Genomic DNA, 72,089 nt, shown 5'->3' with positions numbered 1-72,089 from the left:
TATAATCGTCTCAAACCCCACATGTCCAAAACAACTTACTAAGTTTACCCAGAAACCTTCCTTCTTTCTAACTTCGCTATTGCTGATGGGCAACACTGTCCCTTCAGTGATGCATGTCTCATATATCAAAGTCATCCTTAACTAAACCCTGTCTTTTATAATTCCCAATCAGTTGCTGAGCATTTCCCCCTACTACTTCCATAATATCTCTCTGATCTGTTACATTTTCTTGCTCATAGTAACTACCCTACTAGAGACCCTCATCGCTTCTCACCTGTACTATTGTAGTACCCTGCTAATAAGTCCCCCTTCTCTAATCTATAATCCTCCCAGTTATTGTACTAATATTCCTTAAGTACATGTCTGATCATTTTACTCTTCTGCTTTAGAAGATCCACTGGCTCTTCTAAAGTCATTGTGGTTTTTTGGTTATTGCACAATGCTATTTCTCAAAACTGTTTTCTTCCTTATTGCCCACATGTGGCTTTCAGCCAGCTATTTCCATGTCTTGAATAATAAACACTGATCCCTGACATGTGCTACTCCCTCCTCACCTCCACCATGAAGCATCCCAAGTTTCCTCTAGGGCTCAGCTCAACAGCCAGAATACAAGAGCCTATGTTTATTACCCTAGTTGTTAGTGTTCTCCCCCCACACAGAAAAGAGTATTTTCTATATTTTTGTAATTTCTTATTTATAACTGTGCCATTTCCCATCAAGAGATTGCAAGCTCCTTGAGGGCAGAACTTTTTTTTTGTCTCTGTATCTTCAGTGTCTAGTTTCAATGCCTGGCATATAGTAGTAGTATTGTTGTAGATTGGGCAAATAGTTCTCCTAAAACACCTATGGAGAAGGAGGTCACAAAAGCAATATCTCAGCAAGTTTACAAATGCAAAATGCCTTTTAAGGAAGAAAAGGAAGAGAGTGAAAGAGAAAACATTCTGAATCAGACTTTTCCTTCATAAAAGAATTCTTCCTCCGAACTCAAAACCATATGACCCTGGAGCAATGTTTAAGTAGTACAAGCTACCCAGCTTCCTGGAAGCAGTCTTGAAAAATCTATAAAGTGCTTTCCTTTTGACCAGTTTAGACAATTACATTCATAGCCCAATTTTCATCATTGTGAATGTCGGGTCCTTGCCCAAGCATTAGTGCTTGACTATCCCATTAGCTGCTGCTGGCAGTCTAATTCCAGACTTCACTAAAGGTTTTCTGGTGCACAAATTTCTCTGGTACTGAGGTGAGGGGTATGTTACTTGGCTATTGGGATCTAGTTTGTGTTCTTTGCAGAATTCCTCATTTTTATCGGTGGGGGGGGTGGTGCAAATAGGGCACAAAGAACAATTTATGTCCTTTGAAACATTTTTTTTGGCCCAAGTGTAAGGTAGCCAGTGACACAATCTTTTTCTTGCCTAAAAGAAGTGGGCTACATAAAAATAATGAATAAATTTCATAGTAATCATGCTACTAAAATCAAAATTTATTCTAAAATCCCCTTTCCTCCTGAAGATTTTTGGTTTTGAATGATCCGTGGGATACATGTCATTTTTTTTCTGTTTGGAATGAGAAATGACTGGAGAATTAAATCAAAGACAGATGGGTTTGAGGTCTGTGAGAAAGACAGATATAGTATTCATTACTAGTATACAGATTTCTAACTCAAGCAAAGTTTTGGGGAAAGGAGCTGTGAAATAAAGGATATAAGGCTCTGAAAAGGAGCTGAGAGGGATCTATGGAAAATCCAGCTGCTTCAAGGTATGGTTTTGCCTAGAAAGCTTAGCCATACTTGTTCTTTCTTAAGTAAATGAATGGGGTGGAAGGAACCTGTTACCCATTTCTCAGAGCAGGGTGCTGAAATGCAGGGATATAAATTGGTTTCCAAATGCTACAGAGCAAATCTTTGGCAAAGCTGAAACAAGTCAAAATCAAGTCTAATTTGTAGTAGAACAACTTCATGTAACTCTAAAATAATGTTTGAGGTAGCAATGTATACTCCAAACCACTAAAGAAAAGTCAAGCAACTAATCAATTACTAGAGAAATGTAGTGTATTAATTACTGGACTGGATTTTAGTCCTGCCTCAGACACATATTGTTTATGCTACCCTGGCCAAGTCACTTAATCTCTTTGAGCCTCAATCTCCTCTTCAGCAAAATAGGGACAAAATGATACCTCTTTCATAGGGGCTGTTATGAATATCAAATTATATATAACACAATGTAACACAATATAACAACATAACACAATATAACACAACACAACACAATATAATATATAACATAATAATATAATATATCAATATGATATATTCAAAGTACTTTGTAAGCTCTGAAGTGCTCAATGTAATTTATTATTGTTATCATTAATAATAAACATATATTGAGTACTCAATGTTCCTACCACCAGATAAAGAAATGGGGACACAGAATTATAAGACACTCATTCATCAAATAATAATTGAACATCCATATGTAAAGTACTGCACTAGGTAATAAAGGGATAATATTACATGTATATGTATATATGTATGTATATATGATACAAGACACATTCTCTGCCCTCACGAAGCTTAAAATCTACTACTGTTCCTTTTCTTTATTGTCTCACACTAGACTAAACTCTACAGGGACAGGGACTTTATTTTATTTAAGTTTCACATTTCATTTGGACATCTCCCCAAAATCCTGGTGTAATGCTCTGCATATATTAGGTACTAAGCAAATATTTTTGTCTGCTAGACATTTCAAACTCAACATATCCAAAACAGGATTCATCTTTTCCCCAAAACTCAATTCTTTTACAAATTGCCTAGTTTCTCTTGAGAATCCTGACTATCTTCCCAAGCATCTGGGCCTTCCCAGTCCCTTCTCTTACTCCTCCCCTATATCCACTGAGTTTCCAAGTCTTTTTTTGCTCTACTTTCACACCAACATCTCACATATATCCTTATCTTTCCATATATTATAATTACCCCATTTCAAATCCTCATTTACTGTTACCTGTAGTGTTACAGTAGCATCTGAATTGGTCTACTTATTCCTAATCTTTTCCCTTTCCAATCCACCACTCTCCATAACTCTGAAATTTTTGATATTACTAAACTTCACATCTTTCCATCTCTCTCTCCTAAGCTTATTCTCCATCCTTAACCATAAATTCAAGTGACTCCACCATTCCTCACTGTCCCAGAGTATTGCCTTTGCTTTGGTCTCACTTTCCTTCCTTCCAAATCTTCTTCCTATGCTTTCTAACCTTTTCCTAACCTCAGTTTTGCCTTGTCCTCTATTTTTAGGCACCTTGCCCCTTTTCCTAGAGATGTTCATGCCTTTCCAAACTCCAACCCTAGATTAGTACCACTATATGCCACCCCAATACACTGTTGGAGGAAGTCATAGAGCCATGCCAACTTTATCTACTACGAAATTTATATGATGCCATCTCAGTTAGGCCATGACTGTTGTATGCCATTCCTTTTACTATTCTCAAATTGATTCCCAATACCATTCCTTCCAGCATCTGTTTCAACTATTCTCTTTTCTTCTCAAGCCATTATAACAGCCTTACTCCCACCCTTTGGGCCATGTAGGTGGCTCAGTGGATAGAGCTAATACTTGGAAGTCAATTAAGAATATTATCTGGTTACTCTTTAGTGTATTTGTATGTGTGTGTGTGTGTGTGTGTGCGTGTGTGCCTGTGTGCCTGCGTGTGCATACAAGTGTGCCTGTGTGTGTGTGGGTGCGCATATATTGAAAGTCCTAAGTAGTAGTAAGGGGGACTAGGTGAATCAGTGCATAGAGCACCATGCCTGAAGTCAAGAAGACTCATCTTCCTGAGTTCAAATATGGCCTCAGACACTTGATAGCTATGTGAGCCTGGACAAGTCACTTAACCCTGCTTGCCTTAGTTTCCTCTTCTGTAAAATGAACTGGAGAAGGAAAAGGCAAACAACTCGAGTACCTTTGCCAAGAAAATCCCAAATGGGGTCATGAAGAGTCATACATGATTAAAATGACTGAACAACAATACTCCCACCCTTATAGAAGACTGACGTGTTTCACTGGGGAAAAATATTGATACCCTCCATTATGATTTACCATCTCTTCCTACCTCTACACTCAGTATTCTTTCAACATTGCATAACACCTTCTCCTTTGCTTTGGTCTTGGAGGATAAAGTGGCCCTTTTCTTTGTAAATGCGAATGCTGCTCATTGTGTCCTGTAATCCATTCTCTCAGAGGGTTGGCCACTTTGATTATCTTTCACCTTGGTTTTTCTAATAAGCCCCTACATCCTTACAAAACTTTTACCTTATATTATTACCCTCCAGGTATTTTCCTATATCTCTCTTCTCTTTTGCAAGCAAACTCCTAGAAAAACTTCCCTCTGCTCATTTCATTTACTTTCTCATTTCTCAAATACTTTTCAACTCCTTGCACACATTCTGGTTTCCATTTTCATCACTGACCTGAAGCTGCTTTTTCCAACATTACTAATGATCTATTCATTGCCAAATCAAATGACCTTTACTCAATTCTTATCCTTCTTAAGCTCTCATCAGCTTTTTCCACTGTTGACCACCCCTTCCTCCTAATACTCTCCTTCCTAGAAATTCATGAAATTGCTCTCCCTCTATTTTCTTATCATGAATGTGGCCAATTTCCTTTGTTCTCCTTGAAGACCCATTGTCTATATTCAACCTGAGGCATGATTATACTCCAAGGCTCCATCTTGAGTCGTCTTTTTTCTCTACACCTTTTCTCTGTCTTCTCATCAGTTTCCATGAGCAACTGTTAACCCTATGAAGATGGTTCCCAGACCATGTATCTGGTAGCTTTACTGACCTCCCGTACTGTAGCCTCAACTCCTAAATATCCCTAAAATTCCTTTGTATTTATTTTACATACATTTTGTATTTGTTAATCTGTGTGAGTGTTATCTGCCCTCACCTAATGGTATAATATGATGTAAACTCTTTAAGAGCACCAATTTCTCCAGTGTCTAGTACAATGCTTTCACATAGTAGGTGCTACATAACAGCTTGTTGAATTGAATTGGTTAGAGACATAAGATTGAACTATGAGGGAAAACTAGAAATCAGTGCAAAATTCTGTGATTATGATGATGAATTCTAAGAAGCTCAAAAAAATGAGGCATTACTCTAGACTCCAATATATAGAGAGAAGACACTCCTGGAGAAAGGGAAATGATTTGGCTATCACACAAAGAAGTAAAATCAGGCACATCCAATGCCTGCCCTCTAACTTTGCTGCCATTTCCCAGCCCAAGAACAGAATGGAATCTCATTAGAATAAACATAATTCTTCATCCATGAAGGGCAATTAAACTTTGGTGGCAGGTGAAAAAGAACTTAATGAACTTGGAGGTGTTTAAAAAGTCATAAAAGAACATTTTCCATTCCCCCTTCACAGGTGAACTCTTTCCCAGCCCACTAACCAGTTACACATTTACAAAGCTGATTATTGGCTCCCAGATAGGAACTGACAAGAGATAGGACAGTACTTGGGTAAATTTGGACTTATACCTCTTGTCCCTTATCCAAATCCTTACTGGGTGATTTTTTTTGGAGGGGAAAGGAAAATGTGCTCGCTCGCTCTCTCTCTCTCTCTCTCTCCTCTGTCTCTCTCTCTCTCTCTCTTGCTTCCCATCATTTCAGCTTCAAAAAACAAAACAAGTAATATTTCCATGTTTCATTAGATGTCCTTCTCCAAAATCTTATCATAGCATACAGGTGATCATGGGTTTTTGGGTTCTTGATAGAGAAGCACAAAATCTGCAGATAAAGGAAGCTGATGACAGACCCAGCCGTGAACTATATTATAAACATCCCCAAGGACAGACTACATAAGATCAGAGCACCACCTCTGTTTTTTTTTCCTACCACCCCCATAAGTCCTTTTTATAAAGGCATGGAGGATTTGCGATCCTTATCAGAAAGGGGAGTGACCCACACCAGTAAATATGAATTCCTGGAGTATTGACATATAAACTTATCCTACAGATTTCACTTTAGCTTTTATTTTCACATAGATATCTATAATATATAGTTATAGATATTATGAATTTTTTAAATCTCCATTTCAGTTACTTCCTAACAACCATAGGATGAAACTATCCTGTGTGTGGATTCTGGAGGCCTCCTGAATCATACTTAATTTTAATGAATCTGTTCAAGTCCTGTACCTCTGAGAAAGCTCCTAGACCTTCCATCTCTTGCTGCAGTCTCCTTCCCAATTTACAGCCTTCAGAGAGAAGTGGAAGAGTAATTTGTTCCTCCATCTGACTGTGTGTATTACTTCTCACACTGTTCTTGTCTCCTGCTGATCTTCAGCCTCTAATGGATAGAGGAGTGGAGCCTTCTACTCAATGATAAACATACTCTAGTCATACTGGGTAATACAGTACACATCCTAGTGAATCTGAGTGCCTGTAGGTCATCAGCTAAATCTTAATACCCAACCCCCACCACACAACACCCTATTCTAATCTATTGACTTTTCACTCCTTCCCTGTCTTCCCTTATCAAACTTACTCTTTTGTCCTCCAATCCCTCAACCCCTCAGTTCTCTTCCAGGCCACCATCCCTGCACTAGTCATTCTCTCCCCTTTCACCCCATATTGATCCTTTGGTGAACTAGTTCAACTTTACACTGTTCTCTTCTCTTGAGTCCCTGGCACTCATGTCATATCTTCTCTGAGATCTCTGAGATCTTGCCAGATCTCAAACTTGAATCATTTTAATCAACTGATGCTTTCATTCCTACAAATATGCTGCTGAACAAGAGAAAACCACAAAACTCTTATGACTAGTTCCACTACAAATATTTGTTATACAATCTGAACTGGGCCCTCACTGCTACTACACAATCCTCCCACATTTCCCTTATCAACTCACTATCTCATTCTCTACAATGGCTTCTCTTCCTCTTCCTTCTTCTTCTGTCTTTCTCATCTCAAATTACTCACATGCCTTCTTAAACTATCTCCTCCTTCACTCCATATCACATAAAAGGCTGCTTTCTCCTTACCAAAGCTAATTCCTCCACCTGAACAGTGATCCCTTTCCATCTGATCTCCTCCAACAGATTGCCCCTTTGTCACCCTCATCCTTCCATTTATCTTCAATCTCTCCCTGTGTATGGCTCCTCTAATTCCTACAAAATGTACGTGTCTCCCTTAACCTCAAAAATCCTTACTTGGTCCTTCCATACCAACTAATTATCAACCAATAATTCTTCTGTCCTGTGTGACTAAACTCCTTGAAAAAATATTCACAATAGATGACTCCACTTTCTCTCCTCTCATTATCTTCTTAACCCCTTACAATTCTCATTCTTCTCTACCTCTCTGCAACCTTTGATATTGTCTCCTCCACGATACTGTCTTCTCTTTAGGCTTTTGGAACTAACTAATTAACACACACTCTCTCTCTCAATGTCTCTCTCTCTGTGTGTCTCCCTCTCTGTCTCTGTCTCTCTCTCGGTCTCTCTGACTCTCTGTCTCTCTCTCCTCTCTCTCTCTCTCTCTCTGTCTCTCTCTCTCTCTCTCTCTCTCTCTCTCTCCTCTCTCTGTCTCTCTCTCTGTCTCTCTCTCTCTCTCTCTCTCTCCTTCTCTCTCTCTCTGTCTCTATCTCTCTCTCCTCTCTCTCCTCCTCCTCTCTCTCTCTCTCTCCTCTCTCTCTCTGTCTCTCTCTCTCTGTCTCTCTCTGTCTCTCTCTCTCCTCTGTCTCTCTCTCTCTCTCTCTCTGTCTCTCTCTCTCTCTGTCTCTCTCTCTCTGCTCTCTGTCTCTCTCCCTTTCTCCCTCTTTTGGTCTCCACTACCTATCAGACTCTCCTTAGCCTCCTTTGTTAGATCTTCATTGACCAAATCAAAATTTCATTAACCATAGGTGACCCATAGTGTTCTGTCTTAATCTCTTTTCATTTCTGCCTCTATATGCCTTTACTTGGTGATCTCATAAGCTCCCATGGATTTAATTACCATCTCTATGAAAGATGATTCTCAAATTTACCCATACTTCCCCAAATTCTCTGCTGCCTCCAGTCCTGCACTCCAGTTGCCTTTTTGACATCCCAAAACTGTTTTCTAATAAACATCTTAAATTCAAAATGTCCAAAACCGAATTCATTGTCTTTCCCCCTAAATCCCTTCCCTCCTACTTTCCCTATTACTTCAGAGGGCAACACCATCCCTCAGACTCATAACTCCTCGCTATCTCTTCCCCTACCCCATATCTAATCTGCCAATCTTGCCAAGGCCCCTCTATTTCACCTTCACAACATTTCCCAAACATACCCCCTTCTCTTTTCTGATACTACTATTGCTATAGTACAGGCCCTTATCCCCTCACACTTGGACTATTTTGATAGCTTGTTGGTAGATCTACCTGCCTCAAGTCTTTCCTCATTCCAATTCATCCTCCACTTAGCCAACAAAGTGATTTTCCTAAAGCACAGTTTTGACCATGTCACCCCCTTTCTCAATATACTCTAGAGCAGGGGTGGGGAACCTGTGGCCTTGAGGCCACATGTGGTTCTCTAGGTCCTCAAGTGTGGCCCTTTGATTGAATCCAAACTTCACAGAATATATCCGCTTAGTAAAAAGATTTGTTCTGTAAAACTTGGACTCAGTCAAATGGCTGCACCTAAGGACCTAGAAGACCACATTTGGCCTTCAGGCTGTAGGCTCCCACCCTGGCTCTAGTGCTCCCTATTGCCACCAGGATTAAATATAAAATCCTCTGACTGGCATTTAAAGTCTTTAATAACCTATCTCCTTTATTCTTACCTTTCCAGTGTTCTTATATCTTGTGGCCTGCCATGTACCCTTTGCTCCAATAACCCTGGCCTTCTTGATGTTCCACAGACAAGACTTTCAGCTCTGGGCATTTTCTCTGCCTCTCCTGTATGCCTAGAATGTTCTCACTTCTCACTTCTGCCTCCTGACTTCCTTGACTTTCCTCAAGTCCCAACTAAAATTCTATCTTCTATGGGAAGCCTCTCCCTGCCCATCTTAATTCTAGAACTTTCCTTCTTTTAATTATTTCTTTTTTTTTAAATGCAATTTATTTATTTAACATATTTGGTTTTCAGCATTGATTTTCACAACAGTTTGAATTACAAATTTTCTCCCCATTTCTGCCCTCCCCCCCCACTCCAAGATGGCGTATATTCTGGTTGCCCTGTTCCACAGTCAGCCCTCCCCTCTATCACCCCCCCCCCTCTCATCCCCTTTTCCCTTCCTTTCTTGTAGGGCAAGATAAATTTCTACGCCCCTTGCCTGTGTATCTTATTTTTAGTTGCATACAAAAAGTTTTTTTGTTTTTGAACATCTGATTTTAAACTTTGAGTTCCAAATTCCCTTCCCTCTTCCCTTCCCACCCACCCTCCCTAAGAAGTTGAGCAATTCAACCTAGGCCACATGTATGTATTATGTATAACCCTTCCAATACTCATGTTGTGAAAGCCTAACTACATTTTGCTCCTTCCCAACCCATCCTGCTTTATTGAATTTTCTCCCTTGACCCTGTCCCTTTCCAAAGTGTTTGTTTTGATTACCTCCACCCCCATCTGCCCTCCACTCCATCATCCCCCCTGCTTTATTTTCTTTTTTATCTTCCTCCCTCTTCTTTCCTTGGGGGTAAGATACCCACTGAGTATGTATGGTATTCCCCTCAGGCCAAATCTGATGAGAGCACAGGTTCACTCATTCCCCCCTCACCTGCCCCTCTCCCCTCCTCCCATAGAACTGCTTCCTCTTGCCACCCTTTATGCGAGATAATCCACCCCATTCTATCTCTCCTATCTCCCTCTCTCAGTAAGTGTACTCCTCATCCCTTAATTTCATTTATTTCTTTTAGCTATCTTCCCTTCATGCCTCAACTCACCCTGTGTCTGCTCTCTCTCTTTTACATATATATAATATACCATACAATACACATAATATACACATAGATACATGACATACATACACATTCATCTTATATATATACATAAACATATATATATAGCATATATATATATGCATATTCCCTTCAACTACCCTAATACTGAGGTCTCATGAATCATACATCATCATTTTCCATGTAGGAATGTAAACAAACAGTTCAACTTGTAGTAAGTCCCTTGCAATTTCCGTTTCTTGATTACCTTTTCATGCTTCTCTGATTCTTGTGTTTGAAAGTCAAATTTTCTATCAGTTCTGGTCTTTTCACTGAGAAAGCTTGAAAGTCCTCTATTTTATTGAAAGTCCATATTTTGCCTTGGAACATGATACTCAGTTTTGCTGGGTAGGTGATTCTAGGTTTAATCCTAGCTCCATTGACCTCCGGAATATCGCATTCCAAGCCCTTCGATCTCTTATGTAGAAGCTGCCAGATCTTGGGTTATTTCTGATTGGGTTTCCACATACTCAAATTGTTTCTTTCTGGCTGCTTGCACGTATTTTCTCCTTGATCTGGGAGCTCTGAATTTGGCAACAATATTCCTAGGAGATTTCTTTTTGGGATCTATTTGCGGAGGCGATCGATGGATTCTTTCAATTTCTATTTTGCCCTGTGGCTCTAGAATATCAGGGCAGTTCTCCTTGATAATTTCCTGAAAGATGGTATCTAGGCCTCTTTTTTTGATCATGGCTTTCAGGTAGTCCAATAATTTTTAAATTATCTCTCCTGGATCTATTTCCAGGTCAGTGGTTTTTCCAATGAGATATTTCACATTGTCTTCCATTTTTTCATTCCTCTGGTTCTGTTTTATAATATCCTGATTTCTCATAAAGTCACTAGCTTCCACTTGCTCCAATCTAATTTTTAAAGTAGTATTTTCTTCAGTGGTCTTTTGGACCTCCTTTTCCATTTGGCTAATTCTGCCTTTCAAGGCATTCTTCTCCTCATTGGCTTTTTGGAGCTCTTTTGCCATTTGAGTTAGTCTATTTTTTAAGGTGTTGTTTTCTTCAGTGTATTTTTCAGTATTTTTTTGGGTCTTCTTTAGCAAGTCATTGACTTGTTTTTCATGGTTTTTCTCGCATCCTTCTTATTCTCTTCCCAATTTTCCTCTACTTCTCTAACTTGCTTTTCCAAATCCTTTTGAGTTCTTCTATGGCCTGGGGCCAGTTCATGTTTTTCTTGGAGGCTTTGGTTGTAGGCTCTATGACTTTGTTGTCTTCTTTAGGCTGTATGTTTTGGTCTTCTTTGTCACCAAAGAAAGAATCCAAAGTCTGAGACTGAATCTGGGTGCGTTTTCGCTGCCTGGCCATATTCCCAACCAACTAACTTGACCCTTGAGTTTTCAGTGGGGTATGACTGCTTGTAGATTACAGAGTTCTATGTTCTACGTTGTGGGGGAGGTGCCAGCTCTGTCAGAGCCACACCCTCCTTCCCCAAGGACCCCCAGTCCAGACTGGGCTCAGATCTTCGGCAGGCTGTGACCCCTGCTGTGATCCGCCACTTAATTCCTCCCACCAGGTGGGCCTGGAGCCGGAAGTAACAACAGCTGTAGCTGCCCCACCTCCGCTGCCCCCGGGGCTGGAAGCCGAACCGCGAACTCCTTCCACTCCCGCAGCTTTTCCCACTAACCTTCTCCGCAGTCTTTGGTGTTTGTGGTCGAGGGTCTGGTAACTGCCGCAGCTCACATATTCAACGCGCTAGGGCCCCCTCCGCCCGGCTTCTGGTCTGGATCGTCCACGCGCTCAGGCTGGGCTCTGCTCCACTCCGTTCCCAGCTCCCAGCTCCCAGCTCCGTGTGGAATAGAGCTCACCCAGAGACCATCCGGGCTGTCCTGGGCTGGAGCCCTGCTTTCCTCTGCTGTTCTGTGGGTTCTGCCGTTCTAGAATTGGTTCAGAGCCATTTTTAGGTTTTTGGAGGGACTCGGGTACGGAGCTCACTCTAGTCCGTGCTTACCAGCCGCCATCTTGGCTCCGCCCCCCCTTTTAATTATTTCTTATTTTTCCTGTATATAGATTGTTTGTTAATATTTGTTTGTTTGTTATCTCCCCCATTAGATTGTGAACTAATTGAGGTCATGGACTATCTTTTGTTTCTTTTTGTATCTTTAGTAGTTAATACAGTGCCTAGAATAGTTTAGGCAATTAATAAATGCATGTGACTGATCAAATGATCATATCTCTGTCAACTATTACATACTGTTCTAGTCAAGAGTCGGAGGAGATAGTGGGATAGTTGTTTGATTTGGCTGGTGCCTCATGCCTTTTGTCTCTCCCTCCGAAAGCTTGCTGCATCAGCTTGGATGGCTTGCCTATCTTGTTTGTGGTGATTGCTATGGATTGCTGGCCCCTTCTCAACATGTTGCTTTCTCAGATGATGGTCTGGAAGTCAGGGCTAGAAGAACAAATGGGTATGAAATGGGGAAGAAAGGACTGGGGGATGTTGTCACTGCCAGGACTCCTGTGTGTACTCACCTATTGGTGGCATTTAGTCAATAATTGTTGCTGGTGCTAATGAGGAAGTGGGCCCCCTCACCAGAATTATTTGTCTTCTCAATAATAGCTGTGGAGGTTGGATTGGAATGGGCCTGATGGTTTATAGGGACTGCTATTTCAAAGGAGTAAGAAGACCTGAGTTCAAAATCTGACTGTCACTTGCTAATTTGTGAACCTGGGTAAGTCACTGAACTTTATATCTTAGTTTCCTCTCCTGTAAATTGAAAAGGTTGGATTCAATGGCTTCTAAGTTCCCTTTCAACTCTAAATATATATAAATATTTAAAATCACAGGTCTGGTCATCATCCCTGCCCCCTTCATGTACTCTATGCTCCAGCCAGGCTGGCTTGTTGCTGCTCCCCAACTCAGTATGCCATCTGTTCAGGTGGTCTCTTAGGCCTGAAATGTACTTCCTCTTCACCTCTGTTTCTTATAATGTCTAACTTTCTTTAATCATGTGTCATCTACTACTTAAAACAGTTTCAGATCTCTCATTGTCAATGCTTCTTTACTAATTTGGGGAGTATTTAGTTATTAACCCCCACTGTTATAGAATGTGAATGCCTTTAAGGAAGGTGCTATTTAAGTTTGTGTCTTTGTAACTTTGTATCTACTAGAGCCTCACAAGGGTCTTTCTCATAGGAGCTTAATGAATGTTGTTGGGATGAGTTGAGTTTTTCCAGTCAACCTCCAAAAGCGACAGGGAGAGTAGGAATTTTTCCCCTATAAGGAACAGCATTTACATCTCCTCTTCTCAAACCTGCAATGCTCCAGTCTCCTGACAGCTATTACAGTAGTCAAGGGATAATGAGGACATTATGGTGAGGTCTTAGGAGAAATGCAAAAAGGAGGGGACAGATGGGAATGACATTTTGAAGGGAATTGACTTGGCCACTGGCTGTGGGGATGAGTGAAAGAAAAGGAAAATTTAGAGATAACAGCAAAGCTTCAAGTCAGAGGAGCAAGTTTGGGAGATATTGTTGCTGTCCTGTCTTCCCTTTTCCTACCCTGTATCACTACTGAGGTGAGAGCAGTGACACACTAGTGGGATTGAAAATGTTAATGCTCCTGCTTCAGGGGATATTTTAGACCTCTCCAGCAGATCGCTTGTGATCTTAGTTTATTTTTAATCTTGTTCTGATGGAATTCGAAGCCCGCTATCACATACATTCCACCCTGCTGTTGTAGTAGCAAGTAAAGTGGACTTTTTGTTGTCTTTTGTTTTGGAATGCTTCTCAGCACTAAGGAAATCAAGTGCCTTTGAGTCTTGCCTTTGTTTCAATCAAGAGTCTTTGATTGAATCAGGAGACTTTGATGACCTGCTTAAGGCATGGGAAGGCTTGGGAAGACTTGGGTCACATGAGTTTGAGTCCAATGATTGTGACACCCTCTGACCCTGAAGAATGTACATATACTCCGAGATTAGCATTTTGCTTGGGGTTCACTCATTAGAAGAGCGTCATGTGATTTGACCAGACAAGACTCTGGGTAGTCACTAAGGAGCCCCTGGCTTTGAAAAACCCAGACACTGGTGGTTCTTTCTCTGGTAACCACGTATCTAATGTCTTGGAAAGGCCCCTAGAAGCCTGTCTGATGATTTGTGTTATTTTTCTCTATTTATATAATTTCTGCTTGTAATTTTTGTTTGTGTTTTCTCTGAAGTTCAGGGTACTGACTTTTTCCCCTGAACTAATGAATGATATAGGTATGTTTAATTAAAGTGAGATTGTAAACCCTTAAAGTTGCTTTGCTTAGAAAAGCAGATCAAAGAACCTGTGCTAGCAGCCTTCCTATGTGCTGGTGTTTTGGTCTTACACAGCCACAGTAGCTTCAAGTAACATTGTTACACTTGTACCTCTCACACTTTCTTCTTGCCACTGCCTCCGTCTCCTTGTTTGCTGCCCTTGAAGGGATTTCCAAAAGGGAGGGGATCGTTATTGGCAACTATATTCTTAGGGAATTGCACTATCAACTCCTCTCACTGTTGCTGTCAAAAGTCATATGGGAGGGGCCGCTAGGTGGTGCAGTGAATACAGCACTAGCCCTGTGGTCAGGAAGACCTTAGTTCAAATCCCATCTCACACTTGACAATTAGTAGCTGTGTGATCTTGGGCAAGTCACTTAACCAAGATTGCCTTGCCTCCCCCCTCCAAAAACAAACAAACAACATAAGTGATATGGGAAATCAAAAGTAACTACTCCTCAGGAAGGTGTTAAAGACTCCTCATCTAACTGCCACACTGATAGAGAGCCTCATTATTAACCATCCTGAACTATTGAAAAAGCTGCCATTCTGCCCTACTTTAATCCATAATTCTCCTCCATTTCTCCCACCAGATAGTGTATACATCTGGTCATGTCATCCTTATCTCTAAAAACCTATTGGTTCCCTATTGCTCAGTGGCATAAAATGTACATTTATTTGCCTGGCATTCAAGAATTTCCTGGCACTCTGTGATTCCATCTTTATCTCATTTTGTTCCTTTCATGCATTCTATTTTCTAACCAAGTTGATCTATTTCTTACCCCTTATTATGGCCTCCTATCTCCTGGCTTTCTATATTTACTCACAATGTTCTTCACTGATGTTCTCATATGTGTTCCTGGGATATTCCCCTTTCCCTAACCTTATGAGCCTCAGTTTCTCATCTGTAAAATGAGGTTGGTCTAGGTGACTCCTGAGATCACTTCTACCACTATATCTATGGTCCATGTTAACTAATTACCTTCATTCTTTAAATTTTGCCCCAGGGCAAGGGGTTATGTGGAAAAAAAAAGAAGTATAGGGCATGTATAACCTCAAGTTTATAGAATGGCTTATTGGGATGGGCATTAGAGTTGAGATCAGAAGGGTGATAGACAATTCTTAACCTCTCTGAGCCTCTGTTTCCTGATCTGAAATTGAGCATCATAAAAATATTCATACTACCTACCTCACCAGGTTGCCGAATAATTGTACTAAAGAATCTTGTAAGCACTGAAGGGTAATGTGCCAATCAGTGAGATTATTGTGTAAAGAGCTCTGTAAACCATAAAATGCTATACAAGTGTCGATCTCTGATTATGGCTACCAAGACTGAACATCTATTTGTTGGCACACAAAATGCACCAAAACATGTTCTATTTTCCTGGGTATGAGTTTTGGAGACATTTAAAATCTTTCTGACCAACCCTGTCATACTGCGCTTTTCTCAGCAACCTAAGGGGCAAGGACAACTCCAGGGGACTCACGATGGAGAATGCTATCTTCATCGAGACAAAGAACTGTGAAGTTTCAATACAGACTGAGGCACACTACATGCTCACCTTTTCTGCTTCTCTTTTGTTTTTGTTTTTGGGGTTTTTTTTTTTGGTTCTGTTTCTTCTTTCTCGTGATTCATTCCATTGGTCAAAATTCTTCTCCATGACTCGACTAGTGCATAAATTAATTCAATGCAAAGTTATACATCAGTTATATGAGACTTCATGCCATCTTGGGGAGGGAGGGGGGAGGGAGGGAGAAAAACTGGAACTCAAACTTTGTAGAACCGTGTGTGGTAACTAAAAATAAATAAGAAATTTATAAAAAAAAGAAGAAAAAAATCTTCTGGGATGTGAAATGTGTTTCAGGGAAGGGGATAGCTTAATTATGTGAATTTTTTGTCAGAAGGTTGCATCATTTATTATGCACACATGTACACACATTCCATAAACTATAAACGTTCAGCTTATCAGTTCTTGCCTTAGTAACCCTTATTGAGTCCACCTACTTATGCTCTTCAAGAGGATTTTCTGGAGAACAATTCTGTACCTCATTATATCTATCTTGTGATAGGGTACACTTAGAAAAGAAAGGGAAATAAATTTATTGTAGCAGAGATTACAGAGATCATTGTGAGCTGCTTTAATCACACAGTCAGGAGCTCTGCAGCTTTCATTGTGTTCTCCTTGGGTATTGAACATTGAAGCTGTCATCTTGCTCCCTTTTCTGGGAGGGGGGATGGGCTTTGTTGCTGAGGACTGAATAGAGTCTTAGAAGTGAGTATATAGTAACTTTTTCCATTGGTACTAAAACAGAACTGATCCTTTATAAACTACAAGCCCATAAACCCACTAGTCAGAGAATAGGCTTGTCCCTTTCATGTTAGAGTGCTCCTTTGTTGCTTCTGTTCTTCTTTCAGATCTACCTCTGATGTCAATTTTCACATAACCTATGCCGGGGTGGGAACCTATGGCCTTGAGGCCATATGTGACCTTTTAGGTCCTTGGGCCTTTTGACTGAGTCCAAGTTTTGCAGAACAAATCCTTTTATTAAGGGGATTTGTTCTGTGAAGTTTGGATTCAGTCAAAGGGCTGCACTTGAGGACCTAGACTGTCACATGTGGCCTTGAGGCTGCAGGTTCCCCACCCCTAAATGTAAACTGGTTGAGAGTTTGTAAGGCATAGCAGGACTAATTTCAGGTTCCACATGCCTTTGGATACCTCTGAGGAAAATGCTTCTGCAGATATTCCTGATGGTAATTAGGATTGTATAATGAGCAGATACAAGCCAGCTTGCTGCTATCTATCATGAAATATAGGTAAGAGAACCTATGTAACTCTTGTTTATCAGAGGGCCTCACGTGGAGAAGGTAGTCCCATCCCATGGTAGTATTCTCTTATTCTTTACATACAGTATGAGCTGAGAGGGAAACACCAAAAACAGTATCGTAGCCTTCGTTGTTAAAGTGAGCTAACTTTCACAAGTTTTTTCATTCATTAGTACCAATAGCCTACCAGATGAATGGGAAAATATAACACACACACACACACACACACACACACACATATATATATGAACCAGCATACATTGGAGATATTGTGGGTTGAGTTCCAGACCACCGCAATAACGTGAATATCACAACAAAGTGAGTCACATGTATTTATTGGTTTCCCAATGCATATAAAAGTTATGTTTATATACTATACTTTAGTTTATTAAGTGTGCAGTAGCATCATGTAAAACAAATGTACATACCTTAATTAAAAGTACTTTATTGCCAAAATTGCTAACTTTTATCTGAGCCAAGTCATAATCAAGTCATCATTATTTTGCAGGTGGAGGGTCTTGTTTCAGTGTTGAGGGCTGCAGACTGATTAGGTGGTGGTTGCTAAAGGTTGGGGATGACTGGCAATTTCTTAAAAAAAGACAACAATGATGTTTGCCACATTGGTTGACTCTTTCTTTCACTTGAACACTTAGAGATTACTGTAGGATGGTTAATTGGCCTAATTTCAATATTGCTGTGCCTTAGGGAATAGGAAGGCCTGAAGAGAGTGAGAGAGACAGGGTAACCTCCGGCAGTGGAGCAGTTAGAACACATACAACAGTTACTAAGTTCACATCTCACATAGGTGTGGTTCATAGTACCCCCAAATAATTACAATAGTACGTCAAAGATCACTGACCACAGTTCACCATAACAGATATAATAACAATGAAAAAGTTTGAAATATTGCAAGGATTATCAAAATGTGATGCAGAGAAATGGTGTAAGCATACTGTATGACTTTCTCCTGCATTAGTATCACCTACACTACCTAATTATTGAGAGTATTTCTTTATTGTATATACACACATACATAAATACACATAGGCAATTCACACATAAACTCATATGTATTCCTCTTATACATGTATATATGTGTGTGTTACGTGTATGGTTTTCTTATTCATTGATGTCAGCTATAACCTACTTGATGAGTGAAAGAATTGTTTTTATCATATATATGTATATCTATATACCACATGCATATGCACATGTGAATCATAAGACATGTTAGGTATGTTGTGTATGCACATGTATAAACACACACACACACACACACACACACACATATATATATATATATATACTCCATAAATTTGTAGAATATTTTTAATTTTTCAAAGCATCTTCATTTGTTACAAAAATCACATGTGGAAAATAGGATAGGAAATTGAGAAAGCTGAGACAGAGGATCAAATGACTTTCCCAAGGTAAATCAGCAATTGTTTTAGCTACTGCAGTGGCATTGTTTTCATTTTTAGGTCACCATTTACTTTGGGTGCTACAAAAACTAGCATGGAGAACAATGCAACCTGTTCTCCCTGTTCTTAGCCATGTAAGGATACCTTAGATGCCCTTATCAGTGTTATCTCCCTTTTCCCACTAATATACCCTCTATTCATATATATCAGGAGAATAAGACTGAATGACTAATATAAAATACCAATCTTCTTCTAAATCAGATTTATTTTTGTGCCACAGTTGCAGTGAGGGTATTATTAACTTTTATAAAATGGGCAGTAGGTGAGCAGTTTGATTGGTCAATATAGCTCCAAGCCCTGGTATATAAATCTTTACGACCACACAGGTCGAAATTCATTAGTTACATTACCCTCCCTCATATCAAGTTGCCCATAAAAAGACAGAAAAGGTACTTGGGGAAAATCTTTAAAACTATTCCTATAACCGTTTTTCTCTCTCCTTTTTTCTACCTTCAGGCTCAATATAAATACACCACAGGACTTTCAGGTCTCAGTAGAGAAGAGGTTTAGGGGAAAGGCCCAATCTGCCTCCAGGAAAGATGACTCACTCAATTTAAGTCTTTGATGTCACCACCTCTTAGGAGACAAGGCTAGGAAAGTAAGAGAGTTGGGTTGCTATGCCATTTTTGATTGCCCCAGGACACAGAAGAGTTCAAATGTGATCTAATTTGAAAATTAGTTTCACTTGACAAAAGTGAGATCATATTTGTTCTCGTCAAGCTATTTCTTTTCTTAAACAAGTGAAGTCAACAAGTATTTATTGAGCACCTCCTGGGTACCCAGAACTGTGCTTAATGTTTTGGGTATAAGATTTGAGTATCTGCAAGCTGGGCCCTGAGTGGAAGAATGTGATTGATGCTACCCCCTAGCCCCCACTTGAGTTAAAGAGCAGTATCGAGAAAATTCCCTGATGAAAGATCATAGCATCATGGATTTAGAGCTGGAAGGATCTTAAGAGTCCACCTAGTACAATACTCTAATTTTATAGATGAAGAACTGAAGTTCAGAGAAGTAGAATGACCAGCCCCGGGCTATATAACAAGTAAATGTCAAAAGCAGGATTTAAACCCAAGTCTTCTTGTTTCTGAACTCCATCATATATTCTGCCTTTTAGTGTGTTTGTGTATACTTTAAAGCAAGGTTTACGCATTTGGATGTTGTTATTGAGAAAGTAAAAATCATTTATTAAACACTTACTATACACAAGGAAATACTAACTATTTAATATCTAAAAGTATCTTCTCCACTCAAGGAACTTAATTCTAATAGAGAATAATACATAACACTAGGTACACATAAGGTATATGCTAAGTAGATAGAAGGTAATCTTAAAGATGAAGGCACTAGTGGCTGTATACGAAGGAAGTGTGGTTCTGGGACAAAGTTTGCATAGATGTGGTCTTTGAGACTAATCTTATGGGAATCCAGGAGGTATAAGGGATATATGAGGAGGGAGAGAATTCCAGGATGGGAGAGCCAGTACAAAGGAATTCAGATACGGAAAGAAATGTCACATTAGAAAAGAGCAAGCAGGCTTGCAAGCAAGTTTACTAGATTATAGAGTATGGAGAGGTAGTGAAGTTTAAGAAGGACAGAAATGTAGCAAGGGGTCAATTCATAAAAAAAACAACTTTAAAGGTTAAAGGAGATTTTTTTTTATCCTGTTGACAATAAAGGAGCTACTGGAGATCATTGAGCAAGATAATGAGATGGCCAAATCAACTCTTCATTGAAATCACTTCTGGCAACTAAGTGGAAAGAGATTTGGGGGTGGAGACCGGTTAGATGGCTATTGGAATACAGGGTGTTCCTAAAGTCTGGACACATATGCAAAAATGCATATTTTCAAGAAATGAAATGAATGAAATTTTCAACAACATTTTATTTAATTGGAATATTAACAAATAACATCTTCAATTCATTTGTGATGCAAAGTTTGACACGCTTGGAAAGATTCACGTGAACTTGATGCAATAACTCCACATTGCCATCAATTGCCTCTGTGTCCAGACTTTAGGAATACCCTGTAGTGCAGGTGAGATAACACATGCCTGAATTTGGGGAGTGGTTGTTTGAGGAGAAAGGTGATTTATAGAAGAGACATTCTGAGGGTAGAAACAAGATTTGGCAATGCATTAGATACATGGTGGTGAGAGTGAAGAGTCAAGGATGGCGCCTTGCCCAGGTGGAAGGGTGAAGGTGCTCTTAACTATAATAGGGAAGTGGGAAAGAATGGAAAGGATTTTTGGAAAAGATAATGAGTTCCATTCTGTACATACACACACAGACACATATACACATATATACATACAAATGTGTATGTATATGTATATATGTATATATGTGTGTGATATATTATATATATATATATATATATATATATAGAGAGAGAGAGAGAGAGAGAGGAGAGAGAGAGAATGAGATATTTATGAAGAACAATTTTTGGGATATCCAAAGAGCATTTAGTGATACTAGCTTGTATGAGAGATTATTGCTTGCTATATAGGCCTGGGAATCACATTCACAGAAATATTTGAAGTTATGAGAGCTTATGAACACCAACTGGAGTACTGTAAAGCAAAGGAAGGAGGCAGATCACAGAACTCTGGTGGATATCCAGTTAGTGACTGTGACACCAAAAAAAACCAACAAAGAAGACTGAAGAGTGGCCAGACAGATTGGTTATATTGCCTGATGCAGAGTGTTGAGTGTGTTGTTGGTATGAGTCCATGTGATGCTATATGTCCATCTATGTGTTATCATTGCAGATTAGACAAAAGGCAAAAAACGTTCCTTGAGATAGTTGCAGTAAGGGATGTGAAGATATCAATCACACAACCATTAATGGGGGACTATGACCAGGTTGTTGCTTGGTTTTATTGGTCAGTATAGTTGCTTAGGAATTATTATTTTTAAATGTCTTGATTTATGTCTTTTTGACATCATCATAATTTCCCCCACATACTTCCCCATCTCCCTTCAAAAGAGCCAATATACATAACAAACAAGGTTTTTTAAAGTCAAGAATAAAAGGAAAAAGGGAAAAATGAGCCAACTGATCATTCATTGAAAAGCCTGAAAACATGTTCAATGTACAACAGCTGTAGGTCTATCACTCCTGCAAAGGTGTAGTTCAGGAGCATATTCTCATATTTCTTCTTTGTAGTGACACTTGTTTGTAATTTTGTGACATCCAATTTTATTTTTTGTGTGATTATATTTGCATCGTTAGAATTAGTCACTGTATATGTTGTTTTCTTAGTTCTGCTAACTTCACTCTTTATGAGTTTGTGTACATCTTTCCATGCTTCTCTGTATTCATCATATTTTTTTATTTCTTTCCTTTTAAAATAATATTTTATTTTTCCCCAATTCATATAAAACAATTTTTAAACCTTTGCTCTTTATTTTCTCCTCTTTCTCTCCTTCCTTCCCCTTTCCCCTCCATGAGACAGTAAGCAGCTGATATAAGTTATACATGTGCAATCGTGTAAACCATTTCCATATTAGTCATTTTGTGAAGGAAATCTAGAGAGAAAGAGAAAGGAAGGAAGGGAGGAAGCAAGGAAGGAAGGGAATAATAGTGTGCTTTGGTGTATTCAGACAACATCTGTTCTTTCCCTGGAGGCAGATAGCATTTTTTATCATGATCCTTTGAGATTGTCCTCGATCATTGTAATGTTGAGAATAGCTAAGTCATTCACAGTTGTTCATCATACAATATTGCTATTATTGTATATATGTTCTCCTGGTTTGGCTCACTTCACTTTATATACATTCATGTAAGTCTTTCCAGGTTTTTCTGAAATCATCCTGCTCATTTCTTATAGCACAATAATATTCTATTACAATCATATACCACAACTTGTTCAGCCATTCCCCAATCGATGCCCTCCCCTCAATTTCCAATTCTTAGCCTGCACAAAAAGAGCTGCTATAAGTATTTTTGTACAAATAAGTTCTTTTCCCACTTTTTTTTTGTCTTTAGGTTGCAGATGTAGTAATGGTATTGCTGGCTCAAAGGGTATGCAGTTTAATAACGTAGCTCCAAATTGCTCTCCAGAATGATTGGCTCATCTCACAACTCCAACAGTACATTATTGTCTCAGTTTTCCCAATCTCTCCAACATTTATCATTTTCCTTTTCTGTCATATTATATTTTCATTTCTTACAGCATAGTAATATTCCATTATATCCAAGTACCACAATTGGTTTAGCCATTCCCCAACTGATGGATATCTACTTTGTCTCCAATTCTTTGCTATCACAGAAGTGCTGCAATAATATTTTAGTGAATGTGGAGACTTTCTTGATATCAATGGCTTTTTGGACAGCATACTAAAAACGAGATGTTACCTTGCCAACAAAAGCCTGTATAGTCAAAGCTATAATTTATCCAGTAGTAATGTATGACTGTGAGCATTGGACTATAAACATGAGCACTGCAGAATCAACACTTTGGAATTGTGTTTCTGGTGGAGACTTTTGATATTTCCATGTACAGCAAAGAGTGCAAATCAGTCAATATTTAAAGAAATTAATTCTATTTATTGGAAGGACAAATACTGAAGCAGAAGCATAAATACCTTGGCCACATAATGAGAGATAGGACTTATTGGAAAAGACCCTGGTGTTGGGAAAAATTGAACGGCAAAAGGAAAAGGGGATGGCAGAGATGAAATGGATAGATAGTGTCATGAGACAATGAACATGAACTTGGACAGACTTCGAGAAACAGAAGAGGATAGATGGCCTGGTGTGCTATGGTCCAAAAGTCACAAAAGTCAGACACAACTGAACAACTAAATGACAGTTTAATTGTCCCAATTAATACTACTGCTGATTCCCTAGAATTTTCCAAGTATACCATAATATTAGCAAGTAGGGCTAGTTTTATTTTCTCTTTATCTTTATGTCTTTAATTTCTTTCCTTTGTCTTGTTATTACTAGCATTTCTACACATAAATGAAACAATAATGTGGAGTGAGTATCCTTGCTTTGGTACTATAATTACTGGAAAAGTTCCTGGTGTATCCACACAGCAGATGATGCATGCTTTTGGTATTAGGTAGGTCTTTTTATGACATTACTAAAGAATCTCTCGATCTGTAGCTTGTTTTAAGTATGAAAGAGTGATGTTCTTTGTCAAGGGCTTTTCCTGCCTTATTGAGATAATCATATGATTTTTGATGTTTTAGTATTTAACATGATTAAATTTTAATTATTTAGTTAATGTTAATCATCCTTGCTTTCCTGGTATAATACAACTTCTTCATGAATATAATTTCTTGGATATATCACTGTTATATATTTGACAGGTTTTTATTTTAAAAATTTTAATCATCATTCGTTAACAAGATTGGTCTGCGTTGCCCCCCTTAATTTTTCCTGGTTTAAATATTTGAACTATTATTATTTCATAAAAATCTGATAGTGTGCTTTCTTTCTCAGTTATTATAAATAATTTGTTCAGTATAGGTACTAATTGTTCTTTTAAAGTCCAGTATAATTGTCCTACAAATCCATCAGTACCAAGAGTATTTTCCATTCATGTTCAGACCATTGATTCTCTCTTTTACAACCTCCTTAATGTAGATTTGTAGTGATATGATTTTTCCCCTGAGGACTGCTTCATTTTCATCTCAGAAATTTTCATACAATGTTTCATCATTTTAATTTTATTTTAAATAATTATTGATTGTTTCCATTGTTTGTTATTTGACTCACTCATTATTTAGGATTTAATTATGAAGTTTCCACTTGGGTCTATGTCTTTTGTTTGAATTCCTTGAACTGATTGTTATTTTTTGCATTACAGTTTATAAAGGATGTATTTACTGTATATGATATTTTATATTTGTTTGCAATACCTCTGTGCTCTAGTACATCATCAATTTTTGTAAAAGTTCAATATGGTACTGAGAAATACATATATTCTTTAACATCTCCATTTAAGAGATGCCACAAATATTTCATCTCTAGTTTCTCAAGCAATTTTGTGCATTTCTATATTTTCCTTTTGTTTGTCTTTCTGTTAGACTTACCCTAAACTGAGAGAGGCATTAGAATGACGTCTGACTATCACATTACTGCCTATATCTTCTTGTAATTAATTTTTTCTTTAGCCATTCGAATGTTAAGGTCAACAGGTAGCTAGGCAGTGCTGTTGATAAACAGTAGGCCTGGAGTCAAGAAGGCCTGAGCTTTAGATATTGTGTGACTCTGGGAAATCACTTAACCTCTATCTGCCTCATTTTTCACCACAAAAAAAAAATGTGGATAATACTAGCATCTACCTCCCAAAGTTTTTTTTTTGAAGAGCAAATAAGATAATATTTGTAAAGCATTTAACAGAGTGCTTGCATATAGTAGCCACTTAATAATGTTATTACATCCATGTATTTGGAACATATAAGTTTAATATTGATAAGTTTGTTTTTATGGTTCTTTTCACTGTATTGTAGTTTCCTTGTTTTTTCCCTTTTCATGTTAAAATTTGCTTTTGCTTTGCCTAATAGATTTTACAACTTCTACTTTTTTGGATTCACCTGATTTACAGTAATTTTTCCAGTTCCTCATTTTTAGTCTTTGTATGTCATTTTTTTAAACGTGCATTTCTTGTAAACAACAAATTGTAAGTTTTTTTTAGTCTATCCTTCTACTCTTAATTTTTATTAGATTGCTTAATTCACATTTAAAGTTATAAGACTTAGGTTTGTATTTCTCCCCATTTGTTTCTAATATTTTTTTCTTCAGAATTGAGATATTTTGCCCTCTTCATCTGTAAACACAGTATTTTACTTCTCATTTATTTAGCTTAATTTGTTTTTAGGCAACCCTAGTCATATTGGCTCACTTCCCTTCAATCTGGAACATCCCATTTGTTTTCCCTATTTTGGGAGTTTATTTAACCTATTTTCTCCCTTTCCCTTTTTGTAATTGTTTCGTTCCTCCTTACTTTTTAAAGAAGTTAACCAACATCTCCATTCTTCCTCTGATCTTCGATATGTTCTGTTCATTTTTTTTAATTTCATTTTCTTCATCTTTTTCTAGAAAGGATTTTTGGCCCTTATTATCTTCATTACCTATTTTCTTTTTCTATTGTGGACTTTTATTATTTCATTTAGACCTTTAACTTAGTCCTTTAATCTCTCTATTCTTTGTGAAATTAAAGCTTCTAATATGTTGATTCTCAGGTTATGTCTTCTGAATAGTTTTTTTGTTGTTGTTGCTGTTGTCATCTTGTAGATCTTACCTCCTGGTGTCTTATTCCTAAAGTCCCTTATTCATAAACTGTTAGTTCTTGTAGACCAAAGAGAAAATATTGGCTGATGATAGGAATTTTCATATATCCTTGATCATGCAGTTCATTATGCTTTTGCCCTTTTCATGATCAGTTCCCTGCTTATCATGAAGTCTTTTCTCTTGCTCCATGCCCTTCCACTCTTCCACTCTGTGGGAGTGCTCATCAGTGACACCCCCTTTCACCACTGAAACAATTTTTTTTTTCTTTTCTACATTTCCCCCTTTTGCTCTCCACATCTACTTTTCTGTAGGCTCTCTTCTTCCTGGGACACTATAGAAGGTATTTCTTCCTTTGTTGTTAATCTTTGACTTGATTAGGGCACATCACATGTTTCCCTCTATATTCTTCCTGCCTGTTCTCTTTTTATGTGCCTGCCTATTCTGTAATTTAGCGCCACTAAAGTATTGATTCATCTGTAAGCAATGTGTTGTGAGGTTTAGTACATGATGTTTCAGGCTTATTTCTTAACCATCATTTTTATTGACTTTTACTTTCACCTTTTCTCTTTGTGTACTTTTAGGGAAAATTTCTTAATCATCCCTCTGTTGTCCTTTGTTGTTGTCCTTGGTTGTCATGTATTTACCTTTCTTTTATTCCTGGAATCTGGGGTGTTTGAAAAGCAAATAATTGTTCACATCTATTTATTTCTATGAATGCTTTTGTCTCTTTTTATTGAATGCCTATTTTTTTCATTAATGATTAGACTCAGCTTTGTAGGGTATGTCACTTTCAGTTGTTTTGCTTTTAAGGAAGAAATAATATCATGTTACTAAAATTTTCTTTTATTCATATTTGGAGGTACTTCTCCTGATCACTTGCAGAATTTCTTGTTTGTCATTGGAATTGTTAAGTTTAACCACTACATGTCTTGGAGTTTGCATCATAAGGTTGTTGTTTTTGTTTTTTTGGCAGACAATCTGTGGATCTTTTAAATGCTATTTTGTTTACTATGTTCAAGTCTCCTATTCTTGCATTATGTTGTTCACATTCTTTGTCTTCTCATCTTCTTTTGGGAGACCTATAAACTTTAGGTCTATACATACCATCTTCAAAATCAGTATGTTTTACTCATATGGAGATCACATTTTCTTTCTATATTATTGCTAATTGCTTACCATCTTGCAGATGTATGTCACTTCTATGTATTTGTATTCTTAGTCAGTTATCCTTTTTAAAATTTTCTTTTAGTCTAACCAAGATGGATTAAAGTTTTTCTACTCTGCCAGTTACTTCTGCTGTATTAGGCATAAATTCTGCTTTCAAAATTCTTATTTCTCTTTAAAACATTCAGGAACCTCTTACTATTGATCCTGGTCTCCTGGCAATCCACAGGTCCATTCCCTTAGATGTCAATTCTTTTTCTCTTGGCAGTATTTAATCAAATGTGTTTGGACTCTTTTAGCTGATCTAAAAGACATTCTTCTATTATAATATCTTTCCTTTGTTTACCCTGAGTTTTTTGGTAATTTCCTTCTTTTTTCTTTATGTTGCCTTATTGCTTAGTAGAGTCCTATGTAGCCCCACAACATATCTTGCCTCAGATTGTTTTGTTCCTTCTTTTCTTTTGTTTACTGTCTGTACTCTGTTAGAGGACAGATTTCTGCCATGTTGCTATCTCAGCCTTCTACCTTCTTGTTTCTGCTGTACTAAGAAAGGTGGGGCAGGGCATACAGTTGAATTTTATTGTGGGCCATGAGTTGGATTGATAAGTCCTGGCAAATTGTGGTAATTGGTGCAGAACTAGGTGCTGTGTGTACTTTAGGATTGGTTTTCCAATGTTAGTTCATTTATTATTACCTCATTAAGGTTCTAAGTCCTAGATTGTGGAAGGCAGTTAAATCACCTTACGTCTTGTGTTTTCAGTTGTTTCATGTTTGACTCTTTGTTACCACTTTTAGGATTTTCTCAGCCAGAGATATTGGTGATTTGCATTTCCTTCTCCAGCTCATTTGTATATGGGGAAACCGTCAAACAGGGTTAAGTGACTTGCCTGGGGTTTCACAGCTAGTAAGTGTCTGAGGTCACATTTGACTCAGAGATATCAGTCTCCCTGACCCCAGGTTCAGTGTTCTATCTACTATGCCACCTAGCAGTCCCTTTAGTTCTTGTGCATAATTCCTATTTTGGAGAGCTTTGTGAGTTTATAAGGAATGAAAAATATGCCTATTCCTACATCTTACTTATCATGTGACCTAGAAGTCAGAATTACTATTATTAAGAATAATATTTGTGTGGTATAGCTGCCTAACATTATATGGTATTTTAAGGTTTGAAAAGCAGTTTACAAATTTTATTTCATTTTATCCTTACCAGAACTGTGGGACATAAATGCCATTATTTTTTCCCCATTTTATAAGTGACAAAACTAGAGACAAAAAGGTTAAATGACTTGCTCAGGGTGTCACAGCCAATAAATTTCTAAGTCTGAATTTGATCTTTCTGACTTCAAGTCTAGTACTCTACCCAGTCAATCATTTCCTAGCTGTCTCTCTAGTAGGGAACCCAGAAGGTTGTAATTCACAAGTTCCAGAGCCATTCCACAGATATTTATGTCATCACTGAGGTCCTGATGAGGCTGTAGGGAGAAGAAATAACTTTGTCAGTCTAGTTTAAGTGAAAAGTAGAACTGATTGGGGCCTGAATTGGGGTCATACCTATATCACAAAGAAAAGGTAGTTTACGTAAGAGATATGTGGATATAGAAACAATAATATTTGGTAAGTGATTGAATATGTGGATATGTACTGACACCAAGGTTGTAAACTTAGGTACCTAAAAGGAGGGCAGGATGGGGCCCTGGATAGTAATAGGGAAGATCAGAAGAAGGATGAGTTAAGGTGGAAATAATAGAAGGTAAAAAACAGATAATAGCTCCTATGGAATGTTCTTTCAAAATACCTCTGGAATTTTGATTTCACTGTTACCACTGCTATCATTTCACTCTCATACTCAACAATTTCCAATGACTTCCTGTCCCTTTTAGCAGAGGATGTTAAACCTGGGATCCTAAAGGCATATGCAGAGCCTCAGATTGAACCCTGACTTAAAAATATCATTATGATTATATTAGATGCTAGAAAAAATCATGTTCTTTAAATACATAAAATGTTTCATTTCCATTGATCAATGTAGAAATTATATCAGATACCCACTCTAAAAGAAAAAAAGTAGATTTATTGTGATTCGTTAATTTAGTTGAAAATGCAAAAACATTTAATTGAATAGTTCACACATTTCCCATCTCATTGCTATTTTGCTCTTAGTTTATTTTCATAAACTAAGAGACAAGAATAATGGGCGAGGAGACTATGGGAAGTGAAGGCTGCTTAGGAAAGATCTTGTTATCTATTGTTTGGTTTCTCCTATATTTTAAAAGCAGAATTCTTATTCATAAAATTTAAGCAAAATAGATTTGCAATAAAAGTAATAAAAGGAAAATATAAGTATAATGTCAATATTTGAGTAAATCTAATCAATATATTAATACTTTGAAGCAAACACTAAGAACCCAAACCATTGTGGCTCTGTAAAAATTCATGGTTTCTGGCTTCTACCCTTGGCCCAATTGACAAAGATTAACTTCTGAAGTAAATCAAATCTCTTTAAGCTGATATTTAGGGTTCTCCATAATCTACCTTTTTTATTCAATACTCATTTATTTAATGTCCAATATACATGTATATGCCCATGACTTTAGTATATATTTTACTCATATGAAAAATGAATAAAACACTAGAAGAGGTGACCCTTATGCAATACCCGCATCATGCTTGGAGAAGAGGATAAGGAACCAATGAAAGATAGAAGAATACTCAGATGTAGGAAGATCATAATGTCTAGATCTAGAGCTAGGAAGGACTTCAGGAGACATCTAGTTCAGTCTCTTCATTTTATAGATTAAGAAACTGAGGCCCAAATGATTTGCCCCAGGTTACTTGGATAATAAGTGAGCTATGAAAGTATAGCATTCAATAGCTAGAGAGGAGAGACCATTTTGAATAAGGATGTGTCAGCCAGATCAAGAGCTGCAGAGCAAACAAGGAATAAGAACTAAAAAAAATCAACTTTGGCTGTTGTAGCTTAGAGAGAAATTCCTAGAGTGGTGAGAATAAAAGCCCAGAGGCAAGAGGTAGAGACAATATTGTATAGAAATTTTATGAAGATATTGAGTATGTGCAGTATATCAAAATTCAGTGCAACTGGGATTTAGATAAGAAGAATGCTATCAAGTGCAATTAGGGGAGCATGGAAAAATACCTCTTAGTTCTATGGATAAGGGAAGGTTATGACCAAATAAATGATAGGTAATTGAAGTCAATGGATAATTTTGTTATATAAATTCTAAATTTTTTCATAATAAAACTAGTGCAGCTAAAATTAGAAGGAAGGAAGAACTGGGAGGGGAGAAATGGTATCAAGTTTCTTTGATAAATCTCATTTCTTAGGAATACAGAAAATGTATGCAAATTTAAAAAAAAATAGCTGCCAGTCCCCAATTGACAGTGGTCAAAGGATATAAAGGGCAGTTTTCAGAGTTAGAAATGAAAACTATCATAACCATATGGGAAAAATGATCCCTAACAACTACTAGAGAAACACAAATTAAACAACTCTGAAGGCTACCTCACACCCATCAGATTGGCTAGATGACAGAAAAAGAAATGCAATGCTGTAGGAATGTGGAAAATGGGTACTAAGCACTGTGTGGAACTATGAACAATTCAACCTTCTGGAGAACAGTTGGAACTATGTCCAAAAGGATGCTAATTATGTATACTTTGACCCAGCATACTGCTATTCCACTAATAGTTCGATACTCCAAGGGAAATCAAAGAAAAATTAAAAGACCTATGTATAAAAAATATTTAAAACAGCTCCTTTGTGATGCAAAGAATTATAAACTGAGAGGATGTTTAACAGGTATAGTATATGAATGTGCTGGAATACTATTATGCTGTAATAACTGATGAAGAGGGTCATTTCAGAAATACCTGGTAAGATTTCTAGAGCTGATGCAAAGTGAAGTGAGCAGAACCAGAAGAACCATCTACAAGTAACAGCAATATCATAAAGATGATCAACTGTGAAAGACAATAACTCCTCTCATGACCGATCACAACTCCAAAGAACTTATGATGTAAGTGCTATCCCCCTCAAGATACAGAATTGAAAGGCAGATGAGTATATTTTTCCCTTTATTTTTCTTGGGTGGGGAGCTAATGTTAAAATATGTTTTATATACTTCATATATTTAGTGGATGTTTGTATTTCTTGCCTTCTCAATGAATAAGGGTGGAGGTAGAAGGAAAGAGTAAATTTGAAGCAAACAAAAAATGAAGCAAAAAAGGAAATTTAGTGTAAATGGGGAGAGGAAAGAGCCTTATTAAATAGATCATAAGACATGGTGTGCTTTTATGTTTGAATTGTGGAACTATTTTGTAGGCATCTGCAAAGGAATATTTTCCAATTGAGGAGGTCTAATATCTTTATCTTATAATAGGTTTAGATCATTATTTGTAATTTTCATAGGAAAATCATGTATATTTGATAACATTTGTAATATTATAATAGGCTACCTTATTGTTTAATCTCATTTGGTATTGAATAACTTTTAAATGCCCTTCCCAAAGTCAAGATAAGATATCAAAAGTGACCAAAGTAGGAAATGCTTTCAAACCCTCTATGTGAACTGAGCTTTTCAGAGTAATATCCTTTAAACCTCAGGGAGCACATATTCAAATAAGGTTACTAGGCAATATGAAGAAGTAATCATATTAAAGCTGCTTTTCTTTTTAATCACTGAGTAAGGTGGGAAGGTGCTTTGGGAAAAATACTCAATCAAGACGTAGAGTACAGAACTATTCTTTGAAGGGACCAGAAATAAATGGTACCAAGGGCCAGTGTCAGTCTTTAGAAATGGAAGGTTGTAAGGGGGGAGTGGAGATGAAAAAGGAAGATGTTACCATTGGAGTGTAAAACAGTTTTAGATTCTTCTAGGAGGGCTTCCCCAAATATTCAGAAGGAGCAGTATCTCATGCTCTGCTGGATCACCAGGCAGGAGTTACAACCAGTATATAGAAAGAATCCTGTTCTGGTCCTCAGAGGAAAAAACTCCTTGTTGTTGGTAACTTTAGAGTTCAAGAATCTTGGAAAAGGAAGGAACCTAAAAAGCCATCTAGTTCAATCCATATCTGAACAGAATCCCTTCTGCACAATCCATGGTGTAGACCAGTGCTTATAATCTTCTACTCAAAGATGGCCCATTCCAGTTTGATGCAGTTCATTGTTGGAAGTTTTCCCTTATAGCAATGATATACACACACACACAGACACACACACATATGTATACTTATTGTACTACACACATACCTATACATATATAGGTAACATATATACATAGATATACATGTATATATAATGTATAATATATATGTATATATCTATGTATGTATATATGGACCTTCCATCCATTGTTCCTAGTTTTACCTTCTGTCAAATAGGTCTACCTAGTTATTTTCCGTATGGCAGCACTTCCAAATACTTGAAATTAGTTAATAATTTAGTTAATTAGTTAATTCACTCAAGCCGCTCTGCTCCAGGGTAAATATTACCATTTCCTTACATGTATCCTTATATGGCTTGGCTATCTTTACTGAGAAGCATAAAAGATGCTGCTGTAAATCTAAAAGTGTCTCTTCAACTTGTGGAGTGTTTCTTGGTCCAAGACACGATAGAGAGTTTGCTGAGATTCATCAGACTCATTCACCATGATCAGGTGTTGCTGATCCATATAGAAGTGACTGAATGATTGCACTAGAAGAAACATAGAATGTATTTCAAATGACTATATTTTTGGCCCAGAAATTGAAGAATTTAGGGACCTTGGTGCTATTTCTATTTGTATTAATGAAAGACTTTACTGTAGAAGAGAAAGGAGCACATAGGAAGCAAACTGCCAACCATAGATAGTAGAGATGGATTTGCTTTCCTGGAGCTTGATATAGGACACTAGTGAAATGAACAATAAGGGAAAGGACACTCATATGAATGCTGGGGAAAATGGATTGGATATATTCAAACCTCAGATTTTGAGGAAGGGGAGAAACTACAAATCTGAGCTCTGGAAGAGAGGTGGTTTGATATAAAAAGATGTGCCATAATGGAAAGGATGCCCAGTAATTTCCAGGTGAAAATAAGAGCAAGTTTCAGTGGAAATAGTTATTACACCGATATCTGAAAAAATGGTATATGAGGATATTAAAACTATGTTAGGAATACTGAAGCCCAAAAGGAAGTTGGGATCAGGGGGAAATATTAAAGACAAAAAAACTAATATTTTAAATCACCTTTGTTTTTAGATAATGATCATTTCTGAATATATACCCCTTTCTCAAACTCCACCCACACTTCAACAATGATCCTTCCTTTAAAAGAAAAAGTAATCAAGTCAGCTGATCCATTGGCTGCATTAGATAGCATATGCACCATTTCATATCTATGGTTTTTCACCTCTTCAGTGAGAGGAGAGGGGTGCATTTCCTCCTCTTCTTTGGGGCAAAGAGAAACATTATAATTACATAGCATTCACAATAAAATATTCTTTCCAAACTGGTTTAGAGAAAGAAGAAGGCATAAGGACTTTACATGAAGAAGATGGCATAAATTAACAAACAAAGAAAAGAACTATACACCTTTTGTTTGGTTTTCTCTTGAATTCAAAGCATTGCTGGAGCACCTACTACATTCAGACACCAAGCCAGTGATTCAGGATTTAAAGATATAAACTAAAGAGTTCATGCCCTCAAGGCTTACATTTATTAGGTGGAAAACATGTACAAATACAGATAAACCTATAAAGTAGGATAAATACAAAATAATTTCAATGGTGGTAAGGACACTAAATCAGTGAATCAGGAGAGATCTGCTATAATAGGTAGTACATTAACTGTACCTTGAAGAGGGAGTACATTCCAGAACTGGAGGGATAGTTTCTCCAGAGGCACTGAGGCAAGAGAAGAATGTTTCCAGAAAGGGAACAGCAAAAGGTTGATTTTGTTCCAACATATAGTGCATTAGAGAAGTAATGAGCAATCAGTCTTAAAAGGTTGGTTGGAGATGGATTGTGAAGGGTTTTCACAGGCAGATTATTTGTATTTATGAGGACAAAGAAGATATGAAAACTTCTTGAGTGAAATGATCCAATCCCATTTTTAGAATATCAATTTAGTAACTGTTTAGAGGATGGACTGGAGGGGAGAGGCTAGAGGTTGGAAAATTTATTAAGAGGCTATTACCATAGTCCTAGGTAAGAGGTGATGACTTCCTGACCTCAGTGAGTAGGAGAAGTGACAGTAGAAGAAAGAATGCGGGTATTCATCAAAGAGGATCTCTTTAGCAGATTATAAAGGCTTTAAAATTGGGTGTTTTTTTTTTTTCTTTTTTTCTTCACTTTGTACAGCTTTGCATATAGGCTGGAAGAATTTTAGTGACTTTCCAGAAGAATCTCTTCTTAGTCCTACTATTTTATTAATGACATATATATATATAAAGAATAGAAGATTGATGACTGAAAATCTAAAATTGCAGAAGATTTTTTAAAATTCATAGAGATATTCTGTTTAGAGGTAGAAACAATACTCAAAACTTCTTTTGAAAGAGTAGAACAATATACCCAACCAAAAAATGAAATTTAAGTGGTATACATACATGCATACATGCATATATACATATATGTATGTACAAACATATATGTGTATATAAATAATTTAAACACTATAAACTGCCTAAGTACAGGATGAAGGATACCTGGTTTGATACAGAAAAGGGAAAACCTAGTGATTTTGATAACTACGAGCTTAATATGAACCAAAACTATAAATAATCTCATTTTTAAGCTATATTGAAAATGTTGTTCCTAAGTATACAATGGCTGTCTTGTACTTCATGTTGATCATATGAAATATGATGTGTTACATTGCATTCTGGGCCTCCATTTTAAGAGGTTAAGTTTAGGGACTGACTCTAGATTTTAGTGATATAGGAAACTCTCTGGGGAGGAAATGCTAACAATGACTGTTGGCCTCTTCTCTGCAACTTACCGACAATGGTCTTATACAATTGCCTAGAGCACTGAGAGGTTATATCACTTACCCAGGATCACATAGCCAGTATGATTCAGAGATGGGACTTGAACCCACACCTTTCTAGTTTTCAAGCTGGTTCTGTATCCACTATGCCACACTGCTTCTGTTTAAGGAACATCGATGAATTAGAGTGATTCTGAAGTAATGTTCCTAGGATGACGAGGGGTTTGGAAATCACGTCTTATGGGAAACAGTTGAAAAGGATAGAAATATTCTGCTAAGAGAAAAGGAGTTTAATTTTCTCCTTGCTTCTGCTATTTAACCAATGACTTAAATATAGACATAAAAGACTAAACATGAAGAATAAACATTTCAAGCAATTTTTTAAAGGTAGGAGAGACATCTCCTTCAACAATTAACAGAAACAAGATTCAAATTATTTTTGACAGCTGAGAAGAATGGATCAGTCAGGAAATGAAATTTAACAGGTAAAAGCAAAAGTTCTTCATTTGGGTTAACATTTTACAAAATTTATAGGATGGAGACTTGATTTCATGTGGAAAATACTTAGATTTCAATGACTGCAAGTTTAATATGAACCAAAAGTGTGAGTTTTTTTTTAGAAGCAGCATCAGTTGTAGTTCCCAAGTAATAGGTATGATCTGATCAGATGAAATCTGAAGTATCATGTTAAATTTTGGACAATACATTTAAAAGGGTAGGGATAAGAAATGGATTTGTAATTAATACAAATGATATAATTTAAAAGAGAACTCTCAGATGAGGATATCTTCTTCCAATGCAGGCCAGCACCTTCTCTGAATCATATATCCTTAGATATTTGTCTAGAGCACAAAATTACTTGACCACGGTCTCACAGCCATAATATGTCAGAGGCCAGATATGAACTCAAGACTTCCTGGTTTTGTGGCTAGCTCTTTATACCTTGCATCATGTTGCATTTGTTTAATAGATTGGAAAAATTTAAATGCCTCTAAAAAACGTTCCCAGGATGGTGAAAGGTCTAGAAAACCCCTCATATGAGGACAGTTGAAAGATTTGACCTGAAGAAAATAAACAACAAAAGACCTATTTATTGACTTGAATTGTAAATTATTGCTCTCTTCAAATCTTTAAAGGGCTAATGGGTGGAAGTGGGAATAACTTGTCCTTTGTTTCTCCAATGTGCAAAACCAAAGAGGAGGTTCAATTAAGTATAAATCATTATTATGGACCTCCCATATGCATTAGAGAGAGACAGATTTCAGTACAATGAAAGGAAGAACTTAACTAATAGAGTTATATACAGAATAACATGGAATTCCTTATGAAGACATGCCCTGGAAGCATTCAAGCAGAGAATGGCTGACCATCTGTCAAGGACAATAAAGAGAGGATTCCTGCACTGGGTATAGTGTTATATTCCAGTAAGCTACCTGAGGACAAGAGTGGTTTCATTTTTGTATGTTTATCCCCAGTGCCCAGCAGAGCATTTTACATATTGTGTGTACTTGGTCAATCTTTTTTATTTTAATTGAATTGTGGTTTGGCTGGATGTCATCTGAAGTCCCTTGCAGTTGTCAGATGCTCTTATTTGAGGCTCTGATCTGAGCTCAAGGGAACTCTGGCTCCCTTCTGTTTAATTATCTTTGGCATCCAAAAAAACAGGTTGCTTTGTCATATGGCTCAAGTGTAATTGTACCTAGTAGAAAATTTGAAAACAGTGGGTCAGCTACTCTAAATATGTTCCAGTGAAGAAGGTAGTGTTATCCTATGCATTTAATCAGAATTAACTTCCTATTCCTTGCTGACTACCCAGAAATAGCACTTTGAACATGCAATTCAAAAAGAAACAGCTGAGCAGGTCTCAAAAACTATTCATATTGGTTCTCTGGGCTGTCTGTTGTTCAAGGATCCATTTCTAGCGCCTTTGCTAAGTCTCACTGAGAATTTGACTTAAAATGCAAAGCCAAACTCTGAAATTGGATTCAGATAGAAGAATATGTTATAAAGTAGAGAATTTTTGAATCCGGGAATGGTGGGCCAGAGTTCAACCAGACATACAAGTACTGTAGAATCAGGTCCACTTGACCTGAGAGCAGCATAGATAACCTCCTTGAAGGCCTTACTTGAGGGGACCTGGGAGACCCTCAGTGCCCAAAGAATCATTTTCCCAGAGGAAGTTTATTCTAGCTTAAGACTTTATGTTTAGTGCAAAAGTAGCTCTTTTGGGAGGTATTAATTCCTCCATACCATTCTTGGATACGACATTTTGATAAGACAGATATACATGAGAGGATTTATTGGTGGATGAGGAAGGAACATGAGGGTACTAGTCTCACTAAGTTGCATATTTATCTCAGATAAGAGTGGCTCCAAGGCAAATATCCTCCTGAGACAAATATTGCCAACTTCATGGTTTTGCCCTGGAGCAACATTCACATAGCATATGGCCCATCAGTGTTGGAAACATGCATAAAAAGCTTCAGGGCACGTGAATTTCCAGGATGGGCTTCTACATCTTGGTAACTGTTAGTTTTTGCTAAGATATCATTAGATCTTATGTACATTATAGATTTGGGTCCAAGGCCAACGCTAATCACATTTGAGAAATGGATGAGTTGCTGCTTTCCTATGTCCATTAGCAACAATATACATTTTTTTCTCCCACTCTATTTTCTTAACCCATGTTACTATACTGGGTTGATTGGTATTAATTCTCTCTGAGGTGCTAACTGGTAAGCTACAGTTTTTAACTGAAAAAAAAATGTTTAAAGGAACTACAAGTTATTGCTCAAAATTATGAGGAAACCAAAAGGGCCTAGGGCAGGGGAGTGTGTGTGTGTGTGTGTGTGTGTGTGTGTGTGTGTGTGTTTCAGGGCTGCTTATTGAAAGCAAGGGCTCTGAAAGAGATAGGCAGATTGGATGGAGGTGGGGTACAAAGGCTGAAGAGCTGGTTAAGAGGATGGAATATTAGAAAACGATTTGGATTTAGGGGCTATGGCTTAAAAATTAGGAATGGAGGAGAGGGTCTTGGTTGTGGATGGAGTTCACATAATGAAGGCTGGTAAAATATTTGCTTTCCTGGAGTCTTACAAATCTAATCACAAGGTTTTCAACTGAATGGGAGGATAAGGAGGAACAACTGACAATATCATTTTTCAAGCTACAGACTATAGCAAGTAGCTACAAGGTAGGAAGAAAAGCATCAGGGGTAGACTATGATTCCCAGGAGACAAAACAAGAAAGCAACCAGCAATAGAAGTCATGATAATAGTGGCTAATATTTCCATAATCCTTGCTATGTGCCAAGCATTGTGCCATGCACTTAGCAATTACTGTCTTTATTTGATCTTCACAACACCCCTTGGGAGATAATGCTTTTATTTTTCACTTTACAAATGTGGAAACAGAGGCAAAGAGATTAAGTGAGTTGTCCAGGGTCACACAGCTAGTAAGTGTCTGAGGCCAGATTTGAATTCAGGTTTTTCTGACTCTAGGCTGAGTGTTCTATCTACTGCACCACCTAGCTGCCTGCATGACCTCAGCTAAACATTCACAAATACATATGTAATGGTATCAAGCAAAGTAAACAGATATCCAGATAAACATGGAGGCAAATTTATCTTTGGGCAGGTAGGTGGCCCAGAGGCTAGAGTGCAAGGCCTGAGGTCAGCAACACATCTTCCTGATTTTAATTCTGGCCTCAGACACTTACTAGATGTATGACCCTAGGCAAGTCACTTAATGCTGTTCGCCTTAGTTTCCTCATCTATAAAATGAGCTGGAGAGGGAAATGGCAAACCATTCTAGTATTTTTGCCAAGTAACCCCACAAGGATCATGTAGAGTTGGCCATAACCGAAATGACTGGACAGCAACAATCTTTGCCACAAAAACCCTAATGAAGTCATGAAGGGTCAGCCTTGACTGAAACAACTGAAAACAGCAACAACAAATTTGTCTTCGTCGGTATCACTAACAGTGGGATTAGACTAATGACTCTGGAAAAGTGTACTTTATTCAAAACAATAGAAAAGACATCACAAATCATATTATAAGATACAGGCGCAAGAGGAAATTCAGGAACTAGAGCAAGGATGGAATCGTGGTGGAGAACACTTGTTCAAAGAACAGAGGAATAAATAGAAGTGATGTTGTTGATACAGGTACCACAGATGGCTGGGACAGAAGGAATATGTAAAGCAGGAATTTGGGAAACAGGTTACAAACTGGACATGGAGGCATCATACAGTAGTGATTGAAGATGAGAGGCAGCATGCTATAAGAAAGTATCCTGTACTTGAAGTCAGAGGACTTTGATCTGAAGCCTGGCTCTGTTACTTACTATCTGTATGACTTGTGGATAAGCCATTTAACCTCTGTGGGCCTCAGTTTCTTTATCTACAAATAATTTTGTTTAACTAAAAGGTCTTTCAAATCCCTTGCTGCTCTAAATGTATGATCTAGTGATTTAATTGTCCAGACATCTGCTTGAATGGTACTTCTGCCAAAAGCAGCAGTTAGTACATTGCAGATTTGTCATAACAAAAATTTTGTCATTTAAATGGTGGATAAAACAAAAAAGAGACCTCTTATTGTAGACTTGATTCTCATCCAAAAGGATAAACTTCTTGCTGAAGTTGGTAGGAATCTTGGCAGTGCATGGAGACATGTCAACTAGGGAGAGAACCCCCACTCCATCTCACTATTCATGAAAGGAAAGAGGAGCTATGCATATACTGTGGATTAAGTTTAAAGAAAACACATTCCAAATGTTAAGAAAAGATGGGTAAGATCCAAGGGCTAAAAATGTATGGAGTCAATTTGGACACAAACTGAAAAAAACAATGAGGAGAAAAAGAGAAACTTCTTGAAGAAACAAGGATCATTACACTGGGAATTCATCAACAAACTTGGATTTTTAACATTTTTATAATTGATGGCAACCAGGGAAGGTAACTGAAGACGAATATAAAAGCATGACTTGGTCCTTAGTTGTATTAGTGTTGTGCTGGATGACCTGAGACCAGTGAGGAATGCTTAGAGACATTTTTTTTCTTTGACCTATAAACATAATCCCAAACTGCTACTCTGGGAATTTTCCCAATTTGATATTAAAAACTACCCACAGTAGTGGTGCACACATAGATACACACTCATAATTCCTCTCTTCAGTTGAGACAAAATTTATTATATGGTATATCATAGAGAAAACAGGAATAATTTAAGATCATAGGACTTAGAAAGCATTATAACATGAAGATTATACATTAACGGCAAATACTTCTAATACCTATGGCCTCAAGCAAACCGCCTCCCCTCCAAAGCACAAAAGATAGAAAGTTTTTTCCATACCTAGACATAGTCCTATGTTCACTCTAGGTAAGCCAGAAGCATTGGGACAACAACTTGCTGATCACTAAGAGAATGTTGAAAGTCAATGCTATCCTCAAAATGCTATGTTTGGAGGATTTAGAAGCTACATGAACCATGCTCCTGCCAGGGGAAAGGAAATGTCTGCATTAATTGGAAGAGGGTACATCATATTGAGTCCCAAGTCAATCATTAGCATGCATGATGAAACCTCCTGTACCTGTATCAGGAATGCTATATTTATACTCAATACGTGACCTTGGCAGAGGGTTGGAGGGAGGGACTTCCAATATATTCCAATGACCCAACACTATCTAGCACCCCAGGCCATTTTCTTTCCTTTGCCTTTTTGCTTTTTCCTGATCTGAGCTTTAACCTTGACATTTCCTTCTCCTGCATCTTCTTAAATCAGGTGTTTTTTTCTAGCCCAGCTGTGCTGATTCTGTGCTAGAAATGTGCACTAATACCAGCTTCTGGAAAAAAAAATTCAGAAAAACCTGCAGTTTGTGTCTGTTCAGGTACACTCTTTATAATGGGGAGAAAAGGGGGTCAAAGACCCCCTCATATATTGCTCAAGGCGAGTTGGAAAATTATAGTGGCTGATGAAAAAAAGACAGAACCATTCAAGGCTTATTTTAATTCTCTTTTCCCTGCCAAGGTGAATGATCCTTGGGCTGAAAATAGAATGAAAATGGTTAACAGGGAGTTGTTATCCAAGACAAATGAGGATAATAAGAAAATAACTAGTTGCCCTTGACAAGCAAGTTACTATACAAACTGCATCCCATGGTACTAAAAGAAAGCTCAGATAAGATTGCTAAACCATTGTGATCTTTGAAAATTTTTTGAAAACTAGAAAGAGATTTAACAAGATTAAAGAAGAAAATGTCCCATTTCAAAAAATGAAGAAAAAGCTTGACTTTAATACCTGAAAAAATTCTTGAAAATATTATTAAAGGGATGGTAAGTTTTTATGTGGAAAAAGAAACGATAATCATAAGCAACAGGATGCTTTTTTCAGACATGGAGTAGGCCAGATTAACCCCATTTCTCTTGTGGAGAGGTAAAGGGGGGGACCATACATGGGATGCTATGGTCATGTAAGAACAGAAAACATCAATGAAATTATTTTTTTAAATGGAAAGATTTGCTTGAACCAATGCAGAGTGAAGTAAGTAGAACCAGAAAAAGTTTATTCCTTATCCTATATTACAAAAATGACCAATTTTGAAGATTCTCATAAACTGATTAAAATGAAATGAATAGAACCAAAGAGAAATTTATGTAATAAGACACTGTAAAAAAAACCCAAACCATTTTGAAAGATGAATGAACTGTGATCAATAAAATGACTCTGTGATTCCAGAGGACTAGTGGTGAAAGATGCTATCCATTACAGAGATGTGAGAAACTTAGGGGATAGAATGAGACATATATGTTTTTTTCAACCATTGTGGGAATTAGAATTTTATTTTATTTATTTTTGAAGTATTTATTATATATTTATTTTTAGTTTTCAACATTTATTTCCAAGGGGGCAGCTAGGTGGCACTGTGAGTAGAGCACACGGCCCGGAGTTAGGAATACCTGATTTCAAATCTGGCCTCAGACACTTGACACATTTACTAGCTGTGTGACCTTGGGCAAGTCGCTTAACCCCAATTGCCCTGCCTTCTCCCCTGCAAAAAAACCTGAAACAAACAAACAACATTCATTTCCACAAGATTTGGGGTTCCAAATTTTCTCTCCATCTCTCCCCTCCCCCTGCCCCAAGATGGCAGGCATTCTAATTAGCCCTTCCCCCAGCCTGGTGTGATAGACCTTTCTGTCAACACTCCAGGTTGTCTTGGGCTGGAGATTTGTTTTGCTCTGTCATTTTGTGGGTTCTGTAACTCTAGAATTTGCTTAGAGACATTTTTACAGGTATTTGCAGGGGTTTGGGGGAGGGCTCAAGCAAGTCCCTGCCACCATCTTGGCTCTGCCCCCCTCAGTCCTAGAATTAGAATTGTATTATAGATATTTGTTACAATAAAAATATTCTCCAGTGCAGTGGAAGATAAGAGTGAGAAAGTTGATTTCTCTTATTATTTAAAAATAGAGATGGGGGGAAGTGCTGATTGCAATTTCAGATGACATCACTGTAATCATTTTTCTTCACTGTTTTACTCTTCCCTTATAAACCTTTCACAAGTCAGGCATAATCTAAATGTAATGATTAAAATGACATATGCAAATAAAAATTTTTTACATCTTTAAAAAAAAATGGAAAGCTCCAAAGCTGCTGGTGTGGTTGTTGTAGCTGCCCTTCAAGCCTGCTGCTAGCAATTGCACAAGGAGGCCTCCACGAATTCCAGGTCCAACCACCACCCCAGTGTGACCAAACCTTTCCTGCCAACCTCCCAAGTTGTCACGTCTGGCAAATTGTTTCACCCTGACCTTCTTCTTGTCTCTGCCACTCATGTATTCGATTTTAGGTGTTATTTTAAAGTTGTTCTGAGGAGAATGTTGGTAGAGTTCAGCTGAACTCCTGCCTCTACCCCACCCAAATACAAATGGAAAAGGATCTATCCCTAGGACAAGTCATTCTTTCTATTGTTTAAATACAAAATTCATAATATAGCAAGCCCTTCTTCCTAGAGTCTTCACTGTATAGGCAAAGCTCCACTAGCATCTTGACGTATGGTTAAGGGAATCATGCCTAGAAAGGGAATTTCATAACAACGGACTAGACAATTACCTTTCTTTATTGTTGTTGGTCTTGATGGCTATTGATCAATATCGACTGAAGAAGACACTGTGATAGGTACTCCCTAATGGCCATTTTACTTCAATTTCAGGGAAAGAGACATACTGTAGATATTTTTGACAAGGCAGGTGAAAATACAGGACAAAAGATGTGTGTTTGGGGGAAACCAAATAATTCTTTTAATTTATTCTTATTTTCACTTGTTGCTTTCGGCTATATTTTGAACTCCTATAGATATGCAGAGAAAGATCTCACATATGATTATATCCCAGGTATACTGTGATTCAGAGTTTTTGAAAGGAAGTTATCATGAAATTTCATTGAGTACTACAAAATAATTTTTGAATTGTTTTCAAAATCACTTGATTGAGTTGATACAAAGTAAAAAAAAAGACTTCTGTATCATAGTTTTCCTTCCTTTTTCCTTCCTCCTCTCCTCTTACCCTTCCTCTCCATTTCAGAGAGAGAAAAACTAGAAGAAATAGAATATACTGAAATTTAAAATGAAAAAAGGGGAATATGTGCTTACTTTCTTTGATACTATATTTAAAATTTATATTGACTAAATTTTAACCATATTTTGCGGACATGAGTGTCTGGAAAAGAGGATTTCCTTATTTCCATTTTATATGTAAAAAGCAAAGGCAAAGAATGTACAAAACTAGATATAGCTGTGAAAACTTTGATTTCCCAGACTCTTTCACTTCTAGACATTTAAATACAATTTGGAGTCAAAACAGCAGGTCACAGTATACATAGACAAAAATCAATGGAGTAGACACAAAAGTGTAATTAGGGGGGAGAAAGGAGACAATGAGGGTTATATGAATTTCGGAGGAAAATATATTCAGAGACAAGGAATAGTTAATGATGTCCAGAGCTATTGGAAGGATGATACCTATGAAATGCAATTTTGAGAGACATTGGGAAAGAAATCACTCTCTTCCCTTCTCCCCGACATATACACCAATGTTATAGGATCTTCCTACTCTCCTGTGACGGATTCCTAAAATTTCATGAGCAGAAATTTCCCGTTTTGGCCTTATGTATCTTCCTATTATAATTCATAACCCTGTGGAATAGAAAATACTAAGCTTCTATCCACCATGACTACCTTGGTATGAACTTATCAGTTCCTTTCCAAAACAACTACTTCTTGAGACCCAATTAATCAAAAGTGAGAAAAGAAAGGTCCAGGGATCAATGTATATTCTATGATTACTGCTGATTGACATAAAATATAACTGTGACTTCTTGTCGGAAGGGAAGCCTGGATGGAGGCCTTTCCTTTAGTAAACAAATGAGTTCATTTGATGAGGACATGGTTAGAATTATGTCTTTTTCATATAACTTGTTTTCATTTTCCCTTGTTGAGTCATAGATAGTTTCCTTCTAGCTTGGCTCCTAAGTACTTCACATAGTTCCTCGCACCTTTCCCATAGCCCCATGAAGTGGTGTCCTGGGATTTAGAGATAAAAGCAACTGCAGAGATGATTCAGTCTAATCAATTCTTTTGCATATACATAATAGGTAAAAGATTTGACCAGATCACATTGGTAGTAAATAAGAGAGTAGGACCAGAGTTCAGGGTTGTTCGATTTCAAATCCAATGGCCTTTCCACTCTATATCACGAGAACCCAATTACCAGGCAACAAATAACATTGGAAAAAGTCATAAGCTAAATTGAGGTTCACGTGTCAAGTAGCAAACTAATAACTGGAAATAAGCAGAGGACAGGATCAAAGGGCAGAAGATCACTGATTGCAACTGCCTCATTTACCAGCAACAGCCATGGCCCTTTTGAACTGGTCAGCAGGCCCTAGGACTTATGTCGCCATTGCAGGCATTTGTTAAGTATCTCAAAGTGTCTGAAGTTGCTAATGTAAGCAGAAGCAGGCTATATGCCAGCAGCCCAAGGTCCCTGAAATAGAAAACTAATTCAGGTGTGCCTAATTCGAAGGGTTTCTTTCTTAGTATAATTCCAGTCAAAATAACAATTTCTGGGAAGGACCATTTCGAGGTTAGTTGGGAGCATAAAGGCAAGAAAGTCAAATGAGGGACTTTGTGTAGCCATGTTCTTGCTGGGTGACCTCACCATTTCGTTTAAACACTCTGTGTCTGAAGAATAATGATAAGAGATCTTGCTAGCTCCTTCCTTGGACCTCTGGCAAGTCCTTCCTGGAGTAACGTTGGTGAAATGGGTTGAAAGTGAAAACCTTTTTTAATTCTGAACTGTGCTAAAGATGCTAGGGTCAGTGGACTTGGCTTTTTTGGGAACAGATTAAAAAGATTCAGGAGAGAAGGAGGAAAAAGAAGGTAGTTAAAGGAGAGAAAGAGAGAGAGAGAGAGAGAGAGGAGAGAGAGAGGAGAGGAGAAAGAGAGTGAGAGAGTGACAGAGGGAGAGAGAGAGAGATAGAAGAGAGAGAGAGAGAGAGAGGAGAGAGAGAGAGAGACTTCCAAAGTTTCTGAAAAGGCTGTAGCATTTATTGCCTTTTGACATTATACCAACCTTTTATAGATTCAAAAGGCATATGGTAATTCAGTTTAATGAAAATGTATTGGGCAACTAATATGTGTGGGGCACAATACTAGCAATGCTGGGGATCAAAGACAAAAAATATATTTTCCTCAAAGAACTTGGATTCTACTTAGGCGATACAATATGTATAGCAAATAATAGTAACGAAGGTAATATCTACATAGCACATACTATGTGCTAGGCACTATGCTAAGCACTTTTATAAATATTAACTCATTTAATCATCCTAATATTCATAATTCCTTTCATTTTGAAGCTCAAAAACAGATTCCTCTTTCTCCTATTCACCAAATCACCATTTAGTATGACAAATTCCTTTCTTGGATCTGAGTTGTTTGGATTTAAACTGAGGAGAAAGAAAGATCCTTTTATCTGAAAATAAATGTCTTCTTTCTTCCTGGTCACATCTATAACCCTATCTTTTGTGGCTGTGGAAGAAAGGGCTGCAATTAATGCACTGCGAGAGATTGATTGGGGTTTATAGTATTTCCTTAGAATTATCTAGCCCTTTATTAGACAGGTTATCCTGATTGGGCATATGTGAGAACTCAGAGATGCCTTTACAATTCAGGAGGTAATTCTAAATTAAGACCTAAGCCCTCAAATGGTAACTTTTCAATTTCTCCTTCTTCTCTGCTTTCTACTTGATTAGTAGCTGAGATGCTCAGATATTCATATATTCTATGACAGGTCTCCAGATTTCCTGCTTTTCCTATTAAAGAAACATTTGATTTATCAGGGCTTTAGGAGATAGCTCTCACCTTTTCCATGTGTAAGCCTCAAGGGCCAAGGAATCAATGTTCATCTTCGAAGATGTAACAGCAGGTAATGCGGTTGTCTGGGTCACCCTTTGTATATGAATTAGGGCCTGCTCCAACTTATCTTGGCTCCCTAGGAGCTGTTCAGATAAATATGTTGAATGTTGAAACTGTCCTCTGTGCTCCTTTTTCTTGTTGTTGTCTCAGGGTGAGGGATTAGTCAATAAGCATTTAAATGGACATAGTCACTAAATAGAGAAAAAAAGTAAATGATTTACCCAATTATAAATGCTATATTATTTCAGGGAAGGGTGCGTAGCATGCCCATAGTAATTTGCCTCCCCCTCATCTCCTTTCCTAAAATCTTTCATGGTTATTCTCTTTACTGAAAATTCCTTTTGTTATTTCCTTTTGACATTAGGCAGAAGGAAGTAACACAGATATGGAAAGATATAAATATCAATCCAGACCTGGAAGGTACCTAAGAGGCTCTCTAAGCCAACCCCCTGTTTTATAGATGAGGAAACTGAAGTGGAAAGAGGTTAATTTGCCCAGCGACTTGCCCAAAGGCACGCAGCACTATCACGAGACAACATTTGAAGTCAGGTCTTCTGACCCCAGAGCCAGTATTCTTTCCACTGTACAATATCATGATATTCTTGACATTTCTGCTATAGTTTTTAGGTTTACAAAGTTCTTTTCCCAGCACAAGCTTTTACGAGGTAGGTAGTGCCAATCTATCACTTCTCATCACCTTGCAGCTAAAGAAACTAGAGCTCAGAGAGGTACTGTGAAGTCCCCAAGGCCTCATAGCTAATACATGTCAGAGCCAGGAATCAATATAGGCATTCTGACTTCAAGTCACCTGCCGTTTCTGCTCAAACGATGCCTCACCAATAAATGTGGCTAATAGTTTGCCTGGTGGATTATAGAGGGATGGACAAGAGGATTTCTTGAGATCCTCTTCCAGGTCTAGTAACGTTCATAAAGCCAAAGGATCTTTTAGCAAGCTCCTAACAAATACTTAACTAAATAGAATCTTGTGCATGAATCAGTGTTATATTTCTAGGCCAACAACACTGTATTTCAACGTCATTAGGCAATATAGTGGGGGCAGCTAGGTGTCACCATGGATAGACGCACTGAGCTTAGAATCAGGAGGATTCATCTTCATGAATCTGAATCCAGGACTCAGATACTAGTTTGTGTGACCCTGGGCAAGTCCCTTAACTTTGTTTGCCTGCCTTGTTATCTACATTCAGCTCCATTGTCCTTAAAAACCAAGACAGGAAGCAGTAGTATCAGCCCTAAAGAAAATTGTGGGGGCAGCTAGGTGGTGCAGTGAGTAGAGCACCGGCTCTGGAGTCAGGAGGACCTGAGTTCAAATCTGACCTCAGACACTTTACACATGTACTAGCTGTGTGACCTTGGGCAAGTCACATAACCCTAATTGCCCTGCCAAAATAAACAAAACCAAGACAAAAAAACAAAATGAAACAAAACAGAAAATTGTCCAGTGGTCAATATTCATTTTTAGCAAACCTCTCACTCTTTTGGACATCATTCTACTCCTTTCCATGACCTCACACTTCCTTCTTCCTCCTCCCTCCTCAAAACTTAACTGTCCTATGCTCAGTTTCTCCAAGCCCGGTCCTACCTCTGTTAGGAAGCAGTGAATAGCAATGCGTTAATCAGGTAAAGCGAGCTAGCCTACTTGGTTAGCCAGCTAATGAAATATGATGTCTCAATTAATTTAAAATGCATACATAATTAAAATAGCTCAATTCACTACCATTTACTTATCGTGGTTTCATCAAAAAGTCCAGTGATATTGGTGATATGTTACACCAATTAAACTTCAGAGAACTGGTCCTTGAAAAAGTTAAATAACTTTCCTACAAGTCATTTAGGCAGCTGGATGGACACATAGGACAGAGCCCTGAGCTGGGAGTCATAAAGGTCTGAATTCAAATACAGTCACAGACAATTACTAGTTCGGTGACCTCGGGCAAGTCACTTAACCTCTGTTTACTTCAATTTCCTCAACTATAACATAGGGATTATGATAGTATCTATCTCCCAAAGTCATTGTGAGGATCAAAGGAGGTAATATTTGTAAATTCTTGGTGCAGTATCTTGTTCATTTTAGTGTACTTAATAAATGTTGGTTTCCTTCCTTTCTTTCATGAGTGCACAACTAGGTAGAAAAGATATTCAAAGCCTGATTTCCTGGCTCCACATTCCAGTCTCTTCCTTTCTTTTCTCTTCCTTTTCTTAATCTCTCTTCCTTTTTCTTTCCTTCTCTCCCCTCCCTGCACCTCCTTTCCTCCCTCTTCCTTCCTTTTCCCCTTCCTTCCTTCCTTCCATCCACCATCAGTCTGCCTTCAGACATTTCACATAGGCAGCTGGACCCCTTTGTCTTTTACACATACGTGCCAAAGCACGCCACCATCTTTTGAGAATCTTAAGAAGGCTGAAACTATGATCATGTTGCAAAATAGAATTTTCTGATTTTTCTAGTCAATTCCATTGAAGTAGGTGTGTAGGTAATCTGACTTTGATCAGAAATAAAAAGAAAAGAGGAAAAGAACACTATCACTCAAACACACACAGCACAAACACACATTCATAAATACCTACCACTACCGTAATAGGTCTACTCTACCCCTAAGCCCACCTCCCATGATATCACCGCAATTATCTAGAAGAATCTAAAGAAGGACTGATGTGTGGTTCTAACCCCTATTGGTCCCTATATCAAAAACATCTCTCCAAGATCCCAGAGGTATGGCCTAGGCTTTTCTAGGCTTTCACAAATGAAAACAATGAGTTTTTCAGTCACAATCATTCATCAGTCCTTGGAGATGAGGAGAGTCCTAGAGGCTTCATTCCAAGAATGAATATGATTTCATGAGGAAGGGATCTGCTTCTCTGGCTTGTAAAAATCCTTTGAATTTTACCATCATTTTCTCAATGATTCTGTAATAGAATTGAATGCATACTGCACTGGGGAATTCATGTGGCCTCTTACAAGTTTGTTGGTTTCCAATTAAATTACAACCAACAGAAGAGCCATGATGTCTTATGATATTAACTGACTCCTCAAAATTAGGCTAAAATGGAAAACAAAATAAAAATATCCCTTCTCCTAAATAGAAACATTATTTCAGAGGCTCTACAGGGATCTCCCTACAGGATAGATGCCTGTTATTGTTTATATTAACAAGGTGAGTAATAGTAAAAAAAAATTAGATGTTTAGCTTAATAAATTTCTTTAAGTGGTGGAAAGAAGATAGAGAAAGAAGGTAAAGAAGGAAGAGGAGAGAAGAGAAAGAAGAGAGGGTAGAGTGGATTCACATGTACCTTGTGCATCTTCAAAGGAAGATTAACTTATGTTTAATAATCATTTGAATTAAAGCACAATTTCTTCCATTTCATATTTTTGAAAGTTGTTAATTCTTGGATGGATGCTCAAATAACTAGAATACCTAACCTGAACAAATATGCCTTTCCAAACTCTATGCAACTCTAACTCTGGGAAGTTTCAGGTAACATCTTAAACTTCTACAAGATTTTCCTGGTCCCCCTTTAATGTACTTAGTGCTTTCCTTCTGTTAATTATCTCAAATTATCCTGTATAAATCTTGTTTGTATATAATTGTTTATGTGTTATCTCACCTACTAGATTGGGAGCTCCTCAAAGGCAGGGACTATTTTTGTCTCTTTTTATCCTCAGTCCTTAGCACAAGCCAAGTGCTTAATGGTTGTTGACTCCTGAGAATAATAATACTATTAGTACAACCAGAACATCCCCTCCCCCACCCCATAAGTAGTATCTTTGCTTATTGAATGTAAGCTCCCTTGAGGGAAGGGATTGTCTTGATTGCTTATATTTATATCCCCAACACTTATCACAGTGACTGGAATGTAGTAAGCACTCAGGAAATGTTATTCCACTCCATCCCCAGATACATCAGATAACAGAATTTAGACTATTAAGCTTAAAACTGCACCATGACTTTTGGGACATTTTATACTTCCCCTTCTCGAGTTCCAAAATAAAATGGTCAGCATGAGCTAATTCAAAAGTATCAAATTTGAAGAAAAATAATAAATTTGAATTAATTTGGGATTGTGAGACAGATGTTATCTAGTTAAGCAAGGCAGAGTACATAGTTTGATACACTTTGTTATAACCAGTCTGATAAGATTCTCTGAAAGCCAAAAATGTAAGGATTTAATTTTTATTCAAAACAGCCATACTTAGAGTAACAGAGAAGCAGCACTATATGGAAATGCAAATTTCAACTCTCAGAACTCAGAGCCATATGGTACCTTAGAGATGATATAATCCAACCCCTTCATTTAATAGATGTAGGAACTGAAGCACAGAGGACAGGTCCAAGATCACCCAGTGAATCAGAGGTAGAGCCAGGACCAGAGGCCAAGTACTTTGCCTCTTAGTTCAACATTTTTTCTACTATTCCTGTATTTGAATAATCAAGTAGAATTTGCTTCAACAGATGCCAAGTCAAGTCAACAATTATTAATCACCTACCATGAATTAAGCAGTATGCTAACTTCTGGGTGTACAAAGGAAGGCAAAAAATTCCTTCTCTCAAGGAGCTCAGAGTCTAATGGTGAGGTGATGTACAAACAAGATGGCCAATAAGGATAACGTGGAGATAATCTCATAGGAAAGGCACTAACATTAAGGACTGCAAGGGAAAGCTTATTGTAGAAGATAGGATTTTAGTGGAGATTTGAAGAGACTCAGGGGAGCCAGAAGATGGAGATGAGGAGGGAGATACTTCTAGGAATGAGGACAACCAGCAAAAGGCCCCAGAACTGGTAGATGGAATGTCTTGTTCAAGGAAAAGCAAGGCAGCCAGAGTCACTGGATTGCAGAGGACATAGAAGAGAATAAGGTATAAGAAGACTGGAAAAGTATGAATGATATAGGTTATGAAAGGGTTTTAAAGCCAACCAAGGATTTTTTTTTAGTGGCACCTGGACGTAATAGCCATTTTAGTTTATTGAGTGGGGGGAGAAGGAAGCGACATGGTCAGACTTGCACAAATGGAAGATCATTTTGACAGTTGAATGAAGTATGAAGCAGAATGTGGAAAGACTTGAGTTAGGGAGACTAACCATCAGGCTATTGTAGTAATCCAAGCATGAGGTGTTGGGGGCCTGCAGGAGTATAGCGAACAGCATCAAAGAAGAGAGAGGGGTATACATATACAAGAGAGATATTGCCAAGGAAGAAACAAACTGCCTTGAAAACTGATAGAATATGGTGGGGGTGGGGGTGGGGGTGTATGAAAGAAAGGAAAGAGTCAAGGATGACACCTGGGTTGTGAGTCTGAGTGACTGAGAGGACAGCGGAACCTTCAATAGTAGTGGGAAAGTAAGGAAAAGGGTGTACTTCTGGGGGAAAGTAGTGAGTTCAGTATTGGACATGTTGAGTTTAACATATTTTTGAAACATTTAGTTTAGGATGTCCAGTAGGCAGATGCAAATTTGTTACTGGAGGTAAGATTTGTTGCTCCTTCATATTGTCATTCGAAGAATGTCATAAGTTAGCATGAATAGAGTGTTAGATTTGCTGTCAAGAAGACCTATGTTCAAATATCACCTCAAATACTTCCTTGTGTGACTGTTGCCAAGTCATTTAATCTCTATAGGCCTCAGTTACTCATCTGTAAAATGAATGAATTGTGCTCTAAATTTATGGTCTTATAAGTTAAAGCAAATAGGAAAAAGAGGCTAGTTGAGCTTACAGATAACACTCTGTAACCTGATTTCTTCTTGCTTTATGTTCCCTACAAACACATTTCTTTTCTTAAGCTACTTAAAAGAGATTGTCTTATTCCACCTCTGTATGCCAATTGCTTTTTTAGATTATATATCTCATTAAGTCCTGTCTATCTTTAATTTCTAGCTTCTGTTGTAATTGAGTGTTCAGTCATTGTTATATTCGCCATTCTGCCAACATTTATTAAAATGAAGCAATTAACTATTTTCTTAAATGGAGTTTAGAGGTAAGGCTCATTAGGCTTAGACTCATTACAATTAACTTGAATGATAAATGCAAAATTATCTTATCCGTTCTTTGCTCTGGAGAGTGGTTCAAACAGATTTCTCTGATGTACACTTTCATTTTGCACATTATGCGGAAAATATTTCTCTAGTCTCTATAGTGAAACTCAATAGGCACTAAATGGACATGATTAAAAATGTAAATCCTTGAGTCAGCTCACAGGGGTTCCTGTGCCATTAGTATCTGAACTCTAGCCCACCTTGCTCTGAACACCATGTTTTCTAATGATCATTTAAAGCCTCCCAAGTTATCTGGGCTGGGGTAGATTCATTTTTCATCCCCAATGATTTGGATTCATTTGAACAAGATATAATTCTCCTCTTTAACAAAAGAAGGCAAAATATCAAGGGTTGCTCTCTGGGAGAACAGTTTCTTCTCTGAGCATTTTGCTTTATAAATTCTAGGACTTTGCTAAGTGTTCTTTTCTCTTCTGCCAGGTTACTCAGTTACACCAAATGATTCAGCTCATTTGGCTACCTTGTTAGTCTCACGAATATTCACAAAGCAAACACTTCCAAAGTCTTGATAGAGAAGGTTCCTGAGAACAAAAAGGAGTCTGACCTTTGAAAATTTGCCACATAGGAAGACTAGGAGGCCACTAAGTATAAATCTATTAAAACTTAAAATATCTGGCCTAGGGCCAGATGGATTTACAAGAAAATTCTATCAAACATTTAAAGAACAATTGATTTCAATACTATATAAACTATTTGGAAAAATAGGTGAAGAAGGAGTCTGACAAAATGTTTTTTATATTACAAATATGAAGCTGATACCTAAACTGGGAAGAACCAAAAAAGAGAAAGATGATTGTTAGGCCAATTTCCCTAATGAATATTGATGCAAAAATTCAAATAAAATATTAGCAAACAGATTACAGCAACTTTGTCAGGTCTAATACACTATGACCAGGTAGGATTTATACTAGGAATACAGAGCTGGTTCAATGTTAGGAAAACTATCAGCATAATTGACTATATCAACAATAAAACTAACAGGAATTATGTGATTACCTCAATAGATGTATACAAAACTTTTGACAAACACCCATTCCTATTCAAAGCAATAGAGAGCATAGGAATAAATGGAGTCTTCCTTAAAATTATAAGTAGCATCTATCAAAAACCATCAGCAAGCATTATATATAATGGGGTTAAACTAGAAGCATTTCCAGTAAGATCAGGGATGAAACAAGGGTGTCCATTATCACCACTGTTATTCAATATAGTACTAGAAATGTTAGCTTTAGCAATGAGAGAAGAAAAAGGAATTGAAGGAATTAGAATAGGCAAAAAGAAACAAATCTATCTCTCTTTGTAGATGATATGATAGTATACTTAGAGAATCCTAGAGAATGAAGTAAAAACTACTTGAAATAATAAACAAATTTATCAAAGTTGCAGGAGATAAAATAAACCCACACAAATCATTGGCATTTCTATATATTACCATCAAAGTCCAACAGCAAGAAATAGAAAGACAAATCCCATTTACAGTTACTGTAGATATAAACTATTTGGGAGTCTTCTTGCCAAAATAAAGCCAGGAACTATATGAACACAATTACAAAACACTTTTTATGCAGATCAAGTCAGATCTAAATAATTGGAAAAACATCACTTGCTCATGGTTAGGCCAAGCTAATATAATAAAAATGACAATTTTACCTAAATTAATTTACTTTTTCAGTGCCATACCAATCAAACTACCAAAAATTATTCTATAGAGCTAGAAAAAATAATAACAAAATTCACCTGAAGAACAAAAGATCCAGAATATCAAGGGAATTAATGAAAAGAAATGCAAGAGAAGGTGACCTACCTATACCAGATATTAAACTGTACTATAAAGCAACAATCATTAAAACTACTTGGTGCTAGCTAAGATATAGAGTGTTGGATCAGTGGAATAGGTTAGGTACATAAGACACAATAGTCAATGACTATAGTAATCTACTGTTTGATAAACCCAAAGACCCCAGCTTCTGGGATAAGAACTCACTATTTCACAAAAGCTGATGGGAAAACTGAAAAATAGTATGGCAGAAACTAGGCATAGACCAACATCTTACACCCTATAGCAAGATAAAGTCAAAATGGGTACACAATTTAGATATAAAGGCTGATACTAAGAGCTAATTAGGAGAGCAACAAATAGGTTACCTGTCAGATTTATGGAGAAGGGAAAAATTTATGATCAAACAGGAAATAGAGAACACTATGAAATGCAGAACAGATGATTTTGATTACATTAAATAGAAAAGTTTTTGCACAAACAAAGCCAAAGCAACCAAGAATAGAAGGGAAGCAGAAACCTGGGAAAGAATTTTTATAACCAGTGTCTCTGATAATGGCCTAATTTCTCAAATATATAGAGAACTGAGTCAAATTTATAAGAATACAACTCATTCCCCAATTGATAAATAGTCAAAGGATATGAACAGGCAGTTTTCAGATGAAGAAATTAAAGCTATCTATAGTCATATGAAAAAACGCTCTAAATCATTATTGATTAGAGAAATGCAAATCCACACAACTCTGAGTTACCACATCACATCTATCAGATTGGCTAATATGACAAAACAGGAAAATGATAAATGTCAGAGATGTGGGAAAATTGGGACACTGATACATTGTAGAATTTTGAACTGATCCAACTATTCTGGAGAACAATTTTGAACTAGGCCTATAGGGATATAAAACTATGCATACCCTTTGATCCAGGAATACCACTACAAGGTATGTATCCCAAAGAGATCATAAAAAAGGCAAAATGGACCCACATGTACAAAAATATTTAGAGTAGCTCTTTCTGTGGTGGCCAAGAATTGGAAATTTAGGGGAATGGCTGAACAAATTCTGGTATATGAATGTAATAAAATACTATTGTGCTATAAAAAGTGATGAGCAGGCAGACTTCAGAAAAACCTAGAAAGAGTTATATGAACTGATGCTGAGTGAGGAGAATGTTGTGTACAGTGACAGCCACATTGTACTATGACTAACTTTGATAGACTCAGCTCTTTTCTAGACTCATGATGGAAAACGCTATCCAGAGAAAGAACTATGGTGTCTGAATGCAGATCAAAGCATACTATTTGCTCTCTTTTTTCCAATTGTTTTGTTTCTTCTTTCTCATGATTCCTCCCATTGTTTCTAATTCTTCTTTAGAAAATTACTAATGTGAAAATGTGTTTAATATGAATCTTTATGTAGATCCTGTATCAGATTGCATGCTGTCTTGGGGAGGGGAGAGGGGAAGGAGAAAGAGAAATTTTTTTTTAATTTAAATTTATTTATTTAACATATTTGGTTTTCAGCATTGATTTTCACAACAGTTTGAATTACATATTTTCTCCCCATTTCTACCCTCCCCCCCACTCCAAGATGGCTTATATTCTGGTTGCCCTGTTTCCCAGTCAGCCCTCCCCTCTATCACTCCCCGCCCCTCTCATCCCCATTTCCCTTCCTTTCTTGTAGGGCAAGATAAATTTCTACACCCCATTGCCTGTGTATCTTATTTTTTATTTGCATGCAAAAACTTTTTTTTTGAACATCTGATTTTAAAACTTTGAGTTCCAATTCTCTCCCCTCTTCCCTTCCCACCCACCCTCCCTAAGAAGTCGAGCAAATCAACCTAGGCCACACATGTATCATTATGTATAACCCTTCCACAGTACTCATGTTGTGAAAGGCTAACTACATTTTGCTCCTTTTCAACCCATCCCGCTTTACTGAATTTTCTCCCTTGACCCTGTCCCCTTTCCAAAGTGTTTGTTTTGATTACCTGCACCCCCATCTGCCCTCCCCTCCATCATCCCCCACCTTTTATTTTTTTTTTTATCTTCCTCCCTCTTCTTTCCTGTGGGGTAAGATACCCAACTGAGTATGTATGGTATTCCCCCTCAGGCCAAATCTGATGAGAGCAAGGTTCACTCATTCCCCCCTCACCTGCCCTCTCCCCTCCTCCCACAGAACTGCTTCCTCTTGCCACCTTTACGCGAGATAATCCACCCCATTCTATCTCTCCCTATCTCCCTCTCTCAGTATGTTGCTCTCTCATCCCTTAATTTCATTTTATTTCTTTTAGATATCTTCCCTTCATCTTCAACTCACCCTGTGTCTGCTCTCTCTCTTTTACATATATATATATATACACACATACATACACATACATACATATACACACAGATATATACATACATACACATTCACTTATATATATACATAAACATATACATATATATATATATATATATATATGCATATTCCCTTCAACTACCCTAATACTGAGGTCTCATGAATCATACACATCATCTTTCCAGGTAGGAATGTAAACAAAACAGTTCAACTTTAGTAAGTCCCTTGCAATTTCCGTTTCTTGGTTACCTTTTCATGCTTCTCTTGATTCTTGTGTTTGAAAGTCAAATTTTCTATTCAGTTCTGGTCTTTTCACTGAGAAAGCTTGAAAGTCCTCTATTTTATTGAAAATCCATATTTTGCCTTGGAGCATGATACTCAGTTTTGCTGGGTAGGTGATTCTAGGTTTTAATCCTAGCTCCATTGACCTCCAGAATATCGCATTCCAAGCCCTTCGATCTCTTAATGTAGAAGCTGCCAGATCTTGGGTTATTCTGATTGGGTTTCCACAATACTCAAATTGTTTCTTTCTGGCTGCTTGCAGTATTTTCTCCTTGATCTGGGAGCTCTGGAATTTGGCGACAATATTCCTAGGAGATTTCTTTTTGGGATCTATTTGAGGAGGCGATTGGTGGATTCTTTCAATTTCTATTTTGCCTTGTGGCTCTAGAATATCAGGGCAGTTCTCCTTGATAATTTCTTGAAAGATGGTATCTAGGCTCTTTTTTTGATCATGGCTTTCAGGTAGTCCAATAATTTTTAAATTATCTCTCCTGGATCTATTTTCCAGGTCAGTGGTTTTTCCAAGGAGATATTTCACATTGTCTTCCATTTTTTCATTCCTTTGTTTCTGTTTTATAATATCCTGATTTTTCATAAAGTCACTAGCTTCCACTTGCTCCAATCTAATTTTTAAAGTAGTATATTCTTCAGTGGTCTTTCGGACCTCCTTTTCCATTTGGCTAATTCTGCCTTTCAAGGCATTCTTCTCCTCATTGGCTTTTTGGAGCTCTTTTGCCATTTGAGTTAGTCTGTTTTTTAAGGTGTGGTTTTCTTCAGTGTATTTTTCAGTATTTTTTTGGGTCTCCTTTAGCAAGTCATTGACTTGTTTTTCATGGTTTTCTCGCATCCTTCTCATTTGTCTTCCCAATTTTTCCTCTACTTCTCTAACTTGCTTTTCCAAATCCTTTTTGAGTTCTTCTATGGCCTGGGGCCAGTTCATGTTTTTCTTGGAGGCTTTTGTCGTAGGCTCTATGATTTTGTTGTCTTCTTTAGGCTGTATGTTTTGGTCTTCTTTGTCAGCAAAGAAAGAATGCAAAGTCTGAGACTGAATCTGGGCACATTTTCGCTGCCTGGCCATATTCCCAACCAACTAACTTGACCCTTGAGTTTTTCAGTGGGGTATGACTGCTTGTAGACTAACGAGTTCTATGTTCCACGTTTGGGGGGGAGGTGCCAGCTCTGTCAGACCCGCACTGCTCCTTCCCCAAGAACCCCCAACCCGAACTGGGCTTAGATCTTCGGCAGGCTGTGCACCCCTGCTCTGATCTGCCACTTAAATCCTCCCACCAGGTGGGCCTGGAGCCGGAAGTAACAACAGCTGTAGCTGCCCCACCTCCGCTGCCCCCGGGGCTGGAAGCTGAACCGCGAACTCCTTCCACTCCCGCAGCTTTTCCCACTAATCTTCTCCGCAGTCTTTGGTGTTTGTGGGTCAAGGGGTCTGGTAACTGCTGCAGCTCACATATTCAGGGCGCTAGGGGCCCCATCCGCCCGACTCCAAGTGTGGTTGTTCCATACAGCTCAGGCTGGGCTCTGCTCCACCCTGTTCCCAGCTCCCAGGTCCCAGCTCCCAGCTCTGTGTGGAATAGACCTCACCCAGAGACGATCCAGGCTGTCCTGGGCTGGAGCCCTGCTTCCCTCTGCTGTTCTGTGGGTTCTGCCATTCTAGAATAGGTTCAGAGCCATTTTTTATAGGTTTTTGGAAGGACTCGGTAACGGAGCTAACTCTAGTCCCTGCTTACCAGCTGCCATCTTGGCTCCGCCCCCCCCCCAAAGAGAAAATTTAAAATCTTAAGGAAGTGAATATTGAAAAATAAAAATTAATTAATTAATTTAATTAAAAAAAACTGACTTATGAAATTCCCAGGCAGTCATTTTCTTTGTTTAAAGCACTGAGAATGATGGGGGGAGGGGGCAGGAGAGGAAAGAATGATAGCATTGAGTAATTAATACATTTACTTTAATTTGATTGTTGGATTAGACAAAAAGCGAGTCAAGCCTAATGAAATATAACACAGGCCAGGTGTTTTCTGTTAAAGGAACCAGAGAAGGTATAGAAATTCAGATGCAGCTTAAGAACCTATATAGAAATAGAATAGTCCCAGGTAGCCAAGAGCTAGAGGTTATTTGGAGAATACTGAGTACTTGGGGTGGAGAGTGTTAAAAAGAAAAAAATGAGACTCTCTTCTTCATAGAGGTAACTAAGGGTTGCCTTGGCTCAGAGTAGCCTTATAAATGTAGAAAAGAGTAATATTTTCTCTCTCTAATGCTAATGGGAGACAACTTGGATTTTTATTGTAGGAAAAAAGTGGGGTGAGGAGAAGCCACTAATATTGCTAAGGCATTCCTTCAGCCCTAACCACTTCCCTAGTTAATGCTTGAGGGTTTTATTGGCCAATACTTCCTACAACTCCATAGTGGTGAACAGGAACCCCAGTCCTGCTTTTCACTTTATGTAATTGTGAAAAGATGCGTTCATAAACTCATTGACCCATAATTTGGGAGGGGTGGTCAAAAGAGAGCCTCATGCACTTTGAATTAGATATCCCAAAATAATTTACTTCAAAATTGTAGCATGGTAACATGACTTAGCATGCACACTGATTAGGAAGATATTTTCTAAGCACTAAGTTTAAAATGTCTGAGTGATGGTCTAATTTCTGACATGCATCAGGCTGATGTGAGGAATGGTGCATTAGAGGTAGCAATGTCCTCAGTATGGCCAACTAGGAAATTGGGTAGCTAAATTTTGTTATGGGAATCTATGGAAGTAGTAGATGAGAGAAAGACAAATTCAGATATGCAGACATGATATTACACTCCTGAACTCTATCATCTCTCTGGAACCTATTGAGTCACAAGCTGAAGTTTCTATATATGCAGCCTAAGACAAATAGAGCTTTCTACTTGAACCAGGCTAAGGTTAGAGGAACTGATTAAGCAGCATAATTCAGAACTCAAGCTTCAAAATCTGTGCCAGGAGTGGTTTTTTTAAGATAAACTTTAAAAATAAAATTATTGTTATTTTTACATAATATAAAATTCCCACTTTATCCCTTGCTCTCTCCCCTCCTAGAGCTCCATCCCTTATAACAACAGAAAATAGTTCTTAAAAGAAAAAGAGAAAAAGCAATCAGCAAAACCTGCCACATACCTCCCCCCCCCCCCCCCAACACCGCCAATCTCAATAAGAAGGCAATGTGCCACATTCTTGGACTTCCCATTTCAGCAAAAGAATGGTGAAAGGTGTTTTCTCACTTCTCTTCTTTGGGCCATGCTTATTCTTTGTAATTTTGCAATATTCACTTTTAATTGTTTATGGTGGTGATTCTTGTCATTTACATTGTTTTGTTCATTTTGTGTTTTGTTTTTGTGACTTGCTTCACTCCGTATCACTTTATGTTAAGCATTTAATTTAGTCTCTCTAGTTATCATAGTTATCACTTCTTACAGCGCAGTAATATTCCATCACATTCATCTGCCACAATTTGTTTAGTCATTCCCCAATCATGGGCATCTGTGATGCTTCCAGTTCTTTGGTATCACAAAAAGTGCTGCTGTAAATACTTTGGTGTATATGGGGACTTTCTTTTTTATTAGGGACCCCCTCATGGTATATTCCAAACAGTGGAATCTCTGGTCAAAGTCTATTAACATTTTAGCCATTTTATTGCCATAATTTCCAACCCACTTCAATACTGACTATTCCCATCTTTTGTCATTTGTGCTAATATATAACTGATTTCTTTTGCATTCCAAAAGCATTAATTGTGTTTAAGAAGAAGGCTTTCAATTTCATATAATTGAAACTATCTCTTTTATCTTTTGTCTTTGTCTCTATCTTCTTATTGATTAAGAATACATCTCCTACCCACAGCTGGAGAAAGGTATATCATCAGCAAATTTCATATTTTATGGTATAATCTTTAATATTCAGGTCATATGTCCAGTTTGAATTGATTGTGGAATATAGTAAAAGTTGTTGCTGTAAGCTTAATTTTTTCCAAACAATTTCCCATCATTCATTAATTAAGGAAGTCTTTCCTAACTTATATTTTTTAGTTTTTTAATGATTAGATTATTAAGGTGATTGTTTCTGATCCTCTATTATATAATAGGTACCATTGGTCTACTTCTCTTTTTTAACCAATGCCAAATGATTTCAATGGCTGCTGAATTACAATATAGTTTGAGGTCTGGAATTTCTATTTCCTCTTCATTTTTAGTTTTTCAAAAATAATTTTTTCCTTGTTATTTCTAGTTCTTTTGTTCCTCCAAATGAATTTTGTTATTATCAAGTTCTTTCTAATATCCCTTTGCTAGTTTGTTTTAGCATTAAAAATGTAAATTCTCTTTTGTAGTATTGGTATTTTATTATTTTAGCATAATCCAATCATAAACACTGAATATTACTCCAGTTATTTAAATTGTTCTCTATTTCCTTTAGAAGTATTTTGTATTTGGATACCTACAAGAATTTTGTGTGCTTTGGTAGACTAATCATCGCAAATCTTTTCTGTATAATTGTGTTGATTGCTTTCCCAATGTTGAACCATTCTTCCATCCTTGGTATGAATGTGATTTAATTATAAGTAATGATTTCTTCAGTTAATTGCTGTAGTCTGACAGACTTCTTATTTATAACTTTAGAATCAACATTATTTAATGATGTTGATTTATAATACTCTGCTTTATCCTTTCTTGATTCAGGGGTTAGGACTATATTTGTGTCATAAAAAGAACCTAGTAGAGTGCCTCCTTAATTTTTGAGACTAGTTGTGTTGTATTGATATTTGTCATTCTTTAAAATTTTGGGAGAATTTTCCTTTAGTTTCTTTATAGGAATTCAATTTCTTTTTCTGAGGTTGGATTATTTTAGATGTGTTTTTGTTGTTCTCTTACTTGGGTATCTCATATTTTTAAAGTTAATCTTTTATTTCTTTTGTTTTTTTTTTTTAGCTTGTACCAACTATGTGTAGTAGGCTCTGATGATTTCTTAAGGATTATAGGTTTTTAAGAAGAATATGGTATAGAGAACGTAGGGAATTTGAAATCCACATTCCACATTCTCTTAGGAGACTCCAAAGGTAGCTGCCATTGGGAATAGACAGTGGGAAATTTAATATCTTATTGGAATAGTTTCCCTCCTGAAAAGTGTTTTGCTTCTGATTACTCCTCCCCCTATCTCCCCTCCATTCTATCACTCCCCTCCCTTCTCTTATCCCCTTCCCCTCCTACTTCCCTTATGGTAAGATAGATTTCTATACTCAATTGAGTGTATATGTTATTCCTTCTTTGAGCCAATTCTGATGAGAGTAAGGTTCACTCATTCCCCACCCCCAAACTCCCCATCTTCCCCTCCATTGTAAAAGTTTGTTCTTGCCTCTTTTATGTTAGATAATTTACCCCACCCTTCCCTTTCCATTTTCCAGTGCATTCCCCTTAATTTTAATTTTTTTAGATATTATCCCTTAATATTCAACTCACATGTATGCCCTCTATCTATATATACTCTTAACTGCCCTATTAATAAGAAAGTTCTTATAAGTTACAAGTATCATCTTCCCATGTAGGGATGTCAACAGTTTTAACCCTATTATGATTTGCCTTTCCTGTTTACCTTTTTTTATGCTTCTCTTGAGTTTTGTATTTGTAAGTCAAATTTTCTTTTTTTTTTATTTTTTTTTTTGAGTGGGGAAGGTAGGGCAACTGGGGTTAAGTGACTTGCCCAAGGCAAGTATCTAAGGCCAGATTTGAACTCAGGTCCTCCTGAGTCCTGGGCTGGTGCTCTACTCACTGAACCACCTAGCTGGCCCTGAAAGTCAAATTTTCTATTCAACTTCAAGAATGCTTGAAAGTTCTCTATTTCACTGAATATCTATTAGTTCCCCTAAAGGAAATAATAAAGGCTGGTAGGTGATTCTTGGCTTTAATACTAACTCCATTGCCCTCTGGGATATCATATTCCAAGCCCTCTGATCCTTTAATGTAGAAGTATCTAAATCTTGTGTTATCCTGATAGTGGCTCCACAGTATGTGAAGTGTTTCTTTCTGGCTGCTTATAATATTCTCTCCTTGACCTGTGAGCTCTGGAATTTAGTTATGATATTCCAGGGAGTTTTTATTTTGGGATCTCTTTTAGGAAGTGATTGGTAGATTCATTCAAACCCTGTTTTACCCTCTGGTTCTGGGATATCAGGACAAATTTCCTTACTAATTTCTTGAAAGATGATATGTAGGTTCTATTTTGATGATGGCTTTCAAGTAGTCCAATAATTTTTGAATTATGTCTCTTAGTTCTATTTTCCATGTTAGTTGTTTTTCCGATGAGATATTTCACTTTGTTTTCTATTTTTTCATTCTTTTGGTTTTGTTTTATTATTTCTGGATTCCTCATAAAGTCATTAGCTTCCATTTTCTCAATTCTAATTTTTAGGGAATTATTATCTTCAGTGAGCTTTTGTACCTCTTTTTCCATCTGATCAATTTTACTTTTGAAGTTTTTTTTTTCTGGTGAATTTTTGCATCTCTTTTTCCATTTGGCTAATTCTACTTTTCAAGGCATTCTTTTCTTCATTGGCTTTTTGTACTTTTTCTTTTTTTACCATTTGGCCTATTCTATTTCTTAAAGTGTTATTTTCTTCAGTATTTTTTGTGTCTCCTTTACCAAGCTGTTGACACTTTTTTTTCATGATATTCTTGTATCACTCTCATTTCTCTTCCCATTTTTCTTCTACCTCCCTTACTTGATTTTCAAAATACTTTTTGAGCTCTTCCATGTCCTGAGACCAATTCATATTTTTCTTGTGGGCTTCAGATGTTGGAGCTTTCACTTTGTTATCTTTTTCTGAGTATGTGTTTTGATCTTCCTTCTCACCATAGTAACTGTGGTCAGAATTTTTTTCTGTTTTCTTTTGCTCATTTCCCAGTTTATTTCTTGACTTTTAATGCTTTGTTGAAGTGGGGGTCTGTTTTCAGGGTGAAGGGCACATTGTTTCAAGCTTCTGGGGTTTTCTGCAACTGTTTTCTGAGATACTTCTAGGGACCAGTAAATTTTCAGTTCTTCCAAAGTATATTTACTATTCTGCCCTGTGCTCTGGTTTGTAAGTGACCAAAAACACTCTTTTCTGCCTTAAAACTATGATGAGTGATTCTGCTCCACTGAGGCTGCAAGCCCTGGTGTGCTAGTGCCTATCTTCATCTTGGGACTTCCACCCAGGACTGTGACACAGATCTGTGTATGGGCAAAGCAGGGTCCTGCCCCAAGTGCCAACAAAGAGACCCTTGTAATTGCCTTCTGATCAATTGTTTGACACCATGACCATCTGCAGGCTGAGAGCTCCAGAAATAGCTGCTATTGATTCAGTGGCTCACAAGGCCTGCTCCTGGTTTGCTGGGACTGGGTCTGTGCTGCACTGAACTATGCTCCACTCTCACCCAGGTATGATAGACCTTTCCTGCTGACCTTCTAAGTTGTCTTTGGATGGAAAATTATTTCTTCCCATCCTTTTGTGCATTCTGCTGCTTCAGGAATTGTTTTATGGTATTATTTAAAGGTGTTTGGAGGGGTTCAGAGGAGAGCTCAGGTGAAGTAACTGCCTTTTCTCTGCCATCTTGGCTCTACTTCCTTGTGATTCTCTAATAACAAATTGAGAAGAATTTCTTGAATGCCTAGTGTGTGACCAGCTCTAGGGTATCTACTGGTAGAAATGAAAAAGAAGAATAAGCTCCTTATGACTCCTGATCTTTCAGTCTTATTAAAGAGATAAGACTCACACATAATATTTAGAGAATGATACAAGATTTTCTTAGTTAAATTGCTAAATTGTTTGGTTCAGATAATAAGGGTAATTGAATGTCTGAAATAATAATAGCACATACTAAGGTAATCTTTCCCTCATAACATCCCTTTAAACTAGATAGTGAAAATATTATTATATCTAATACTTACACATATGTGTATATGTATATGTATGTGTGCATGTACACCTACACACATAAATTAAGGTTCATAGATGTATAGCGATTTTGCCACTATCACTTAGCTGTTGAATATAAAAGTTGGTCCATCTAACCCCAAGACTGGTGTTCTTTGTTAAAAGTTAAAGCTCTGTCCCCATTCAGAGAAAGAACTGATGCAGGGTGAATGCAGATCAAAGCATATTATTTTCACTTTTTGTTGTCGTTTTTATCCTTTGTTCTGTTTCTTCTTTCACAACATGATCTATATGGAAATATGCTTTACATGATTGCACATATATAACATATATCAAATTGCTTATCATCTTAGAGAGAGGAGGGGGGAGAGGAGGGAGAAAATTTGGAACTCAAAATTTTATTTAGAAGTAAATGTTAAAAATTATCTTTACATGTAATTAGAAGAAATAAAATACTATTCAAAAGAAAAAATGAAAATGAAAATAAACCCTGGTAGCCAATGCATAATCAAATGAAATAAATTCACACATTGAGCATATTAAAAAATAAAATAAAACTTAAAGCTCTGTCCTTGACTCAGACCATACACTGCCAGGTATGTTCTTTCATTTGAGGTGTCATAATTACTTCCAAATAACTGTCACCCATACATTCCAACATAGTATGGAGCAGGGTCAATAGACACTCCACACCCTGATCCTCAGTCCAGATGGAAAAACAGAAACTCAGAGATATTAATAATTTGCTCAGCATTCTGCAACTAGGTAGAAACTAGACTAGAACCCAGGTCTGACTCCAAGTCTAATGTTCTTTCCACCCATACTGTGGTATCTAGCACTGTGCTAAATGCTATGGGTGATATCCAATGATACTCTGCAAACCTTAAAGTACTTTGTAAATGCAAGTTACTATCACTATTATTGAGATGCCCCCTACAGGGTTACATCCTAAACTCCTACACAGAGTGGAGTGGATTTGGCAAGACATTGAGGACATGAAGAATCAATGAGAATTCCTTAAAACTGATCTCCCCCCCCCCTCTCTCCCTCTCTCTCCCTCTCCCTGCCTCTCTCTCTCTCTCTCTCTCTCTCTCTCTCTCTCTCTCTCTCACTCTCTCTCTCTCTCTCTCTCTCTCTGTTTCTGTCTCTCTTTCGTCTGCTAACTCTTCCTATGGTTCATAACTAGATAGGGGAAAAGATAGATGTCTATATACAGAAGACGAGATAAAAATATATTTGTATATCTTCTCCCCTATGTATATTGATATGTACATATATACATATGTATGTATAAAAATGCACACACACATATATGTGTGTGTGCATCTTCTCTCCTATCTGTCTAAAGTCTTTGAGAAAATTGTAAACATCCGGTACCTCCACTTCCTCTCTTCTCATTCTTCTAAATTCTTAGCAAGCTGGACTCCAGTCTTTCAAGTAAAACTGCTCATTCCAAGGTAACTTATTTCATAATAGATTTTTTTCTCAAGGCTGATCTTTCTTGACTTCTCTGTAGCATTTGGCACTGTTGGTGACTTTTTTCATATTTCTACATATTTATGTCTATAGATAGATAGATAGATTTTTTGTGATGCTACTCTTTCCTGATTCTCTTTATCTGTTCAACCCACTCCTTAGTCATCTTCATCTTCATCCACATTATATCCATTAAATGTGGGCCTCCACCAAGTCTCTGTCCTGGACCTTCTCTTTTCATGTTTCAGTGGGTGGTCTCATTAGTTCCCCAAGGGCTTAATTATCACCTTTATGCAGATGATTCCAAGATCTATATAGTCAGCTCAAGAGTCTTCCCTAAACTATAGTCACACATCTCTGTCTGTCCCTTGACTATCTCAAACTGGATGTATCATAGACATGCAACGTGTCCAAAACAGAATTCATTACCTCCCTGCCTCAATTCCTTTCTTCTTCCACTTTGCTATTATTGTCAAGGTTACCACTAATCTTCTAATTATTCAGAATTGAAACATTAGGCTCACCCTGGACTCCCCACTCTCACTCCACATATTTAACTTCTTGCCAAATCCACTCTGTGTAGGAGATTAGGATGTAACCCTGTAGGGGGCATCTCAATAATAGTGATAGTAACTTGCATTTACAAAGTACTTTAAGGTTTGCAGAGTATCATTGGCTATCACCCATAGCTAGCACAGTGCTAGACACCACAGTATGGTGGAAAGAACATTAGACTTGGAGTCAGACCTGGGTTCTAGTCTAGTTTCTTCCTAGTTGCAGAACTCTAAGCAAATTATTCATATCTCTGAGTTTCCGTTTTTCCGTCTGTAAAATGGAGGCCATAATGCTTATGACTATCTACCAGGGTTCTCCTAAGAAAAATGCTTTGTAAACGTTAAAGTGCTATGTAAATGTGTCCTGTTATTTGTAACACAATAGAAACTCAATGTATACTTGTTGATTCATGGATAAGTCAATTTGTTGGGAATGGGTGGGAGTTACTGCTGTGATTACAATAAAAATGCATTTATCAGAAGCCCTAGCCTTATTAGTAAATGAGATAGGTGATTATCTTTATGGCACAGTTTTCAGGGTGCCAAGAAGACTTCCTGTTCAAAATCTTTCCTATTACTCGAGCTGCCTGTAATTCCCCCGTAGAGAGTCACACTTTGGCAGACTTTTCTATCTTCCGGCATCCCTTATTAAAATTCCAGCACCCTTCAAAAGGGTAACACCTCAAGCTGTTTTCAGCTAGCATCTTATCTGGGGTTGTTTTTCAGCTTGACAGTAACCAAGAGATCTTGGAGCCTTGGGGAATGGAAGCCAGCAACAGCTCCCACATAGCAGGGTTGGAGGGATAACAGAGAGAAGGGAAGGAGCACTAAAAAGGAGATGTGATAGGGCCATAGGACAAATGACACCCAGGTCCACAATTTTCCCCAGAGTTGGCCCAGTTTGCAGGCACTGTTGATTATTTTCGGCCATGGGGCTTTCCTCAGCACTTGAAACAGCAAGACATTGCAGGAGAAATAGGAGTGATTGTGTTATACTCCACAGTTACAGCCCTCCCTGCCCCCCAAGGAGAGACAGATGGTCCCAACATTATGTTCTTGCTTGTAAAGCTATGTAAATAAATACAGTTTGAGTCTAATTGCACTTGACAGACATGGGCAAATACATTTTGATTATAACAATGACTCTGTAAGTATTTGGAGCATATAAGATGAGCTGGGGTGTCAAAGATACCTCTTCCAGCCTTTGCCCTGGAAGGAATCCCTTTGGTTTCTTCATGCACTCTCTTGCCATTTGCTGAATCATCATTTCTTTAAATCCTAACTTTTACTATTGGTCAGCCTTACTTTTGATCAGAATAGGCAGACACTTTCATGTTACAGCATTAAAAGGGCTCTAGAAAAAGGGATTGATCTGGTATGGTATAAAGAGTATTAGAGTCTGAGGTCCTGGAGTTTAAAACTTAATTCTGATACTACTCGTGAGATTTGGGCCAATCACAACCTCCCTGGCCCTCAGTTTCCTCATTTGCAAAATGTCAGGGTTGGACTAGATGGTCTCCCTTATCCCTTGAACTTGTATCATCCTAAAAGCATCCTTTCCTGCACCCCACCCCCACCCTCACCACATTTCCATCCTTTAGCCTATCATAATTCCTATTATTAGGTTATCTTTTTGGTTAACACTGTTTAGTCATTTAGTCATGTCCAACTCTTTGTGATGTGGAGCACAGTAGACCAGTAGTGTCCATACAGTTTTCTTGGCAAAGATAGTGGGGTAGTTTGCCATTTCCTTCTCCAGTGGAGTAAGGCAAACAGAAGTTAAGTGATTTGCCCAGGGCCACACAGGCAGGAAGTATCTGAGGTCACATTCGAACTCAGGGCTTCCTGACCCCAGGCCAAGTGCTCTATCCACTGAGCTACCTAGCTGCCTCCTTTTGGTTAATAGCTCATATTTATTTAGAACTTTACAGTTAACCAAAGATTTCACACATTACATCATTTGGTCCTTAGGACTACCTAGGGAGGTAATCATCATTGTTATCATCACCATTTTGCATCTAATAAAATTCAGGCTTGTCTGAGAAGGATTGGAATACAGGTCTTTCTAAACCCTACCCTAGCAATATATCCGCTATACCAAGCTGAAAAAATTACATTGGGGTAAATATAAATGTGTTCCAGGACTTTGGAGGTGGGAGACAAAATTGCCTATTGTTATTACTCTCTCAGATTATTAACTCCTTGAGGACATGCCTATTCAATTAAATTCAGATGAGTATTTATTAACCACCTTCTATATGCAAGACACTATACTAGGTATTATGAATAGAAAAATGAAACTGTCCCTGTCCTAAGGAGCTAATATTCCATTGGAGAGGAGAGAGATGCAACCATATTCATTTCTGTAAATACAAGAATGCAAAATTTAACTAAAGTAAATTTAAGAGGGAGAAAAAACTAACAGCTAATGGGAGTTTTTAATGTACTAGAAACAATCTCTAATCTGAATAAATTAAGATCTAAATTAGTGGCAGCTGGGTGGCATAGTGGATAAAACACTGCACCTGGAGTCATGAGTTTGAATTCTGCTTCAGACATTTACTACATGTGACTCTGGGCAGCTGACTTAACCATTCCCAGCTTCAATTTCCTCATCTGGAAACTGGGAGTAAAAAATAACCCCTACCTCAAAGGGCTGTTGAAATAAGATAAAGCACCCTGCAAACCTTTCTGTGGTTATTTCATCATTTTGGTCATTTCTGACTCTTGGTGACCTCATTTGGGATTTTCTTTGTAATGATACTGCAATTGGTTGCCGTTTCACCCTCCAGCTCATTATACGTGAGGAAATTGAGGCAAACAGGGTTAAATGACTTGCCCCGCATCACACAGCTAGTAAGGCTGGATTTGAACTCATGAAGATGAGTCTTCCTGATTCTAAGCCCAAGGTTCTATCCACTGTGCTGTCTAAGCTGTCCCTGCAAACTTTAAAGCCCAATATAAATATCATTATTAATAATAGTAATAATAATTTTTAAAATACATTAAATTTAATAGCTCAACTTCTGTCCTCTAGTAAGGTCCTCAGGATAGGGTGTTGAAACAAGTTCAGACCGATTAGGGGAGGAAGGAAGGATAAAGTGGGAAATATTTGTCTATTTATAATTATCTATGCTTCTTTGTTATTCCTCCATCAACTTTCAGGCCGGATACTGGGTTTTATTTAAACTATCTCTTCCCTCCCTTCTTTACTCTGCATATAATAAGCACTCAATAAGCGTATACCAAATTGAATTGTGTGTAGAGAACTGCTTAGAAGGGCAGTCCCCACGTATGGCCTACAGAGTTGGAGCAGCATGAAGACTCTGAAAACCTGGACAAGAGAGAGCTGGGAGCCAACAGGACCCAAAAGAAAAGTTAAAGGATCATGGGATAAAGGGATTGAGAGTTGGAAGGAATCTGAGAGATCTTCTAGTCCAACTTCCTCATTTTAAAGATAAAGAGACTGACCTGCCACAACCTATGATTCAGGTACAACCAAGAGAGTAAGTTGAACTGCTTCCAGAATTTGCCATGGACCCACCCTCTAATTAATCATGAAATACTTTCTGGGCTGGTGCAAGGGTTTGTGTTGCTATTGTTGCTTTACCTTCCCTAACCTGGCTCTGTGTAGCTTCTCAGGCCTCCTTGACCTCATCGGTCACTTTTTGGTCTTAGGAGATTTATTTGGTGGTGATACGCATTGGGCTCTTAAAAGTAATGATGGGGAATAAAATCTCTTATGAGAGGGAGGGCTCAGCCATGAAATCACAGGATCAAAGAGTATTAGAGCTGGAAAGGACTTGGGAGATCATCTAGTTGAATTGCTCACGTGGTTTTGGTGGTCTCATCATTTTTGTCTCTCAGTGGTATATGCACACACAAATAGTTGATATGTGATGCCTTGGAGCTTCTTGGACAAAATTGGTGAAGTTCTGTGATCTCTTTTTAATTTCACTTATCACTTGAGTTGAAGAATAGTAGTCTTATTATGTATCAGTCCCTTTGTCTTTGTATTGTATTACTTGGAGATTACAATTAGACATACCTATAGCCTAAGCTCACTACTCAAGCTCTATATCAGAGTTCCTACTTTTGTGTGTGTCAGAATTTTTTTTGTCAGTCTGGTAACTCCTTCTTAGAAACATAGCTTTAAATGCATTAAATAAAATATATAGGCTTGTGAAAGAAACCAGTTTTATTGAAATAAAAATTTAATTTTTCTCATCCATTTTCACATACTCCCTGAAATCGTTCCATAGACCTCTTGAGCAACCAGGTACCCTAGGTTAAGAGGTTTTCTTCCACAATACTTATGTGAAGAAAATAATGGATCACTTTATAAATGTCACCCCAGAGTTAACTTAATTGAAAGATCTGATTACTAGCTTGAAGAGAGGCATAAACATACTTGATAACATTTTTCACCCCTGTCATGGAAAATGCTTTATTCAGGCTCTGAAAGAAAGAAGAGTTTCCTATAGATGGTGTCCTTCTCCAGATATTACTTTCTGAGAATGACGTTGTACTGATAACATCAACCTCCAGAACTTTATAGAATTCTCTAATTACAAGAGATCAACTTAAAAATCTGTTCAGAAAAAACCTGAATTGATAAAAACTGCATATTGGCCAGACTCTGATATGCACTTACATGGTCAGTGACATTAGACCACAGTACATATATTTGGGACAGGAAATACTGATGGATAGTGAGTTGGGTCCAGAATTTAATAGGAAGAAAAGGATGAGGTAGAATCAGGCATGTGCTTTAGCCAAGCACAATTGGGTATCTGAGAAATTATTATTAAATTTTTACTGTGAGCATTTACTCTTGGAATTCAGCAAATGGTACAATTCAGGGCTTGATTTATCATTTTGATTATTGTCTAGAATTAAGATTTTGATGGAGAAAATGTTAATAATGCATATTAAACTTAAAAGCATGTTTTGTATACACTCCCTGCACCCCTCCAGAGACATGTTTGTTAATTACCAGCACATGTTTGGGTAGAATCATTTTGAAAAATTGCTCAATTTTTAAAAATAAGAGTTTTAAACTTTCCTCCATGGCTAAGATCCATCTTTTCAAGACAAATGTTCTCCCAGAAAAGTTCTATTCTTATGTATTCCAACCACCATAACTTTTGAGAAATCTGAATGATGAGTGACCTAGAAAACAATGAAAAAAATCACTATAAACACAAGCATGCTGCAGTCATGGCTAGTGGTCAGGAGGAGACATCATTTCAAAGTATCAGAGATACAAAGCTCTGTGTATTTAGGATC

At 37.5% G+C, this 72,089-nt stretch overlaps 1 long non-coding RNA gene across 1 annotated transcript; it reads right to left on the bottom strand.

Moving 5' to 3' along the window:
- Positions 1-28,092: 28,092 nt before the first annotated feature.
- LOC118851522 lies at positions 28,093-46,509 on the bottom strand. Its single transcript, XR_005010499.1, has 3 exons — positions 46,316-46,509; positions 34,961-35,056; positions 28,093-28,385 (listed from the first exon to the last, which is right to left on the bottom strand). It is a non-coding gene; the product is annotated as an uncharacterized LOC118851522 (long non-coding RNA).
- Between the last annotated feature and the right edge of the window lie 25,580 nt (positions 46,510-72,089).

The sequence above is a fragment of the Trichosurus vulpecula genome, chromosome 5 (genome assembly GCF_011100635.1).
Source record: "Trichosurus vulpecula isolate mTriVul1 chromosome 5, mTriVul1.pri, whole genome shotgun sequence".
NCBI lineage: Eukaryota > Metazoa > Chordata > Mammalia > Diprotodontia > Phalangeridae > Trichosurus > Trichosurus vulpecula.
Note: the sequence above shows the minus strand (reverse complement) of the source record. Positions and strands in the feature narration are given on the sequence as shown.